The sequence below is a fragment of the Colletes latitarsis genome, unplaced genomic scaffold, assembly GCF_051014445.1.
Source record: "Colletes latitarsis isolate SP2378_abdomen unplaced genomic scaffold, iyColLati1 scaffold0013, whole genome shotgun sequence".
In the NCBI taxonomy this organism is placed as follows: Eukaryota; Metazoa; Arthropoda; class Insecta; order Hymenoptera; family Colletidae; genus Colletes; species Colletes latitarsis.
In genome coordinates this window covers 1,459,987-1,532,075 of record NW_027488368.1, presented here as the reverse complement: position 1 = coordinate 1,532,075, position 72,089 = coordinate 1,459,987, and positions in this window count along the sequence as shown.

Sequence of the window (72,089 nt, the reverse complement as noted above, 5' to 3'; positions counted from 1 at the left end):
GCAAATACCAGAACTAACCCAGACATAACCAGAGTCTTCCTCTAAAATGCTAATCGGAACAAGCTTTTATTGACTGTTTCAGTGTGGTACCACATTACTACGTGGACCAAACCAGAAAAAAGCCAGGACCTGGCCAACAAGTATAAGAAAACTGCGAAAGTACCGAGCCAGATGAGGGCAAATCCCAGTGCTAACCGAGACATAACCGGCGTTATCCTCGAAAATATTAATCGCAACCAGGTTTAATTGACTGTTTCGATGTGATACCGCATTACTACGTGATGCAAGCCAGAAAATGCCCAGGATCTGGCGAACAAGTATGCGAAAAATGCGAAAGTACGAGCCAGATGAGGGCAAATCCCAGACCTATCCGAGACATAACCGGCGTTATCCTCTTAAATATTACTCGCAACCAGGTTTCATTGACTATTTCGGTGTGGTACCGCATTACTACGTGATCCAAACCAGAAAAAGGCCAGGACCTGGCCAACAAGTATAAGAAAAATGCGAAAGTACGAGCCAGATGAGGGCAAATCCCAGTGCTAACCAAGACATAACCGGCGTTATCCACCAAAATATTAATCTGAACCAGGTTTAATTGACTGTTTCGGTGTGGTACGGCATTGCTACGTGATCCAAACCAGAAAAAGGCCAGGATCTGGCCAACAAGTAAGCGAAAAATGCGAAAGTACGAGCCAGATGACGGCAAATCCCAGACCTAACCGAGACATAACCGGCGTTATCCTCGAAAATATTAATCGCAACCAGGTTTAATTGACTGTTTCGTTGTGGTACCGCATTACTACGTGATCCAAACCAGAAAAAGGCCAGGATCTGGCCAACAAGTATGGGAAAAATGCGAAAGTATGAGCCAGATGATTGCAAATACCAGAACTAACCCAGACATAAGAAGTGTTATCCTCTAAGATACTAATCGGAACCAGCTTTTATTAACTGTTTCGTTGAGGAACCATATTACTACGGGATCCAGACCAGAAAAAACCCAGGATCTCGCCAACAAGTATACGCAAAATGCGAAAGTACGAGCCAGATGAGGGCAAATCCCAGACCTAACCGAGACATAACCGGCGTTATCCTTTAAAATATTAACCGCAACCAGGCTTAATTGACTGTCTCGGTGTGGTTCCGCACTACTGCGTGATCAAAACCAGAAAAAGGCCAGGATCTTGCCAACAAGTATGCGAAAAATTCGAAAGTACGTGCCAGATGAAGGCAAATACAACACCTAACCGAGACATAACCGGCGTTATCCTCGAAAATATTAATCGCAACTAGGTTTAATTGACTGTTTCGGTGCGGAACCACATTAGTGCGGGATCCAAACCAGAATGAGGCCAGGATCTGGCCATCAAGTATGCGAAAAATGCGAAAGTACGAGCCAGATGCGGGCATATCCCAGACCTAACCGAGACATAACCGGCGTTATCCTCTTAAATATTAATCGCAACCAGGTTTAATTGACTGCTCCGGTGTGGAACCACATTAGTGCGGGATCCAAACCAGAAAGAGGCCAGGATCTGGCCAACAAGTATGCGAAAAACGCGAAAGTATGAGCCAGATGATTGCAAATTCCAGAACTAACCCAGACATAACCAGAGTCTTCCTCTAAAATACTAATCGGAACAAGCTTTTATTGACTGTTTCAGTGTGGTACCACATTACTACGTGGTCCAAACCAGAAAAAAGCCAGGACCTGGCCAACAAGTATAAGAAAAATGCGAAGGTACGACCCAGATGAGGGCATATCCCAGTGCTAACCAGGACATAACCGGCGTTATCCACCAAAATATTAATCGCAACCGGGCTTAATTGACTGTTTCGGTGTGGTACCGCATTACTACGTGATCCAAACCAGAAAAGGGCCAGGATCTTGCCAACAAGTATGCGCAAAATTCGAAAGTACGAGCCAGATTCCCTCAGGGGCTGCCAGCCTTTCAGCTGCAGTACGGGCTTAACGAACCCGGGGTACCCGAGTCATACACACACCGTAAGCCTCCTGTTGGTCGTTACAACGACCCAGTCACAATTCCCTATTGGTTTTGTGAATGGTACGTGACGGCAGGAGGAACGGGGGTCTTGGCTTAACCGCCTGGGCCACGAGTATGGCGACTCTATAAAATCGCCCTCCAATCCTAAGCTATGGTGCGCGGCGATGGGATGCATGGTTGGGGGAGAAGGCCCAATCCCAAGCGACCACCTCCGGGGAACCTGCCGAACCCCCGGAGTATTAGGCTTACCCGGGTAAGGCGGCTCTGCCCGGGTGGACCTTTATTTCCGACCATCTCGTGGGATTTTTATGGACACAGAAAATAAAATGGGGATGGGGCGGGTTTTGTCGGTTGGGGAGGACGGAGACGGGGTTGGGGTTAGGGTGGCGGCGCTCGCGCCCCACTCAGCGCCAGGTCCAGCTTCGTGGAGGGTGGAGGAGGACGACGAGACGGCGTCGGTCTCGTCCTTCTCCTCCAGCACGAGCCACATTGGCTCTAAGAGGAAGAGGACGGGGCAGGCCGTCGTCGAGGTGGGCGGGGCGATGAGCCCGTCGGTGAGGCTGAGTTGCCTCAGGGACGAGGTGACCGAGGAGATATCGGAGAGGATCTCCTCGTCCCTGAGGCGGGTGGAGAAAGTCGCCGCTGCCTGCGCCTTTAAGGGGCAGAAAAGCGGTGGCGCGGAGGCCCTGAGGGCCGCGGCGGAGGAAATGAGGGAGGCGGCGCGGGAGCTCAGAGGGCGGAACGCCCGTCTGCAGCTCCTGTTGGAGGAGGAGCGACAGGGGAGGAGGAGGGCAGAGGCGCTGTGGAACAGCGCGGCCCTCCCTCCCATCCCCCCTCCTCCTCCACCGCCGCGTCCCTCGGCGGAGGTAAATAAGCGGAGTGCGGCGGCAGTGGTGCGGGGCACCGCGGGCCCCTCCACCCGCACTCCGCCCGTGAAGAAGTCCCCGTCCTCCTCAGAAGACGATCTTCTGAGGAGGATTGGGGACATGATTGATGGCAAGCTGGCCGCCTTCCGGGAGGAGCTCCTCGCCGGAAGAGCGGTCAGCAGGAAGGCGGTGCCTCCCCGACCTGTTCCGGTACAGTCGGGGAAGGCAAAGAAGGGCGGAGTGAAGGCTCCGCCCAGCGTTGCGGCACCAGGGCCCCGGGTCGCGACCCCCAAGGGGGGTGGTGTACCCGTGGTCGCGGTGGTCGCGTCCTCCACAGCACCCTCCCAAGGGGGGGCGGCGTGGAGTGAGGTGGTGGAGCGGAAGGCGGAGCGGGCGGCGAGGAAGGCCTCGCAACCGCAGCCTCCGCCTCCGCCGCCGTCGGCCAAGGTAAAGGCCGCGAAGGTCGGGAAGGCACGACCAGGTCGTCCCCCAAAAACGGCAGCGGTGACGCTGACCGTTGCGCAGGGGGGCGACCTGACCCTCGCGGAGGCGATGCGGCTCGCCAGGGAGAATATCTCCCTGGAAGAGCTGGGCATCGCCTCCGTGAGGGCGAAGAGGGCCGTGACCGGGGGTCTCTTGCTGGAGATCCCCGGTGCAGAAGGCGGCGCGAAGGCGGATCGTCACGCCCAGAGGCTCCGGGAGCAGCTGGGCGAGCGAGGTGTCCGGGTCGCCCGGCCCACGAAGCGCACGGAGATGCGCGTTTGTGGGCTGGACGACTCGGTCAGCGCACAGGATGTGTCCCGTGCCCTTGCGAGGGCGGGGGACTGTCCTGTGGAGGACCTGCGGATCGGAGAGATCCGCAGGTCGCCCTCCGGCCTCGGGTCGGTGTGGGCCCGGTGCCCCCTCTCCGCCGCCCGTAAGGTGGCGGAATCCGGGAGGGTGTTGGTGGGGTGGGTTTCGGCGCGAGTGGAAATCCTCGCGCCGCGCCCGCTCCAGTGTCACCGCTGCCTCGAATTGGGGCACGTGAGGCAGTGGTGCACCTCGCCGGTGGACCGCAGCGGTCAGTGTTACCGCTGCGGTGCCAAAGAGCACCGTGCGAGCCAGTGCTCGGCGGCGCCCCACTGCCCGCTGTGTGCGGACATGGGGAGGCCAGCCGATCACAGGGTGGGGAGCAAGAAGTGCTCCCCCCCCTCCCGGAAGGAGAGGAAGAGGCGGGCTGCACCGGCTCCGGTGCCGAGGGCGGTGGCATCGTCCTCCATGGAGGTGGACGGTGCTACGGGGACGGACGGCCGGGAGGAGGCTGGCGCGGCCATTAATTAATGCCGCCCCGCCTCCTCCTCCAGGCCAACCTCAACCACTGCTGCGCGGCACAGGACTTGATGTCCCAAGTCCTCGCGGAGTGGGGGGTTGGCCTGGCGGTCGCCGCCGAGCCGTACCGCGTCCCTGATCACCCTCATTGGGTGGGCGACGCGGACGGCTTGGTGGCGACGGTATGGGGAGGGGGCGACGGGTCCCCACCGTTCTCCTTGTTGGAGCGCGGTCGGGGATTCGTCGCCGTGGACTGGGGGGGAGTCGCTGTGGTGGGGTGCTACATTTCGCCCCGTAGCGGTCACGCTGCGTTCGAGCTGTACCTGGCCGAGGTCGCGGCATGCGTGCAGCGCTACGCGGCCCGGCCGGTGCTGGTCCTGGGGGATTTTAATGCCAAGTCGGTGGCTTGGGGATCCCCCAGGACCTCCGTTCGCGGCGGGATCCTGGGCGATTGGGCGGCGGGGCTCGACCTCCGGGTATTGAACCGGGGGTCGGAGCACACATGCGTGCGGCGATATGGGGGGTCCATCGTGGATGTTGGATTCGCGACCCCCAACGCCGTGCGCATGGTGTCGGGTTGGCACGTGGTCGCGGGGGCAGAGACACTCTCCGATCACCGGTACATCCGGATGGAGGTCTCTGCCGCCGCGAGTGCATCCCGACACGGCCGCCTGCGTGGCACCCCACCACGCCGCTGGGCGCTTCGGCGCCTGGACAAGGACGCCCTGATGGCAGCTGCCCTCGCTGCAACTTGGCCGCAGGGAGCGGCCGAGTTGCCGAGCATAGAGGAGGAGGTCGCCCGGCTCGGAGCATTGGTCGCGGGTATTTGCGACGCGGCGATGCCTCGGGTCGGGCGGGCTTCTCCTCGCCGGGCGGTGTACTGGTGGTCGGACGCGATCGCGGAGTTGCGAGTCGCGACTGTCCGCGCCCGACGCCAGTACACCCGCGCGCGCCGTCGTCAACGTACAGGCGACGGCGTGGCGCGAGCGAGGGCAGCTGATGATCTGTATGGAGCATACCGCGTGGCGCGGGTTGCTCTGCAGGTCGCCATCAAACGGGCCAAGACCCAGGCATGGAAGGAGCTCCTCCAGACCCTTGATGACGATCCATGGGGGCGCCCATATAAGGTGGTGCTGAATAAGCTCCGCCCGTGGGCGCCACCCGTCACCGAGGGTCTTGACCCCCGGCTGCTGGAGGACGTGGTCAATACACTCTTCCCAATTGGGGAGAGGGGACCGCGTCCTCCGGCGGCGGCGGCTGTCCCAGTGGAGTGGACGGCCGAGCTGGGGGTCACGCAGGAGGAGCTGGCAGCGGCCATCAGACGGCTCGGGGTTCGTAACACGGCCCCGGGTCCGGATGGTGTGCCCGGCCGGGTTTGGGTCTTGACCCAGGGCGTCCTTGGGGCCGACCTCAGGCGGTTGTTCGACCGCTGCCTGAGGGACGGGCGATTCCCCCCCAGTTGGAAGGTGGCGAGGATGGTCCTCCTCCGGAAGGAGGGTCGGCCCGCGGAGTCTCCCTCCGCATACCGGCCCATTTGTCTCCTCGACGAGGTGGGCAAGCTCTTCGAGCGTGTGATTGCTGCCCGCCTCGTCGAGCACCTGTCGCGGGGTGATCCCGGTCTGGCCGACTGCCAGTTCGGTTTCCGGGCGGGCCGATCGACTATCGACGCGATAGGTCGTGTGAGGGCCCTCTCGGAGGCGGCCGTCTCCCGGGGAGGGGTGGCATTGGCAATATCCTTGGATATTGCCAATGCCTTTAACACCCTCCCCTGGGAAGGGATAAGGAGGGGGCTCGAATATCATCGAGTCCCCCCTTGTCTCAGGGCGGTCGTCGGGGATTATCTCCGCGGCAGGTGGATCGAGTATCCGGGCCGGGATGGTGATATGCGGAGGGAGGTGTACTGCGGTGTTCCGCAGGGTTTGGTCCTCGGGCCACTCCTGTGGAACATCGCGTACGACTCGGTGTTGCGGGCTGGCCTCCCCGACGGCGTCAGCACGGTGTGTTATGCGGATGACACACTGGTGCTGGCCGTCGGGGCGCACTGGGGGAGGGCCATGCGTCGCGCGGAGGAGGGGTCGCAACGCGTCGTCGACCGGATCAGGGGGATGGGGATGACGGTGGCGGTCCATAAGACCGAGGTGATTGCATTTCATTCACCTCGGCAGGATCCGCCACCCCCTCTGATTCGGGTGGGTGGGGCTGACATCGAGGTGAAGCCCCAGATCAGGTATCTGGGGCTGATCCTCGATAGCCACTGGCGTTTCGAGAAGCATTTCCGCTGCCTGGTCCCCCGGTTGGAAAGGATGGATGCGGCTCTGGGCCGGATCCTGCCCAACCTGGGGGGCCCGGCGGGCCGAGTTCGTCGCCTCTATGTGGCAATGGTCCAGTCGGTGGCCCTATACGGGGCCCCCGTCTGGGCGGACGACCTGGCTGCCTCCCGGCGCAGCATGACTATGCTGCGTCGGGTGCAGAGGCGCATGGCGCTCAGGGTCGTCCGCGGGTATCGGACCATGTCACATGAGGCGGCGACGGTTCTAGCGGGGATGCCGCCCATGGACCTGCTCGCGCGGTCGCACGCGGCGATGTACCGGCACCGCATCGACCGTCGCGCGGGGGTGGGGGCGGTCCCGGGCGGGCAGGGACCTGCTTGGGGCGATTTGAAGCGCCAGGCCCGGCAGTCCGTGTTGCTCGCGTGGCAGGAGCGGCTGGCTCTGCCAACCGCGGGGCACCGGACTGTCGGGGCTGTTCGGCCACTCCTGAAGGAGTGGCTGGACAGAGGCCATGGCACCCTCACCTACCGGCTGGCACAGGTATTTTCCGGGCATGGCAGCTTCGGAAGATACCTGTGCCGGATAGGGAAGGAGCCGACGGCGCGTTGCTGCCACTGCGACGCTGAGCAGGACACGGCGGATCATACCCTGGAGGTATGCCCCGCGTGGGAGGGGGAGCGCCGTGTCCTGGTCGGCGTCGTCGGGCGGGATGTCTCGCTGCCGGGCGTGGTGCGCGCCATGCTCGGCAGCGAGGAGAAGTGGAGGGCCGTGGCCTCCTTCTGCGAGAACGTAATGTTGCAGAAGGAGGCCGCGGGGAGGGAGCGCGAGCTTCAGCGGCGCGCTGAAGCTCGCGCTCGTGCGGTGGCCCGAGGTCGTCGCCCGGTCGCGAGGCGTCGCGGGCGGCCGCCTCGGCGTGGTGGATGACCTAGGCTGGGAGGGGGGTCCTGAGGGGACCCTCCTCCCGCCAGGCGGCGCCGGGTCGGACCGGTTGGGGGTAGGCGTGCCTCCCCCTACCGGTCCGACGCAAGGGGAGGCACCCTCGGCGGTCTGGTGCGGCCATGAACGCCCGGCCGCCGAGGGGTGGAAACGGGGTCGCGGGCGGTTGCGAGTTGGGGCTCGCAGCCGCCACTAAACGCGGCCCCGGGACGGATAGCGGCGGGATGGAGTGGCCCCGTCCCGCCGCTATGAGGCAGTGTGTCTACTGGGGGGACCGATTGTCCCCCCGGGGGATGGGTGCGAAAGCGCGAGCACGGGGAGGATACCGGAAGAATGCTTCGAGCGATTCCCGGTATCCTCCCAAAGCGTGCCGAAGGGTCACCGTGGGGTTTTTAGTGGGTAGGTCCCGCGCCTGTCGTTGTACGGGCGCGGGGAATCCCACACACCCCTCCCACCTCTCCCCAAGGAGGTGGGAGGGAGTCTTTCGAAGATTTTCCCCACGACAAAAAAAAAAAAAAAAAAAAAAAAAAAGTACGAGCCAGATGAGGGCAAATACAACACCTAACCGAGACATAACCAGCGTTATCCTCTAAAATATTAATCGCAACCAGGATTAGTTGACTGTTTCGGTGGGGAACCACGTTACTACGAGATCCCAATCAGAAAAAGCGCTGGATCTGGCCAACAGGTATGTGAAAAACGCGAAAGTATGAGCCAGATGATTGCTAATACCAGAACTAACCCAGGCATAACCAGAGTTTTCCTTTAAAATACTAATTGGAACAATCTTTTATTTACTGTTTCTGTGTGGTACCACATTACTACGTCATCCAAACCAGAGAAAGCCCAGGATCTGGCCAAAAAGTATGCGAAATATGTGAAAGTACGAGCCAGATGAGGGCAAATCCCATACCTGACCGAGACATAACCAGCGTTATCCTCTAAAATACTAATGGGAACCTGCTTTTATTGACTGTTTCAGTGTGGTACCACATTACTACGTGATCCAAACCAGAAAAAGCCCAGGATCTGGCCAACAAGTATGCGAAATATGTGAAAGTACGAGCCAGATGAGGGCAAATCCCATACCTGACCGAGGCATAACCAGCGTTATCCTCTAAAATACTAATCGGAAACAGCTTTTATTGACTGCTTCAGTGTGGTACCACATTACTACGTGATCCAAACCAGAAAAAGCCCAGGATCTGGCCAACAAGTATGCGAAAAATGCGAAAGTACGAGCCAGATGAGGGCAAATCCCAGACCTAACCGAGACATAACCGGCGTTATCCTGTAAAATATTAATCGCAGCCAGGATTAATTGACTGTTTCGGTGTGGAACCACATTACTACGGGATCCAATCCAGAAAAAACGCTGGAACTGGCCAACAACTATGCGAAAAACGCGAAAGTATGGCCAGATGATTGCAAATACCAGAACTAACCCAGACACAACCAGCGTTATATTCTGAATTACTAATCGGAACCAGCTTTTATTGAGTGTTTCAGTGTGGTACCACATTACTACCTGATCCAAACCAGAAAAAGCCCAGGATCTGACCAAGAAGTATACGAAAAATGCGAAAGTACGAGCCAGATGAGGGCAAATACAACACCTAACCGAGACATAACCAGCGTTATCCTCTAAAATATTAATCGCAACCAGGCTTAATTGACTGTCTCGGTGTGGTGCCGCAGTACTGCGTGATCCAAACCAGAAAAAGCCCAGGATCTTGCCAACAAGTATGCTAAAAATTCGAAAGTACGTGCCAGATGAGGGCAAATACAACACCTAACCGAGACATAATCGGCAATATCCTCCAAAATATTAATCGCATCGAGGTTTAATTGAATGTTTCGGTGTGGTACCGCATTACTACGTGATGCAAGCCAGAAAAAGCCCTGAATCTGGCCAACAAGTATGCGAAAAATGCGAAAGTACGAGCCAGATGAGGGCAATTACCAGACCTAACCCTGACATAACCGGCGTTATCGTCTAAAATATTAATCGCAACCAGGTTTAATTGACTGTTTCGGTGTGGTACCGCAATACTACGTGATCAAAACCAGAAAAAGGCCAGGATCTTGCCAACTAGTATGCGAAAAATGCGAAAGTATGAGCCAGATGATTGCAAATACCAGAACTAACCCAGACATAACCAGTGTTATCCTCTAAAATACTAACCGGAACCAGCTTTTATTGACTGCTTCAGTGTGGTACCACATTACTACATGATCGAAACCAGATAAAGCCCAGGATCTGGCCAACAAGTATGCGAAAAATGCGGAAGTACGAGCCAGATGAGGGCAAATCCCACACCTAACCGTGACATAACCGGCGTTATCCTCTAAAATATTAATCGCAACCAGGATTAATTGACTGTTTCGGTGTGGAACCATATTACTGCGGGATCCAATCCAGAAAAAACGCTGGAACTGGCCAACAACTATGCGAAAAACGCGAAAGTATGGCCAGATGATTGCAAATACCAGAACTAACCCAGACACAACCAGCGTTATATTCTGAATTACTAATCGGAACCAGCTTTTATTGAGTGTTTCAGTGTGGTACCACATTACTACGTGATCCAAACCAGAAAAAGCCCAGGATCTGGCCAACAAGTATGCGAAAAATCCGAAAGTACGAGCCAGATGAGGGCAAATACAACACCTAACCGAGACATAACCAGCGTTATCCTCTAAAATATTAATCGCATCGAGGTTTAATTGAATGTTTCGGTGTGGTACCGCATTACTACGTGATGCAAGCCAGAAAAAGCCCTGAATCTGGCCACCAAGTATGCGAAAAATGCGAAAGTACGAGCCAGATGAGGGCAAATACAACACCTAACCGAGACATAACCGGCGTTATCCGCCAAAATACTAAGCGCATCGAGGCTTAATTGACTGTTTCGGTGTGGTACCGCATTACTACGTGATCAAAACCAGAAAAAGGCCAGGATCTTGCCAACTAGTATTCGAAAAATGCGAAAGTATGAGCTAGATGATTGCAAATACCAGAACTAACCCAGACAGAACCAGTGTTATCCTCTAAAATACTAATCGGAACCAGCTTTTATTGACTGCTTCAGTGTGGTACCACATTACTACGTGATCGAAACCAGATAAAGCCCAGGATCTGGCCAACAAGTATGCGAAAAATGCGAAAGTACGAGCCAGATGAGGGCAAATCTCAGACCTAACCGAGACATAACCAGCGTTATCCTCTAAACTATTAATCGCATCGAGGTTTAATTGAATGTTTCGGTGTGGTACCGCATTACTACGTGATGCAAGCCAGAAAAAGCCCTGAATCTGGCCACCAAGTATGCGAAAAATGCGAAAGTACGAGCCAGATGAGGGCAAATACAACACCTAACCGAGACATAACCGGCGTTATCCTCCAAAATACTAAGCGCATCGAGGCTTAATTGACTGTTTCGGTGTGGTACCGCATTACTACGTGATCAAAACCAGAAAAAGGCCAGGATCTTGCCAACTAGTATTCGAAAAATGCGAAAGTATGAGCAAGATGATTGCAAATACCAGAACTGACCCAGACACAACCAGTGTTATCCTCTAAAATACTAATCGGAACCAGCTTTTATTGACTGCTTCAGTGTGGTACCACATTACTACGTGATCGAAACCAGAAAAAGCCCAGGATCTGGCCAACAAGTATGCGAAAAATGCGAAAGTACGAGCCAGATGAGGGCAAGTCTCAGACCTAACCGAGACATAACCAGCGTTATCCTCTAAACTATTAATCGCAACCAGGATTAGTTGACTGTTTCGGTGTGGAACCACATTAGTACGAGATCGAAATCAGAAAAAGCGCTGGATTTGGCCAACAGGTATGCGAAAAACGCGAAAGTATGAGCCAGATGATCGCTAATACCAGAACTAACACAGACATAACCAGAGTTTTCCTCTAAAATAATAATCGGAACAAGCTTGTATTGACTGTTTCAGTGTGGTACCACATTACTGCGTGATCCAAACCAGAAAAAGCCCCGGATCTTGCCAACAAGTATGCGAAAAATGCGAAAGTGTGAGCCAGATGATTGCAAATACCAGAACTAACCGAGACATAACCAGTGTTATCCTCTAACATACTAATCGGAACCAGCTTTTATTGACTGTTTCAGTGTGGTACCACGTTACTACGTGATCCAAACCAGAAGAAGCCCAGGATCTGGCCAACAAGTATGCGAAAAATGCGAAAGTACGAGCCAGATGAGGGCAAATCCCAGACCTAACCGAGTCATAGCCGGCGTTATCGTCTAAAATATTAATCGCAACCAGGTTTAATTGACTGTTTCGGTGTGGAACCACGTTACTACGGGATCCAATCCTGAAAAAACGCTGGATCTGGCCAACAACTATGCGAAAAACGCGAAAGTATGAGCCAGCTGATTGCAAATACCAGAACAAACCCAGACAGAACCAGCGTTATACTCTAAAATACTAATCGGAACAAGCTTTTATTGACTGTTTCAGTGTGGTACCACATTACTACGTGACCCAAACCAGAAAAAGCCCAGGATCTGCCCAACAAGTATGCGAGAAATGCGAAAGTACGAGCCTGATGAGGGCAAATACAACACCTAACCGAGACATAACCAGCGTTATCCTCTAAAATATTAATCGCAACCAGGCTTAATTGACTGTCTCGGTGTGGTGCCGCACTACTGCGTGATCCAAACCAGAAAAAGCCCAGGATCTTGCCAACAAGTATGCGAAAAATTCTAAAGTACGAGTCAGATGAGGGCAAATACAACACCTAACCGAGACATAACCGGCGTTATCCTCGAAAATATTAATCGTATCCAGGTTTAATTGAATGTTTCGGTGTGGTACCGCATTACTACGTGATGCAAGCCAGAAAAAGCCCTGGATGTGGCCAACAAGTATGCGAAAAATGCGAAAGTACGAGCCAGATGAGGGCAAATACCAGACCTAACCCTGACATAACGGGCGTTATTCTCTAAAATATTAATCGCAACCAGGTTTAATTGACTGTTTCGGTGTGGTACCGCATTACTACGTGATACAAACCAGAAAAAGGCCAGGATCTGGCCAACAAGTATGGGAAAAATGCGAAAGTATGAGCCAGGTGATTGCAAATACCAGAACTAACCGAGACATAACCAGCGTTATCCTCTAAAATATTAATCGCAACCAGGATTAGTTGACTGTTTCGGTGGGGAACCACGTTACTACGAGATCCCAATCAGAAAAAGCGCTGGATCTAGCCAACAGGTACGTGAAAAACGCGGAAGTATGAGCCAGATGATTGCTAATACCAGAACTAACTCAGGCATAACCAGAGTTTTCCTCTAAAATACTAATCGGAACAAGCTTTTATTTACTGTTTCTGTGTGGTACCACATTACTACGTCATCCAAACCAGAGAAAGCCCAGGATCTGGCCAACAAGTATGCGAAATATGTGAAAGTACGAGCCAGATGACGGCAAATACAACACCTAACCAAGGCATAACCGGCGTTATCCTCCAAAATATTAATCGCATCGAGGTTTAATTGAATGTTTCGGTGTGGTACCGCATTACTACGTGATGCAAGCCAGAAAAAGCCCTGAATCTGGCCACCAAGTATGCGAAAAATGCGAAAGTACGAGCCAGATGATGGCAAATACAACACCTAACCAAGACATAACCGGCGTTATCCTCCAAAATACTAAGCGCATCGAGGCTTAATTGACTGTTTCGGTGTGGTACCGCATTACTACGTGATCAAAACCAGAAAAAGGCCAGGATCTTGCCATCTAGTATTCGAAAAATGCGAAAGTATGAGCCAGATGATTGCAAATACCAGAACTAACCCAGACATAACCAGTGTTATCCTCTAAAATACTAATCGGAACCAGCTTTTATTGACTGCTTCAGTGTGGTACCACATTACTACGTGATCGAAACCAGAAAAAGCCCAGGATCTGGCCAACAAGTATGCGAAAAATGCGAAAGTACGAGCCAGATGAGGCCAAATCTCAGACCCAACCGAGACATAACCAGCGTTATCCTCTAAACTATTAATCGCAACCAGGATTAGTTGACTGTTTCGGTGTGGAACCACATTAGTACGAGATCGAAATCAGAAATAGCGCTGGATTTGGCCAACAGGTATGCGAAAAACGCGAAAGTATGAGCCAGATGATCGCTAATACCAGAACTAACACAGACATAACCAGCGTTATCCTCTAAAATACTAATCGGAACCTGCTTTTATTGACTGTTTCAGTGTGGTACCACATTACTACGTGATCCAAACCAGAAAAAGCCCAGGATCTGGCCAACAAGTATGCGAAAAATGCGAAAGTACGAGCCAGATGAGGACGAATCCCAGACCTAACCGAGACATAACCGGCGTTATCCTCTAAACAATTAATCGCAACCAGGATTAATTGACTGTTTCACGAGTGGAACCACATTACTACGGGATCCAATCCAGAAAAAACTCTGGAACTGGCCAACAACTATGCGAAAAACGCGAAAGTATGGCCAGATGATTGCAAATACCAGAACAAACCCAGACACAACCAGCGTTATATTCTGAATTACTAATCGGAACCAGCTTTTATTGAGTGTTTCAGTGTGGTACCACATTACTACGTGATCCAAACCAGAAAAAGCCCAGGATCTGCCCAACAAGTATGCGAAAAATGCGAAAGTACGAGCCAGATGAGGGCAAATACAACACCGAACCGAGACATAACCAGCGTTATCCTCTAAAATATTAATCGCAACCAGGCTTAATTGACTGTTTCAGTGTGGTACCACGTTACTACGTGATCCAAACCAGAAGAAGCCCAGGATCTGGCCAACAAGTATGCGAAAAATGCGAAAGTACGAGCCAGATGAGGGCAAATCCCAGACCTAACCGAGCCATAGCAGGCGTTATCGCCTAAACTATTAATCGCAACCAGGTTTAATTGACTTTTTCGGTGTGGAACCACGTTACTACGGGATCCAATCCAGAAAAAACGCTGGATCTGGCCAACAACTATGCGAAAAACGCGAAAGTATGAGCCAGCTGATTGCAAATACCAGAACAAACCCAGACAGAACCAGCGTTATACTCTAAAATACTAATCGGAACCAGCTTTTATTGACTGTTTCAGTGTGGTACCACGTTACTACGTGATCCAAACGAGAAGAAGCCCAGGATCTGGCCAACAAGTATGCGAAAAATGCGAAAGTACGAGCCAGATGAGGGCAAATCCCAGACCTAACCGAGTCATAGCCGGCGTTATCGTCTAAAATATTAATCGCAACCAGGTTTAATTGACTGTTTCGGTGTGGAACCACGTTACTACGGGATCCAATCCTGAAAAAACGCTGGATCTGGCCAACAACTATGCGAAAAACGCGAAAGTATGAGCCAGCTGATTGCAAATACCAGAACAAACCCAGACAGAACCAGCGTTATACTCTAAAATACTAATCGGAACAAGCTTTTATTGACTGTTTCAGTGTGGTACCACATTACTACGTGACCCAAACCAGAAAAAGCCCAGGATCTGCCCAACAAGTATGCGAGAAATGCGAAAGTACGAGCCTGATGAGGGCAAATACAACACCTAACCGAGACATAACCAGCGTTATCCTCTAAAATATTAATCGCAACCAGGCTTAATTGACTGTCTCGGTGTGGTGCCGCACTACTGCGTGATCCAAACCAGAAAAAGCCCAGGATCTTGCCAACAAGTATGCGAAAAATTCTAAAGTACGAGTCAGATGAGGGCAAATACAACACCTAACCGAGACATAACCGGCGTTATCCTCGAAAATATTAATCGCATCCAGGTTTAATTGAATGTTTCGGTGTGGTACCGCATTACTACGTGATGCAAGCCAGAAAAAGCCCTGGATGTGGCCAACAAGTATGCGAAAAATGCGAAAGTACGAGCCAGATGAGGGCAAATACCAGACCTAACCCTGACATAACGGGCGTTATTCTCTAAAATATTAATCGCAACCAGGTTTAATTGACTGTTTCGGTGTGGTACCGCATTACTACGTGATACAAACCAGAAAAAGGCCAGGATCTGGCCAACAAGTATGGGAAAAATGCGAAAGTATGAGCCAGGTGATTGCAAATACCAGAACTAACCGAGACATAACCAGCGTTATCCTCTAAAATATTAATCGCAACCAGGATTAGTTGACTGTTTCGGTGGGGAACCACGTTACTACGAGATCCCAATCAGAAAAAGCGCTGGATCTAGCCAACAGGTACGTGAAAAACGCGGAAGTATGAGCCAGATGATTGCTAATACCAGAACTAACTCAGGCATAACCAGAGTTTTCCTCTAAAATACTAATCGGAACAAGCTTTTATTTACTGTTTCTGTGTGGTACCACATTACTACGTCATCCAAACCAGAGAAAGCCCAGGATCTGGCCAACAAGTATGCGAAATATGTGAAAGTACGAGCCAGATGACGGCAAATACAACACCTAACCAAGGCATAACCGGCGTTATCCTCCAAAATATTAATCGCATCGAGGTTTAATTGAATGTTTCGGTGTGGTACCGCATTACTACGTGATGCAAGCCAGAAAAAGCCCTGAATCTGGCCACCAAGTATGCGAAAAATGCGAAAGTACGAGCCAGATGATGGCAAATACAACACCTAACCAAGACATAACCGGCGTTATCCTCCAAAATACTAAGCGCATCGAGGCTTAATTGACTGTTTCGGTGTGGTACCGCATTACTACGTGATCAAAACCAGAAAAAGGCCAGGATCTTGCCATCTAGTATTCGAAAAATGCGAAAGTATGAGCCAGATGATTGCAAATACCAGAACTAACCCAGACATAACCAGTGTTATCCTCTAAAATACTAATCGGAACCAGCTTTTATTGACTGCTTCAGTGTGGTACCACATTACTACGTGATCGAAACCAGAAAAAGCCCAGGATCTGGCCAACAAGTATGCGAAAAATGCGAAAGTACGAGCCAGATGAGGCCAAATCTCAGACCCAACCGAGACATAACCAGCGTTATCCTCTAAACTATTAATCGCAACCAGGATTAGTTGACTGTTTCGGTGTGGAACCACATTAGTACGAGATCGAAATCAGAAATAGCGCTGGATTTGGCCAACAGGTATGCGAAAAACGCGAAAGTATGAGCCAGATGATCGCTAATACCAGAACTAACACAGACATAACCAGCGTTATCCTCTAAAATACTAATCGGAACCTGCTTTTATTGACTGTTTCAGTGTGGTACCACATTACTACGTGATCCAAACCAGAAAAAGCCCAGGATCTGGCCAACAAGTATGCGAAAAATGCGAAAGTACGAGCCAGATGAGGACGAATCCCAGACCTAACCGAGACATAACCGGCGTTATCCTCTAAACAATTAATCGCAACCAGGATTAATTGACTGTTTCACGAGTGGAACCACATTACTACGGGATCCAATCCAGAAAAAACTCTGGAACTGGCCAACAACTATGCGAAAAACGCGAAAGTATGGCCAGATGATTGCAAATACCAGAACTAACCCAGACACAACCAGCGTTATATTCTGAATTACTAATCGGAACCAGCTTTTATTGAGTGTTTCAGTGTGGTACCACATTACTACGTGATCCAAACCAGAAAAAGCCCAGGATCTGCCCAACAAGTATGCGAAAAATGCGAAAGTACGAGCCAGATGAGGGCAAATACAACACCGAACCGAGACATAACCAGCGTTATCCTCTAAAATATTAATCGCAACCAGGCTTAATTGACTGTTTCAGTGTGGTACCACGTTACTACGTGATCCAAACCAGAAGAAGCCCAGGATCTGGCCAACAAGTATGCGAAAAATGCGAAAGTACGAGCCAGATGAGGGCAAATCCCAGACCTAACCGAGCCATAGCAGGCGTTATCGCCTAAACTATTAATCGCAACCAGGTTTAATTGACTTTTTCGGTGTGGAACCACGTTACTACGGGATCCAATCCAGAAAAAACGCTGGATCTGGCCAACAACTATGCGAAAAACGCGAAAGTATGAGCCAGCTGATTGCAAATACCAGAACAAACCCAGACAGAACCAGCGTTATACTCTAAAATACTAATCGGAACCAGCTTTTATTGACTGTTTCAGTGTGGTACCACGTTACTACGTGATCCAAACGAGAAGAAGCTCAGGATCTGGCCAACAAGTATGCGAAAAATGCGAAAGTACGAGCCAGATGAGGGTAAATCCCAGACCTAACCGAGTCATAGCCGGCGTAATCGTCTAAAATATTAATCGCAACCAGGTTTAATTGACTGTTTCGGTGTGGAACCACGTTACTACGGGATCCAATGCAGAAAAAACGCTGGATCTGGCCAACAACTATGCGAAAAACGCGAAAGTATGAGCCAGCTGATTGCAAATACCAGAACAAACCCAGACAGAACCAGCGTTATACTCTAAAATACTAATCGGAACCAGCTTTTATTAACTGTTTCGTTGAGGAACCACATTACTACGGGATCCAGACCAGAAAAAACCCAGGATCTGGCCAACAAGTATACGCAAAATGCGAAAGTACGAGCCAGATGAGGGCAAATACAACACCTAACCGAGACATAACCGGCGTTATCCTCGAAAATATTAATCGCATCCAGGTTTAATTGAATGTTTCGGTGTGGTACCGCATTACTACGTGATGCAAGCCAGAAAAAGCCCTGGATGTGGCCAACAAGTATGCGAAAAATGCGAAAGTACGACCCAGATGAGGGCAAATACCAGACCTAACCCTGACACAACGGGCGTTATCCTCTAAAATATTAATCGCAACCAGGTTTAATTGACTGTTTCGGTGTGGTACCGCATTACTACGTGATCCAAACCAGAAAAAGGCCAGGATCTGGCCAACAAGTATGGGAAAAATGCGAAAGTACGAGCCAGATGAGGGCAAATACAACACCTAACCGAGACATAACCAGCGTTATCCTCTAAAATATTAATCGCAACCAGGCTTAATTGACTGTCTCGGAGTGGTGCCGCTCTACTGCGTGATCCAAACCAGAAAAAGCCCAGGATCTTGCCAACAAGTATGCGAAAAATTCGAAAGTACGAGCCAGATGAGGGCAAATACAACACCTAACCGAGACATAATCGGCGTTATCCTCGAAAATATTAATCGCATCCAGGTTTAATTGAATGTTTCGGTGTGGTACCGCATTACTACGTGATGCAAGCCAGAAAAAGCCCTGGATGTGGCCAACAACTATGCGAAAAACGCGAAAGTATGGCCAGATGATTGCAAATACCAGAACTAACCCAGACACAACCAGCGTTATATTCTGAATTACTAATCGGAACCAGCTTTTATTGAGCGTTTCAGTGTGGTACCACATTACTACGTGATCCGAACCAGAAAAAGCCCAGGATCTGCCCAACAAGTATGCGAAAAATGCGAAAGTACGAGCCAGATGAGGGCAAATACAACACCTAACCGAGACATAACCAGCGTTATCCTCTAAAATATTAATCGCAACCAGGCTTAATTGACTGTCTCGGAGTGGTGCCGCTCTACTGCGTGATCCAAACCAGAAAAAGCCCAGGATCTTGCCAACAAGTATGCGAAAAATTCGAAAGTACGAGCCAGATGAGGGCAAATACAACACCTAACCGAGACATAACCGGCGTTATCCTCCAAAATATTAATCGCATCGAGGTCTAATTGAATGTTTCGGTGTGGTACCGCATTACTACGTGATGCAAGCCAGAAAAAGCCCCGAATCTGGCCACCAAGTATGCGAAGAACGCGAAAGTATGAGCCAGATGATCGCTAATACCAGAACTAACCCAGACATAACCAGTGTTATCCTCTAACATACTAATCGGAACCAGCTTTTATTGACTGTTTCAGTGTGGTACCACGTTACTACGTGATCCAAACCAGAAGAAGCCCAGGATCTGGCCAACAAGTATGCGAAAAATGCGAAAGTACGAGCCAGATGAGGGCAAATCCCAGACCTAACCGAGTCATAGCCGGCGTTATCGCCTAAAATATTAATCGCAACCAGGTTTAATTGACTTTTTCGGTGTGGAACCCCGTTACTACGGGATCCAATCCAAAAAAAACGCTGGATCTGGCCAACAACTATGCGAAAAACGCGAAAGTATGAGCCAGCTGACTGCAAACACCAGAACAAACCCAGACATAACCAGCGTTATACTCTAAAATACTAATCGGAGCCAGCTTTTATTGACTGCTTCAGTGTGGTACCACGTTACTACGTGATCCAAACGAGAAGAAGCCCAGGATCTGGCCAACAAGTATGCGAAAAATGCAATAGTACGAGCTAGATGAGGGCAAATCCCAGACCTAGCCGAGTCATAGCCGGCGTTATCGTCTAAAATATTAATCGCAACCAGGTTTAATTGACTGTTTCGGTGTGGAACCACGTTACTACGGGATCCAATCCAGAAAAAACGCTGGATCTGGCCAACAACTATGCGAAAAACGCGGAAGTATGAGCCAGCTGATTGCAAATACCAGAACAAACCCAGACAGAACCAGCGTTATACTCTAAAATACTAATCGGAGCCAGCTTTTATTGACTGCTTCAGTGTGGTACCACGTTACTACGTGATCCAAACGAGAAGAAGCCCAGGATCTGGCCAACAAGTATGCGAAAAATGCAAAAGTACGAGCTAGATGAGGGCAAATCCCAGACCTAGCCGAGTCATAGCCGGCGTTATCGTCTAAAATATTAATCGCAACCAGGTTTAATTGACTGTTTCGGTGTGGAACCACGTTACTACGGGATCCAATCCAGAAAGAACGCTGGATCTGGCCAACAACTATGCGAAAAACGCGGAAGTATGAGCCAGCTGATTGCAAATACCAGAACTAACCGAGACATAACCAGCGTTATCCTCTAAAATACTAATCGGAACCAGCTTTTATTGACTGTTTCGGTGTGGTACCGCATTACTACGTGATGCAAGCCAGAAAAAGCCCCGAATCTGGCCACCAAGTATGCGAAGAACGCGAAAGTATGAGCCAGATGATCGCTAATACCAGAACTAACCCAGACATAACCAGTGTTATCCTCTAACATACTAATCGGAACCAGCTTTTATTGACTGTTTCGGTGTGGTACCGCATTACTACGTGATGCAAGCCAGAAAAAGCCCTGGATGTGGCCAACAAGTATGCGAAAAATGCGAAAGTACGACCCAGATGAGGGCAAATACCAGACCTAACCCTGACACAACGGGCGTTATCCTCTAAAATATTTATCGCAACCAGGTTTAATTGACTGTTTCGGTGTGGTACCGCATTACTACGTGATCCAAACCAGAAAAAGGCCAGGATCTGGCCAACAAGTATGGGAAAAATGCGAAAGTATGAGCCAGATGATTGCAAATACCAGAACTAACCGAGACATAACCAGCGTTATCCTCTAAAATATTAATCGCAACCAGGATTAGTTGACTGTTTCGGTGGGGAACCACGTTACTACGAGATCCCAATCAGAAAAAGCGCTGGATCTGGCCAACAGGTATGTGAAAAACGCGTAAGTATGAGCCAGATGATTGCTAATACCAGAACTAACCCAGGCATAACCAGAGTTTTCCTCTAAAATACTAATCGGAACAAGCTTTTATTGACTGTTTCTGTGTGGTACCACATTACTACGTCATCCAAACCAGAGAAAGCCCAGGATCTGGCCAACAAGTATGCGAAATATGTGAAAGTACGAGCCAGATGAGGGCAAATCCCATACCTGACCGAGACATAACCAGCGTTATCCTCTAAAATACTAATCGGAACCTGCTTTTATTGACAGTTTCAGTGTGGTACCACATTACTACGTGATCCAAACCAGAAAAAGCCCAGGATCTGGCCAACAAGTATGCGAAATATGTGAAAGTACGAGCCAGATGAGGGCAAATCCCATACCTGACCGAGACATAACCAGCGTTATCCTCTAAAATACTAATCGGAAACAGCTTTTGTTGACTGTTTCAGTGTGGTACCACATTACTACGTGATCAAAACCAGAAAAAGCCCAGTATCTGGCCAACAAGTATGCGAAAAATGCGAAAGTACGAGCCAGATGAGGGCGAATCCCAGACCTAACCGAGACATAACCGGCGTTATCCCCTAAAATATTAATCGCAACCAGGATTAATTGAGTGTTTCACGTGTGGAACCACATTACTACGGGATCCAATCCAGAAAAAACGCTGGAACTGGCCAACAACTATGCGAAAAACGCGAAAGTATGGCCAGATGATTGCAAATACCAGAACTAACCCAGACACAACCAGCGTTATATTCTGAATTACTAATCGGAACCAGCTTTTATTGAGTGTTTCAGTGTGGTACCACATTACTACGTGATCCGAACTAGAAAAAGCCCGGGATCTGCCTAACAAGTATGCGAAAAATGCGAAAGTACGAGCTAGATGAGGGCAAATACAACACCTAACCGAGACATAACCAGCGTTATCCTCTAAAATATTAATCGTATCGAGGTCTAATTGAATGTTTCGGTGTGGTACCGCATTACTATGTGATGCAAGCCAGAAAAAGCCCTGAATCTGGTCACCAAGTATGCGAAGAACGCGAAAGTATGAGCCAACAAGTATGCGAAAAATGCGAAAGTATGAGCCAGATGATTGCAAATACCAGAACTAACCCTGACATAACGGGCGTTATCCTCTAAAATATTAATCGCAACCAGGATTAGTTGACTGTTTCGGTGGGGAACCACGTTACTACGAGATCCCAATCAGAAAAAGCCCAGGATCTGGCCAACAAGTATGCGAAAAATGCAAAAGTACGAGCCAGATGAAGGCAAATCCCAGACCTAACCGAGTCATAGCCGGCGTTATCGTCTAAAATATTAATCGCAACCAGGTTTAATTGACTTTTTCGGTGTGGAACCACGTTACTACGGGATCCAATCCAGAAAAAACGCTGGATGTGGCCAACAACTATGCGAAAAACGCGAAAGTATGATCCAGCTGATACCAAATACCAGAACAAACCCAGACAGAACCAGCGTTATACTCTAAAATACTAATCAGAACCAGCTTTTATTAACTGTTTCGTTGAGGAACCACATTACTACGGGATCCAGACCAGAAAAAGCCCTGGATCTGGCCAACAAGTATGCGAAAAATGCGAAAGTATGAGCCAGATGATTGTAAATACCAGAACTAACCCAGACATAACCAGTGCTATCCTCTAAAATACTAATCGGAACCAGCTTTTATTGACTGTTTCAGTGTGGTACCACGTTACTACGTGATCCAAACCAGAAAATGCCCAGGATCTGGCCGACAAGTATGCGAAAAATGCAAAAGTACGAGCCAGATGAGGGCAAATCTCAGACCTAACCGAGACATAACCAGCGTTATCCTCCAAAATATTAATCGCAACCAGGTTTAATTGAATGTTTCGGTGTGGTACCGCATTACTACGTGATGCAAGCCAGAAAAAGCCCTGGATCTGGCCAACCAGTATGCGAAAAATGCGAAAGTACGAGCCAGATGAGGGCAAATACCAGACCTAACCCTGACATAACCGGCGTAATCCTCTAAAATATTAATGGCAACCAGGTTTATTTGTCTGTTTCAGTGTGGTACCACATTACTATGTGATCAAAACCAGAAAAAGCCCAGGATCTGGCCAACAAGTATGCGAAAAATGCGAAAGTACGTGCCAGATGAGGGCAAACCTCAGATTTAACCGAGACGTAACCAGCGTTATCGTCCAAAATATTAATCGCAACCAGGTTTAATTGAATGTTTCGGTCTGGTACCGCATTACTACGTGATGCAAGCCAGAAAAAGCCCTGGATCTGGCCAACAAGTATGCGAAAAATGCGAAAGTACGAGCCAGATGAGGGCAAATACCAGACCTAACCCTGACATTACCGGCGTAATCCTCTAAAATATTAATGGCAACCAGGTTTATTTGACTGTTTCAGTGTGGTACCACATTACTACGTGATCAAAACAAGGAAAAGCCCAGGATCTGGCCAACAAGTATGCGAAAAATGCGAAAATACGAGCCAGATGAGGGCAAATCTCAGACCTAACCGAGACATAACCAGCGTTAGCTTCTAAAATATTAATCGCAACCAGGATTAATTGACTGTTTCGGTGTGGAACCACATTAGTACGAGATCCAAATCAGAAAAAGCGCTGGATCTGGCCAACAGGTATGCGAAAAACGCAAAAGAATGAGCCAGATGATTGCTAATACCAGAACTAACCCAGACATAACCAGAGTTTTCCTCTAAAATAATAATCGGAACAAGCCTTTATTGACTGTTTCAGTGTGGTACTACATTACTGCGTGAGCCAAACCAGAAAAGGCCCAGGATCTTGCCAACAGGTATGCGAAAAACGCAAAAGTATGAGCCAGATGAAGGCAAATACCAGACCTAACCCTGACATATCCGGCGTTATCCTCTAAAATATTAATCGCAACCAGGATTAATTGACTGTTTCGGTGTGGTACCGCATTACTACGTGATCCCAACCAGAAATAGGCCAGGACCTGGCCAACAAGTATGCGAAAAATGCGAAAGTATGAGCCAGATGATTGCAAATACCAGAACTAACCCAGACATAACCAGTGTTATCCTCTAAAATACTAATCGTAACCGGCTTTTATTGACTGTTTCAGTGTGGTACCACATTACTGCGTGGTCCAAACCAGAAAAAGCCCAGGATCTTGCCAACAAGTATGCGAAAAATGCGAAAGTATGAGCCAGATGATTGCTAATACCAGAACTAACCCAGGCATAACCAGAGTTTTCCTCTAAAATACTAATCAGAACAAGCTTTTATTGACTGTTTCTGTGTGGTACCACATTACTACGTGATCCAAACCAGAGAAAGCCCAGGATCTGGCCAACAAGTATGCGAAATATGTGAAAGTACGAGCCAGATGTGGGCAAATCCCATACCTGACCGAGACATAACCAGCGTTATCCTCTAAAATACTAATCGGAACCGGCTTTTATTGACTGTTTCAGTGTGGTACCACATTACAACGTGATCCAAACCAGAAAAAGCCCAGGATCTGGCCAACAAGTATGCGAAAAATGCGAAAGTATGGGCCTGTTGATTGCAAATACCAGAACTAACCCAGACATAACCGGCGTTACCATCTAAAATATTTATCACAACCAGGTTTAATTGACTGTTTCGGTGTGGTACCACATTACTACGTGATCCAAACCAGAAAAACCCAGGATCTGACCTACAAGTTTGCGAACAATGCGAAAGTATGAGCCTGATGGTTGCAAATACCAGAACTAACCCAGACATGACCGGCGTGATCATCTAAAATATTTATCACAACCAGGTTTAATAGACTGTTTCGGTGTGGCACCACGTTACTACGACATCCAAACCAGAAAATACCCAGGATATGACCAACAAGTATGCGAAAAATACGAAAGTATGAGCCAGATGAGGGCAAATACCAGACCTAACCCTGACATAACCGGCGTTATCCTCTAAAATATTAATCGGAACCAGGTTTAATTGACTGTTTCGGTGTGGTACCGCATTACTACGTGATCGAAACCAGAAAAAGGCCAGGATCTTGCCAACTAGTATGCGAAAAATGCGAAAGTCAGAGCCAGATGAGGGCAAATCTCAGACCTAACCGAGACATAACCGGCGTTATCCTTTAAAATATTAATCGCAACCAGGTTTAATTGACTGTTTCAGTGTGGTACCACATTACTACGTGATCCATACCAGAAGAAGCCTAGGATCCGGCCAACAAGTATGCGAAAAATGCGAAAGTACGAGCCAGATGAGGGCAAATCTCAGACCTAACCGAGAGATAACCAGCGTTATCCTCTAAACTATTAATCGCAACCAGGATTAGTTGACTGTTTCGGTGTGGATCCACATTATTACGAGATCCAAATCAGAAAAAGCGCTGGATCTGGCCAACAGGTATGCGAAAAACGCGAAAGTATGAGCCAGATGATCGCTAATACCAGAACTAACCCAGACATAACCAGAGTTTTCCTCTAAAATAATAATCGGAAAAAGCTTTTATTGACTGTTTCAGTGTGGTACCACATTACTGCGTGATCCAAACCAGAAAAAGCCCAGGATCTTGACAACAAGTATGCGAAAAATGCGAAAGTACGAGCCAGATGAGTGCAAATCCCAGACCTAACCGAGTCATAGCCGGCGTCATCCTTTAAAATATTAATCGCAACCAGATTCAATTGACTGTTTCAGTGTGGTACCACATTACTACGTGATCCAAACCAGAAAAAGCCCAGGATCTGGCCAACAAGTATGCGAAAAATGCGAAAGTACGAGCCAGATGAGGGCAAATACCAGACCTAACCGAGACATAACCGGCGTTATCCTGTAATATATTAATCGCAACCAGGTTTAATACACTGTTTCGTTGAGAAACCACATTACTACGGGATCCAGACCAGAAAAAACCCAGGATCTGGCCAACAAGTATACGCAAAATGCGAAAGTACGAGCCAGATGAGGGCAAATCTCAGACCTAACCGAGACATAACCGGCGTTATCCTTTAAAATATTAATCGCAACCGGGTTTAATTGACTGTTTCAGTGTGGTACCACATTACTACGTGATCCAAACCAGAAAAAGCCCAGGATCTGGCCAACAAGTGTGCGAAAAATGCGAAAGTACGAGCCAGATGAGGGCAAATAAAAGAACTAACCCAGACATAACCAGCGTCATATTCTGAATTACTAATCGGAACCAGCTTTTATTGAGTGTTTCAGTGTGGTACCACATTACTACGTGATCAGAACCAGAAAAAGCCCAGGATCTGGACAACAAGTATGCGAAAAATGCGAAAGTACGAGCCAAATGAGGGCAAATCTCAGACCTAACCGAGACATAACCAGCGTTATCCTCCAAAATATTAATCGCAACCAGGTTTCATTGAATGTATCGGTGTGGTACCGCATTACTACGTAATGCAAGCCAGAAAAAGCCCTGGATCTGGCCAACAAGTATGCGAAAAATGCGAAAGTATGAGCCAGATGATTGTAAATACCAGAACTAACCCAGACATAACCAGTGCTATCCTCTAAAATACTAATCGGAACCAGCTTTTATTGACTGTTTCAGTGTGGTACCACGTTACTACGTGACCCAAACCAGAAAAAGCCCAGGATCTGGCCGACAAGTATGCGAAAAATGCAAAAGTACGAGCCAGATGAGGGCAAATCTCAGACCTAACCGAGACATAACCAGCGTTATCCTCCAAAATATTAATCGCAACCAGGTTTCATTGAATGTATCGGTGTGGTACCGCATTACTACGTGATGCAAGCCCGAAAAAGCCCTGGATCTGGCCAACAAGTATGCGAAAAATGCGAAAGTACGAGCCAGATGAGGGCAAATACAACACCTAACCGAGACATAACCGGCGTTATCCGCCAAAATACTAAGCGCATCGAGGCTTAATTGACTGTTTCGGTGTGGTACCGCATTACTACGTGATCAAAACCAGAAAAAGGCCAGGATCTTGCCAACTAGTATTCGAAAAATGCGAAAGTATGAGCTAGATGATTGCAAATACCAGAACTAACCCAGACAGAACCAGTGTTATCCTCTAAAATACTAATCGGAACCAGCTTTTATTGACTGCTTCAGTGTGGTACCACATTACTACGTGATCGAAACCAGATAAAGCCCAGGATCTGGCCAACAAGTATGCGAAAAATGCGAAAGTACGATCCAGATGAGGGCAAATCTCAGACCTAACCGAGACATAACCAGCGTTATCCTCTAAACTATTAATCGCATCGAGGTTTAATTGAATGTTTCGGTGTGGTACCGCATTACTACGTGATGCAAGCCAGAAAAAGCCCTGAATCTGGCCACCAAGTATGCGAAAAATGCGAAAGTACGAGCCAGATGAGGGCAAATACAACACCTAACCGAGACATAACCGGCGTTATCCTCCAAAATACTAAGCGCATCGAGGCTTAATTGACTGTTTCGGTGTGGTACCGCATTACTACGTGATCAAAACCAGAAAAAGGCCAGGATCTTGCCAACTAGTATTCGAAAAATGCGAAAGTATAAGCCAGATGATTGTAAATACCAGAACTAACCCAGACATAACCAGTGCTGTCCTCTAAAATACTAATCGGAACCAGCTTTTATTGACTGTTTCAGTGTGGTACCGCGTTACTACGTGACCCAAACCAGAAAAAGCCCAGGATCTGGCCGACAAGTATGCGAAAAATGCAAACGTACGAGCCAGATGAGGGCAAATCTCAGACCTAACCGAGACATAACCAGCGTTATCCTCCAAAATATTAATCGCAACCAGGTTTAATTGAATGTTTCGGTGTGGTACCGCATTACTACGTGATGCAAGCCAGAAAAAGCCTTGGATCTGGCCAACAAGTATGCGAAAAATGCGAAAGTACGAGCCAGATGAGGGCAAATACCAGACCTAACCTTGACATAACCGGCGTAATCCTCTAAAATATTAATGGCAACCAGGTTTATTTGTCTGTTTCAGTGTGGTACCACATTACTACGTGATCAAAACAAGAAAAAGCCCAGGATCTGGCCAACAAGTATGCGTAAAATGTGAAAGTACGAGCCAGATGAGGGCAAATCTCAGACCTAACCGAGACATAACCAGCGTTAGCTTCTAAAATATTAATCGCAACCAGGATTAATTGACTGTTTCGGTGTGGTACCGCATTACTACGTGATCAAAACCAGAGAAAGGCCAGGATCTGGCCAACACGTATGCGAAAAATGCGAAAGTATGGGCCTGTTGATTGCAAATACCAGAACTAACCCAGACATAACCGGCGTTATCATCTAAAATATTTATCACAACCAGGTTTAATTGACAGTTTCGGTGTGGTACCGCATTACTACGTGGCCCAAACCGGAAAAACCACTGGATCTGGCAAACAAGTATGCGAAAAACGCGAAAGCAAGAGCCAGAGGATTGTAAATACCAGAACTAACCCAGACATAACCGGCGTTATCCTCCAAAATATTAATCGCAACCAGGTTTAATGGACTGTTTCGGTGTGGTACCGCATTACTACGTGATCAAAACCAGAGAAAGGCCAGGATCCTGCCAACTAGTATGCGAAAAATGCGAAAGTATGAGCCAGATGATTGGAAATACCAGAAATAACCCAGACATAACCAGTGTTATCCTCTAAAATACTAATCGGAACCTGCTTTTATTGACTGCTTCAGTGTGGTACCACATTATTACGTGATCGGAACCAGGAAAAGCCCAGGATCTGGCCAACTAGTATGCGAAAAATGCGAAAGTACGAGCCAGATGAGGGCAAATCTCAGACCTAACCGAGACATAACCAGCGTTATCCTTTAAACTATTAATCGTAACCAGGATTAGTTGACTGTTTCGGTGTGGAACCACATTACCACGTGATCCAAACCAGTAGAAGGCCAGGATCTGGCCAACAAGTATGCTAAAAATGCGAAAGTACGAGCCAGATGAGGGCAAATACCAGACCTAACCCTGACATAACGGGCGTTATCCTCTAAAATATTAACCGCAACCAGGTTTAATTGACTGTTTCGGTGTGGTACCGCATTACTACGTGATGCAAACCAGTAAAAGGCCAGGATCTGGCCAACAAGTATGCGAAAAATGCGAAAGTATGCGCCAGATGATTGCAAATACCAAAACTGACACAGACATAACCAGTGTTATCCTCTATAATACTAATCGGAACCAGCTTTTATTGACTGCTTCAGTGTGGTACCACATTACTACGTGATCGAAACCAGAAAAAGCCCAGGATCTGGCCAACAAGTATGCGAAAAATGCGAAAGTACGAGCCAGATGAGGGCAAATACAACACCTAACCGAGACATAACCAGCGTTATCCTCTAAAATATTATTCGCAACCAGGTTTAATTGACTGTTTCGGTGTGGTACCGCATTACTACGTGATCCAAACCAGTAAAAGGCCAGGATCTGGCCAACAAGTATGCGAAAAATGCGAAAGTATGAGCCAGATGATTGCTAATACCAGAACTAACCCAGGCATAACCAGAGTTTTCCTCTAAAATACTAATCGGAACAAGCTTTTATTGACTGTTTCTGTGTGGTACCACATTACTACGTGATCCAAACCAGAGAAAGCCCAGGATCTGGCCAACAAGTATGCGAAATATGTGAAAGTACGAGCCAGATGTGGGCAAATCCCATACCTGACCGAGACATAACCAGCGTTATCCTCTAAAATACTAATCGGAACCGGCTTTTATTGACTGTTTCAGTGTGGTACCACATTACAACGTGATCCAAACCAGAAAAAGCCCAGGATCTGGCCAACACGTATGCGAAAAATGCGAAAGTATGGGCCTGTTGATTGCAAATACCAGAACTAACCCAGACATAACCGGCGTTATCCTCTAAATTATTAATCGGAACCAGGTTTAATTGACTGTTTCGGTGTGGTACCACATTACTGCGTGATCCAAACCAGAAAAGGCCCAGGATCTGGCCAACAAGTATGCGAAAAATGCGAAAGTACGAGCCAGATGAGGGCAAATACCAGACCTAACCCTGACATAACCGGCGTTATCCTCTAAATTATTAATCGGAACCAGGTTTAATTGACTGTTTCGGTGTGGTACCGCATTACTACGTGATCGAAACCAGAAAAAGGCTAGGATCTTGCCAACTAGTATGCGAAAAATGCGAAAGTACGAGCCAGATGAGGGCAAATCTCAGACCTAACCGAGACATAACCGGCGTTATCCTTTAAAATATTAATCGCAACCAGGTTTAATTGACTGTTTCAGTGTGGTACCACATTACTACGTGATCCAAACCAGAAAAAGCCTAGGATCCGGCCAACAAGTATGCGAAAAATGCGAAAGTACGTGCCAGATGAGGGCAAATCTCAGACCTAACCGAGAGATAACCAGCGTTATCCTCTAAACTATTAATCGCAACCAGGATTAGTTGACTGTTTCGGTGTGGATCCACATTATTACGAGATCCAAATCAGAAAAAGCGCTGGATCTGGCCAACAGGTATGCGAAAAACGCGAAAGTATGAGCCAGATGATCGCTAATACCAGAACTAACCCAGACATAACCAGAGTTTTCCTCTAAAATAATAATCGGAAAAAGCTTTTATTGACTGTTTCAGTGTGGTACCACATTACTGCGTGATCCAAACCAGAAAAAGCCCAGGATCTTGACAACAAGTATGCGAAAAATGCGAAAGTACGAGACAGATGAGTGCAAATCCCAGACCTAACCGAGTCATAGCCGGCGTCATCCTTTAAAATATTAATCGCAACCAGATTCAGTTGACTGTTTCAGTGTGGTACCACATTACTACGTGATCCAAACCAGAAAAAGCCCAGGATCTGGCCAACAAGTATGCGAAAAATGCGAAAGTACGAGCCAGATGAGGGCAAATACCAGACCTAACCGAGACATAACCGGCGTTATCCTGTAATATATTAATCGCAACCAGGTTTAATTGACTGTTTCAGTGTGGTACCACATTACTACGTGATCCAAACGAGAAAAAGCCCAGGATCTGGCCAACAAGTATGCGAAAAATGCGAAAGTATGGGCCTGTTGATTGCAAATACCAGAACTAACCCAGACATAACCGGCGTTATCATCTAAAATATTTATCACAACCAGGTTTAATTGACTGTTTCGGTGTGGTACCACATTACTACGTGATCCAAACCAGAAAAACCCAGGATCTGACCAACAAGTTTGCGAACAATGCGAAAGTATGAGCCTGATGGTTGCAAATACCAGAACTAACCCAGACATAACCGGCGTTATCCTTTAAAATATTAATCGCAACCAGGCTTAATTGAATGTTTCGGTGTGGTACCGCATTACTACGTGATGCAAGCCAGAAAAATCCCTGGATCTGGCCACCAAGAATGCGAAAAATGCGAAAGTACGAGCCAGATGAGGGTAAATCCCAGACCTAACCGAGACATAACCGGCGTTATCCTCTAAAATATTAATCGCAACCAGGTTTAATAGACTGTTTCGTTGAGAAACCACATTAGTACGAGATCCAAATCAGAAAAAGTGCTGGATCTGGCCAACAGGTATGCGAAAAACGCGAATGTATGAGCCAGAGGATCGCTAATACCAGAACTAACCCAGACATAACCAGAGTTTTCCTCTAAAATAATAATCGGAAAAAGCTTCTATTGACTGTTTCAGTGTGGTACCACATTACTGCATGATCCAAACCAGAAAAGGCCCAGGATCTGGCCAACAAGTATGCGAAAAATGCGAAAGTACGAGCCAGATGAGGGCAAATACCAGACCTAACCCTGACATAACCGGCGTTATCCTCTAAAATACTAATCGGAACCAGGTTTATTTGACTGTTTCGGTGTGGTACCGCATTACTACGTGATCGAAACCAGAAAAAGGCCAGGATCTTGCCAACTAGTATGCGAAAAATGCGAAAGTACGAGCCAGATGAGGGCAAATCTCAGACCTAACCGAGACATAACCGGCGTTATCCTTTAAAATATTAATCGCAACCAGGTTTAATTGACTGTTTCAGTGTGGTACCACATTACAACGTGATCCAAACCAGAAAAAGCCTAGGATCCGGCCAACAAGTATGCGAAAAATGCGAAAGTACGAGCCAGATGAGGGCAAATCTCAGACCTAACCGAGAGATAACCAGCGTTATCCTCTAAACTATTAATCGCAACCAGGATTAGTTGACTGTTTCGGTGTGGATCCACATTATTACTAGATCCAAATCAGAAAAAGCGCTGGATCTGGCCAACAGGTATGCGAAAAACGCGAAAGTACGAGCCAGATGAGTGCAAATCCCAGACCTAACCGAGTCATAGCCGGCGTTATCGTCTAAAATATTAATCGCAACCAGGTTTAATTGACTGTTTCGGTGTGGAACCACATTACTACGGGATCCAATCCAGAAAAAACGCTGGATCTGGCCAACAACTATGCGAAAAACGCGAAAGCATGAGCCAGATGATTGCAAATACCAGAACAAACCCAGACAGAACCAGCGTTATACTCTAAAGTACTAATCGGAACCAGCTTTTATTAACTGTTTCGTTGAGGAACCACATTACTACGGGATCCAGACCAGAAAAAACCCAGGATCTGGCCAACAAGTACATGCAAAATGCGAAAGTACGAGCCAGATGAGGGCAAATCCCAGACCTAACCCAGACATAACCAGTGTTATCCTCTAAAATACTAATCGGAACCAGCTTTTATTGACAGCTTCAGTGTGGTACCACATAACTACGTGATTGAAACCGGAAAAAGCCCAGGATCTGGCCAACAGGTATGCGAAAAATGCGAAAGTACGAGCCAGATGAGGGCAAATCTCAGGCCTAACCGAGACATAACCAGTGTTATCCTCTTAAATACTAAGCGGAACCAGCTTTTATTGACAGCTTCAGTGTGGTACTACATTACTACGTGATCCAAACCAGAAAAAGCCCAGGATCAGGCCAACAAGTATGCGAAAAATGCGAAAGTACGAGCCAGATGAGGGCAAATAAAAGAACTAACCCAGACATAACCAGCGTTATATTCTGAATTACTAATCGGAACCAGCTTTTATTGAGTGTTTCATTGTGGTACCACATTACTACGTGATGCAAGCCAGAAAAAGCCCTGGATCTGGCCAACAAGTATGCGAAAAATGCGAAAGTACGGGCCGGATGGGGGCAAATCCTAGTCCTAACCGAGACATAACCGGCGTTATCCTCTAAAATATTAATCTCAACCATTTTAAATTGACTGTTTCGGTATGGTGCCGCATTACTACGTGATCCAATCCAGAAAAACCCCTCGATCTGGCCAACAAGTATGCGAAAAATGCGAAAGTACGGGCCAGATGAGGGCAAATACCAGACCTAACCAAGATATAACCGGCGTTATCCTCTAAAATATTAATCGGAACCAGGTTTAATTGACTGTTTCAGTGTGGTACCACATTACTACGTGGCCCAAACCAGAAAAAGGCCAGGATCTGGCCAACAAGTATGCGAAAAATGAGAAAGTACGAGCTAGATGAGAGCAAATACCAGAACTAACCCAGACATAACCGGCGTTATCCTCTAAAATACTAATCGGAACCAGCTTTTATTGACTGTTTCAGTGTGGTACCGCAATACTACGTGATGCAAGCCTGAAAAGCCCTGGATCTGGCCAACAAGTATGCGAAAAATGCGAAAGTACGAGCCAGATGAGGGCAAATACCAGACCTAACCCTGACATAACCGGTGTTATCCTCTAAAATACTAATCGGAACCAGCTTTTATTAACTGTTTCAGTGTGGTACCACGTTACTACGTGACCCAAACCAGAAAAAGCCCAGGATCTGGCCGACAAGTATGCGAAAAATGCAAAAGTACGAGCCAGATGAGGGCAAATTTCAGACCTAACCGAGACATAACCAGCGTTATCCTCCAAAATATTAATCGCAACCAGGTTTAATTGAATGTTTCGGTGTGGTACCGCATTACTACGTGATGCAAGCCAGAAAAAGCCCTGGATCTGGCCAACAAGTATGCGAAAAACGTGAAAGTATGAGCCAGATGATTGCAAATACCAGACCTAACCCAGACAAAACCGGCGTTATCCTCTAAAATATTAATAGCAACCAGGTTTAATTGACTGTTTCGGTGTGGTACCGCATTACTACGTGATCCAAACCGGGAAAAGGCCAGGATCTGGCCAACAAGTATGCGAAAAATGCGAAAGTACGAGCCAGATGAGGGTAAATACCAGACCTAACTCAGACATAACCGGCGTTATCCTCTAAAATATTAATCGCCACCAGGTTTAATTGACAGTTTCAGTGTAGTACCACATTACTACCTGGTCCAAGCCCGAAAAAGGCCAAGATCTGACCAACAAGTATACGCAAATGCGAAAGTACGAGCCAGTGGGGGGCAAATCCCAGACCTAACCGAGACATAACCGGCGTTATCCTCTAAAATATTAATCGCAACAAGGTTTAATTGACTGTTTCGGTGTGGTACCGCATTACTACGTGATCCAAACCAGAAAAAGGCCAGGATCTGGCCAACGAGTATGCGAAAAATGAGAAAGTACGAGCTAGATGAGGGCAAATCCCAGACCTAACCAAGATATAACCGGCGTTATCCTCTAAAATATTAATCGCAACCAGGTTTAATTGACTGTTTCGGTGTGGTACGGCATTACTGCGTGATTCAAACCAGAAAGGGGCCAGGATCTGGCCAACAAGTATGAGAAAAAGGCGAAAGTATGAGCCAGATGATTGCAAAAACCAGAACTAACCCAGACATAACCGGCGTTATCCTCTAAAATACTAATCGGAACCAGCCTTGATTGACTGTTTCAGTGTGGTACCACATTACTACGGGATCCAAACTAGAGAAAACGCAGGATCTGGCCAACAAGTATGCGAAAAACGTGAAAGTATGAGCCAGATGATTGCAAATACCAGACCTAACGCAGACAAAACCGGCGTTATCCTCTAAAATATTTATCGGAACCAGGTTTAATTGACTGTTTCAGTGTGGTACCACATTACTACGTGATGCAAGCCAGGAAAAGCCCTGGATGTGGCCAACAAGTATGCGAAAAATGCGAAAGTACGAGCCAGATGAGGGCATATCCCAGACCTAACCGAGACAAAACCGGCGTTATCCTCTAAAATATTTATCGGAACCAGGTTTAATTGACTGTTTCAGTGTGGTACCACATTACTACGTGATGCATGCCAGGAAAAGCCCTGGATGTGGCCAACAAGTATGCGAAAAATGCGAAAGTACGAGCCAGATGAGGGCAAATACCAGACCTAACCCTGACATAACCGGCGTTATCCTCTAAAATAATAATCGCAACCAGGATTAATTGACTGTTTCGGTATGGAACCATATTACTACAAGATCCGAATCAGAAAAAGCGCTGGATCTGGCCAACAGGTATGCGAAAAACGCGAAAGTATGAGCCAGATGATTGCTAATACCAGAACTAACCCAGACATAACCAGAGTTTTCCTCTAAAATACTAATCGGAACAAGCTTTTATTGATTGTTTCAGTGTGTTACCACATTACTACGTGATCCAAACCAGACAAAGCCCAGGATATGGCCAACAAGTATGCGAAATAAGCGAAAGTACGAGCCAGATGAGGGCAAATCCCAGACCTGACCGAGACATAACCGGCGTTATCCTCTAAAGTAATAATCGCAACCACGTTCAGTTGACTATTGCGGTGTGGTACCGCATTACTACGTGAACTAAACCAGAAAAAGCCAGGATCAGGCCAACAAGTAAGCGAAAAATGCGAACGTACGAGCCAGATGAGGGCAAATACGAGACCTAACCCAGACATAACCGGCGTTATCCTCTAAAATACTAATCGGAACCAGCTTTTATTGACTGTTTCAGTGTGGCACCACATTACTACGGGATCCAAACCAGAAAAAACGCAGGATCTGGCCAACAAGTATGCGAAAAACGTGAAAGTATGAGCCAGATGATTTCAAATACCAGACCTAACCCAGACAAAACCAGCGTTATCCTCTAAAATATTAATAGCAACCGTGTTTAATTGACTGTTTCGGTGTGGTACCGCATTACTACGTGATCCAAACCTGGAAAAGGCCAGGATCTGGCTAACAAGTATGCGAAAAATGCGAAAGTTCGAGCCAGTGGGGGGCAAATCCCAGACCTAACCGAGACATAACCGGCGTTATCCTCTAAAATATTAATCGCAACCAGGTTTAGTTGACTGTTTCGGTGTGGTACCGCATTACACGTGATCCAAACCAGAAAAAGCCCAGGATCTGGCCAACAAGTATCCGAAAAACGTGAACATACGAGCCAGATGAGGTCAAATACCAGACCTAACACAGACATAACCGGCGTTATCCTTTATACTATTAAATGCAACCAGGTTTAATTGACTGTCTCGGTGTGGTACCACATTACTACGTGGTCCAAGCCCGAAAAAGGCCAAGATCTGGCCAACAAGTATGCTAAAAATGCAAAAGTACGAGCCAGATGAGGGCAAAACCAGACCTAACCCAGACATAACCAGCGTTATCCTCTAAAATATTAATCGCAACCAGGTTTAATTGACTGTTTCGGTGTGGCACCGCATTACTACGTGATCTAAACCAGAAAAAGCCAGGATCAGGCCAACAAGTAAGCGAAAAATGCGAACGTACGTGCCAGATGAGGGCAAATACGAGACCTAACCCAGACATAACCGGCGTTATCCGCTAAAATATTAATCGGGACCAGGTTTAATTGACTGTTTCAGTGTGATACCACATTACTACGTGGCCCAAACCAGAGAAAGGCCAGGATCTGGCCAACAAGTATGCGAAAAATGAGAAAGTACGAGCTAGATGAGGGCAAATCCCAGACCTAACCAAGATATAACCGGCGTTATCCTCTGAAATATTAATCGCAACCAGGTTTAATTGACTGTTTCAGTGTAGTACCACATTACTACGTGGTCCAAGCCCGAAAAAGGCCAAGATCTGGCCAACAAGTATGCTAAAAATGCAAAAGTACGAGCCAGATGAGGGCAAAACCAGACCTAACCCAGACATAACCAGCGTTATCCTCTAAAATATTAATCGCAACCAGGTTTAATTGACTGTTTCGGTGTGGCACCGCATACTACGTGATCTAAACCAGAAAAGGCCAGGATCAGGCCAACAAGTAAGCGAAAAATGCGAACGTACGAGCCAGATGTGGGCAAATCTCTGACCTAACCGAGACATAACCAGCGTTATCCTTTGAAATATTAATCGCAACCAGGATTAATTGACTGTTTCGGTATGGAACCATATTACTACGAGATCTAAATCAGAAAAAGCGCTGGATCTGGCCAACAGGTATGCGAGAAACGCGAAAGTATGAGCCAGATGATTGCTAATACCAGAACTAACCCAGACATAACCCGAGTTTTCCTCTAAAATACTAATCGGAACAAGCTTTTGTTGACTGTTTCAGTGTGGTACCACATTACTACGTGATCCAAACCAGACAAAGCCCAGGATATGGCCAACAAGTATGCGAAATAAGTGAAAGTACGAGCCAGATGAGGGCAAATCCCAGAACTGACCGAGACATAACCGGCGTTATCCTCTAAAATAATAATCGCAACCTGGTTTAATTGACTGTTTCGGTGTGGTACCGCATTACTACGTGATCCAAACCAGAAAAACCACTAGATCTGGCCAACAAGTTTGCGAAAAACGAGGAAGTATGAGCCAGATGATTGCAAATACCAGAACTAACCCAGACATAACCGGCGCTATCCTCCAAAATATTAATCGCAACCAGGTTTAATTGACTGTTTCGGTGTGGTACCGCACTACTACGTGATGCAAGCCTGAAAAAGCCCTGGATCTGGCCAACAAGTATGTGAAATAAGCGAAAGTACGAGCCAGATGAGGGCAAATCCCAGACCTGACCGAGACATAACCGGCGTTATCCTCTAAAGTAATAATCGCAACCACGTTCAGTTGACTATTGCGGTGTGGTACCGCATTACTACGTGAACTAAACCAGAAAAAGCCAGGATCAGGCCAACAAGTAAGCGAAAAATGCGAACGTACGAGCCAGATGAGGGCAAATACGAGACCTAACCCAGACATAACCGGCGTTATCCTCTAAAATACTAATCGGAACCAGCTTTTATTGACTGTTTCAGTGTGGCACCACATTACTACGGGATCCAAACCAGAAAAAACGCAGGATCTGGCCAACAAGTATGCGAAAAACGTGAAAGTATGAGCCAGATGATTTCAAATACCAGACCTAACCCAGACAAAACCAGCGTTATCCTCTAAAATATTAATAGCAACCGTGTTTAATTGACTGTTTCGGTGTGGTACCGCATTACTACGTGATCCAAACCTGGAAAAGGCCAGGATCTGGCTAACAAGTATGCGAAAAATGCGAAAGTTCGAGCCAGTGGGGGGCAAATCCCAGACCTAACCGAGACATAACCGGCGTTATCCTCTAAAATATTAATCGCAACCAGGTTTAGTTGACTGTTTCGGTGTGGTACCGCATTACACGTGATCCAAACCAGAAAAAGCCCAGGATCTGGCCAACAAGTATCCGAAAAACGTGAACATACGAGCCAGATGAGGTCAAATACCAGACCTAACACAGACATAACCGGCGTTATCCTTTATACTATTAAATGCAACCAGGTTTAATTGACTGTCTCGGTGTGGTACCACATTACTACGTGGTCCAAGCCCGAAAAAGGCCAAGATCTGGCCAACAAGTATGCTAAAAATGCAAAAGTACGAGCCAGATGAGGGCAAAACCAGACCTAACCCAGACATAACCAGCGTTATCCTCTAAAATATTAATCGCAACCAGGTTTAATTGACTGTTTCGGTGTGGCACCGCATTACTACGTGATCTAAACCAGAAAAAGCCAGGATCAGGCCAACAAGTAAGCGAAAAATGCGAACGTACGTGCCAGATGAGGGCAAATACGAGACCTAACCCAGACATAACCGGCGTTATCCGCTAAAATATTAATCGGGACCAGGTTTAATTGACTGTTTCAGTGTGATACCACATTACTACGTGGCCCAAACCAGAGAAAGGCCAGGATCTGGCCAACAAGTATGCGAAAAATGAGAAAGTACGAGCTAGATGAGGGCAAATCCCAGACCTAACCAAGATATAACCGGCGTTATCCTCTGAAATATTAATCGCAACCAGGTTTAATTGACTGTTTCAGTGTAGTACCACATTACTACGTGGTCCAAGCCCGAAAAAGGCCAAGATCTGGCCAACAAGTATGCTAAAAATGCAAAAGTACGAGCCAGATGAGGGCAAAACCAGACCTAACCCAGACATAACCAGCGTTATCCTCTAAAATATTAATCGCAACCAGGTTTAATTGACTGTTTCGGTGTGGCACCGCATACTACGTGATCTAAACCAGAAAAGGCCAGGATCAGGCCAACAAGTAAGCGAAAAATGCGAACGTACGAGCCAGATGTGGGCAAATCTCTGACCTAACCGAGACATAACCAGCGTTATCCTTTGAAATATTAATCGCAACCAGGATTAATTGACTGTTTCGGTATGGAACCATATTACTACGAGATCTAAATCAGAAAAAGCGCTGGATCTGGCCAACAGGTATGCGAGAAACGCGAAAGTATGAGCCAGATGATTGCTAATACCAGAACTAACCCAGACATAACCCGAGTTTTCCTCTAAAATACTAATCGGAACAAGCTTTTGTTGACTGTTTCAGTGTGGTACCACATTACTACGTGATCCAAACCAGACAAAGCCCAGGATATGGCCAACAAGTATGCGAAATAAGTGAAAGTACGAGCCAGATGAGGGCAAATCCCAGAACTGACCGAGACATAACCGGCGTTATCCTCTAAAATAATAATCGCAACCTGGTTTAATTGACTGTTTCGGTGTGGTACCGCATTACTACGTGATCCAAACCAGAAAAACCACTAGATCTGGCCAACAAGTTTGCGAAAAACGAGGAAGTATGAGCCAGATGATTGCAAATACCAGAACTAACCCAGACATAACCGGCGCTATCCTCCAAAATATTAATCGCAACCAGGTTTAATTGACTGTTTCGGTGTGGTACCGCACTACTACGTGATGCAAGCCTGAAAAAGCCCTGGATCTGGCCAACAAGTATGTGAAAAATGCGAAAGTACGAGCCAGATGAGGGCAAAACCAGACCTAACCCAGACATAACCAGCGTTATCCTCTAAAATATTAATCGCAACCAGGTTTAATTGACTGTTTCGGTGTGGCACCGCATTACTACGTGATCTAAACCAGAAAAAGCCAGGATCAGGCCAACAAGTAAGCGAAAAATGCGAACGTACGAGCCAGATGAGGGCAAATACGAGACCTAACCCAGACATAACCGGCGTTATCCGCTAAAATATTAATCGGGACCAGGTTTAATTGACTGTTTCAGTGTGGTACCACATTACTACGTGGCCCAAACCAGAGAAAGGCCAGGATCTGGCCAACAAGTATGCGAAAAATGAGAAAGTACGAGCTAGATGAGGGCAAATCCCAGACCTAACCAAGATATAAACGGCGTTATCCTCTAAAATATTAATCGCAACCAGGTTTAATTGACTGTTTCGGTGTGGTACCGCTCTACTACGTGATGCAAGCCTGAAAAAGCCCTGGATCTGGCCAACAAGTATGCGAATAATGCGAAAGTACGAGCCAGATGAGGGCAAATACCAGACCTAACCCTGACATAACCGGCGTTATCCTCCAAAATATTAATCCCAATCAGGTTTAATTGACTGTTTCGGTGCGGTACCGCATTACTACGTGATCCAAAGCAGAAAAACCACTAGATCTGGCCAACAAGTATGCGAAAAACGCGAAAGTATGAGCCAGATGATTGCAAATATCAGAACTAACCCAGACATAACCGGCGCTATCCTCTAAAATAATAATCGCAACCAGGATTAATTGACTGTTTCGGTGTGGTACCGCACTACTACGTGATGCAAGCCTGAAAAAGCCCTGGATCTGGCCAACAAGTATGCGAAAAATGCGAAAGTACGTGCCAGATGAGGGCAAATACCAGACCCAACCCTGACATAACCGGCGCTATCCTCTAAAATATTAATCGCAACCAGGTTTAATTGACTGTTTCGGTGTGGTACCGCATTACTACGTGATCCAAACCAGAAAAAGGCCAGGATCTGGCCAACAAGTATGCGAAAAATGCGGAAGTACGAGCCAGATGTGGGCAAATCTCAGACCTAACCGAGACATAACCAGCGTTATCCTTTGAAATATTAATCGCAACCAGGATTAATTGACTGTTTCGGTATGGAACCATATTACTACGAGATCTAAATCAGAAAAAGCGCTGGATCTGGCCAACAGGTATGCGAGAAACGCGAAAGTATGAGCCAGATGATTGCTAATACCAGAACTAACCCAGACATAACCCGAGTTTTCCTCTAAAATACTAATCGGAACAAGCTTTTATTGACTGTTTCAGTGTGGTACCACATTACTACGTGATCCAAACCAGACAAAGCCCAGGATATGGCCAACAAGTATGCGAAATAAGCGAAAGTACGAGCCAGATGAGGGCAAATCCCAGACCTGACCGAGACATAACCGGCGTTATCCTCTAAAACAATAATCGTAACCACGTTTAATTGACTGTTGCGGTGTGGCACCGCATTACTACGTGATCCAAACCAGAAAAACCACTAGATCTGGCCAACAAGTTTGCGAAAAACGAGGAAGTATGAGCCAGATGTTTGCAAATACCAGAACTAACCCAGACATAACCGGCGCTATCCTCCAAAATATTAATCGCAACCAGGTTTAATTGACTGTTTCGGTGTGGTACCGCACTACTACGTGATGCAAGCCTGAAAAAGCCCTGGATCTGGCCAACAAGTATGCGAAAAATGCGAAAGTACGTGCCAGATGAGGGCAAATACCAGACCTAACCCTGACATAACCGGCGTTATCCGCTAAAATATTAATCGGAACCAGGTTTAATTGACTGTTTCAGTGTGGTACCACATTACTACGTTGCCCAAACCAGAAAAAGGCCAGGATCTGGCCAACAAGTATGCGAAAAATGAGAAAGTACGAAGCTAGATGAGGGCAAATCCCAGATCTAACTAAGATATAACCGGCGTTATCCTCAAAAATATTAATCGCAACCTGGTTTAATTGACTGTTTCGGTGTGGTACCGCATTACTACGTGATCCAAACCAGAAAAACCACTAGATCTGGCCAACAAGTTTGCGAAAAACGACGAAGTATGAGCCAGATGATTGCAAATACCAGAACTAACCCAGACATAACCGGCGCTATCCTCCAAAATATTAATCGCAACCAGGTTTAATTGACTGTTTCGGTGTGGTACCGCACTACTACGTGATGCAAGCCTGAAAAAGCCCTGGATCTGGCCAACAAGTATCCGAAAAATGCGAAAGTACGTGCCAGATGAGGGCAAATACCAGACCTAACCCTGACATAACCGACGTTATCCTCTAAAATAATAATCGCAACCAGGATTAATTGACTGTTTCGGTATGGAACCATATTACTACAAGATCCGAATCAGAAAAAGCGCTGGATCTGGCCAACAGGTATGCGAAAAACGCGAAAGTATGAGCCAGATGATTGCTAATTCCAGAACTAACCCAGACATAACCAGAGTTTTCCTCTAAAATACTAATCGGAACAAGCTTTTATTGGCTGTTTCAGTGTGGTACCATATTACTACGTGATCCAAACTAGAGAAAGCCCAGGATCGGGCAAACAGGTATGCGAAAAACGCGAAAGTATGAGCCAGATGATTGCTAATACCAGAACTAACCCAGGCATAACCAGAGTTTTCCTCTAAAATACTAATCGGAACAAGCTTTTATTGGCTGTTTCAGTGTGGTACCATATTACTACGTGATCCAAACTAGAGAAAGCCCAGGATCTGGCAAACAAGTATGCGAAATATGTGAAAGTACGAGCCAGATGAGGGCAAATACCAGACCTAACCCAGAAATAACCGGCGTTATCCTCTAAAATATTAATCTCAACCATGTTAAATTGACTGTTTCGGTGTGGTACCGCATTACTACGTGATCCAATCCAGAAAAACCCCTCGATCTGGCCAAGAAGTATGCGAAAAACGTGAAAGTATGAGCCAGATGATTGCAAATACCAGACCTAACCCAGACAAAACCGGCGTTATCCTCTAAAATATTAATAGCAACCAGGTTTAATTGACTGTTTCGGTGTGGTACCGCATTACTACGTGATCCAAACCTGGAAAAGGCCAGGATCTGGCCAACAAGTATGCGAAAAATGCGAAAGTACGAGCCAGATGAGGGTAAATACCAGACCTAACCCAGACATAACCGGCGTTATCCTCTAAAATATTAATAGCAACCAGGTTTAATTGACTGTTTCGGTGTGGTACCGCATTACTACGTGATCCAAACCTGGAAAAGGCCAGGATCTGGCCAACAAGTATGCGAAAAATGCGAAAGTACGAGCCAGATGAGGGTAAATACCAGACCTAACCCAGACATAACCGGCGTTATCCTCTAAAATATTAATCGCAATCAGGCTTAATTGACTGTTTCAGTGTAGTACCACATTACTACGTGGTCCAAGTCCGAAAAAGGCCAAGATCTGACCAACAAGTATACGCAAATGCAAAAGTACGAGCCAGTGCGGGGCAAATCCCAGACCTAACCGAGACATAACCGGCGTTATCCTCTAAAATATTAATCGCAATCAGGTTTAATTGACTGTTTCGGTGTGGTACCGCATTACTACGTGATCCAAACCAGAATAAACCCAGGATCTGGCCATCAAGTATGCGAAATACGTGAACATACGAGCCAGATGAGGTCAAATACCAGACCTAACACAGACATAACCGGCGTTATCCTTTAAAGTGTTAACTGCAACCAGGTTTAATTGACTGTCTCGGTGTGGTACCGCATTACTACGTGATCCAAACCAGAAAAAGGCCAAGATCTGGCCAACAAGTATGCGGAAAAGGCGAAAGTACGAGCCAGATGAACGCAAATCCGAGACCTAACTGAGATATAACCGGCGTTATCCTCTAAAATATTAATTGCAACCAGGTTTAATTGACTGTTTCGGTGTGGTACCGCATTACTACGTGATGCAAGCCAGAAAAAGGCAAGGATCTGGCCAACAAGTATGCGAAACATGCGAAAGTATGAGCCAGATGATTGCAAATACCAGAACTAACCCAGACATAACCGGCGTTATCCCCTAAAATATTAATCGCAACCAGGTTTACTCGACTGTTCCGTTGTGGAACCGCATTACTACGGGATCATAACCAGAAAAAACCGAGGATCTGTACAACAAGTATGCGAAAAATGCGAAAGTACGGGCCAGATGAGGGCAAATAACAGACCTAACACAGACATAACCGGCGTTATCCTCTAAAATATTAATCGCAACCAGGTTTAATTGACTGTTTGGGTGTGGTGCCGCATTACTACGTGATCCAAATCAGAAAAAGCATAGGATCTGGCCAGCAAGTATGCGAAAAATGCGAAAGTATGAGCCAGATGAGGGCAAATCCCAGACCTGACCGAGACATAACCGGCGTTATCCTCTAAAATAATAATCGCAACCACGTTTAATTGAATGTTGCGGTGTGGCACCGCATTACTCCGTGATCTAAACCAGAAAACGCCAGGATCAGGCCAACAAGTAAGCGAAAAATGCGAACCTACGAGCCAGATGAGGGCAAATACGAGACCTAACCCAGACATAACCGGCGTTATCCGCTAAAATATTAATCGGAACCAGGTTTAGTTGACTGTTTCAGTGTGGTACCACATTACTACGTGGCCCAAACCAGAAAAAGGCCAGGATCTGGCCAACAAGTATGCGAAAAATGCGAAAGTACGAGCTAGATGAGGGCAAATCCCAGACCTAAACAAGATATAACCGGCGTTATCCTCTAAAATATTAATCGCAACCAGGTTTAATTGACTGTTTCGGTGTGGTATGGCATTACTAGGTGACTCAAACCAGAAAGAGGCCAGGATCTGGCCAACTTGTATGCGAAATATGCGAAAGTATGAGCCAGATGATTGCAAATACCAGAACTAACCCAGACATAACCGGCGTTATCCTCTAAAATACTAATCGGAACCAGCTTTTATTGACTGTTTCAGTGTGGTACCACATTACTACGGGATCCAAACCAGAAAATGCGCAGGATCTGGCCAACAAGTATGTGAAAAATGCGAAAGTACGAGCCAGATGAGGGTAAATACCAGACCTAACTCAGACATAACCGGCGTTATCCTCTAAAATATTAATCGCAACCAGGTTTAATTGACTGTTTCGGTGTGGTACCGCAATACTACGTGATCCAAATGAGAAAAAGGCCAAGATCTGGCCAACAAGTATGCGAAAAATGCGAATGTACGGGCCGGATGAGGGCAAATCCTAGTCCTAACCGAGACATAACCGGCGGTATCCTCTAAAATATTAATCGCAACCAGGTTTAATTGACTGTTTCGGTGTGGTATGGCATTACTAGGTGATCCAAATCAGAAAAAGCATAGGATCTGGCCAGCAAGTATGCGAAAAATGCGAAAGTATGAGCCAGATGAGGGCAAATCCCAGACCTGACCGAGACATAACCGGCGTTATCCTCTAAAACAATAATCGTAACCACGTTTAATTGACTGTTGCGGTGTGGCACCGCATTACTACGTGATCCAAACCAGAAAAACCACTAGATCTGGCCAACAAGTTTGCGAAAAACGAGGAAGTATGAGCCAGATGTTTGCAAATACCAGAACTAACCCAGACATAACCGGCGCTATCCTCCAAAATATTAATCGCAACCAGGTTTAATTGACTGTTTCGGTGTGGTACCGCACTACTACGTGATGCAAGCCTGAAAAAGCCCTGGATCTGGCCAACAAGTATGCGAAAAATGCGAAAGTACGTGCCAGATGAGGGCAAATACCAGACCTAACCCTGACATAACCGGCGTTATCCGCTAAAATATTAATCGGAACCAGGTTTAATTGACTGTTTCAGTGTGGTACCACATTACTACGTTGCCCAAACCAGAAAAAGGCCAGGATCTGGCCAACAAGTATGCGAAAAATGAGAAAGTACGAAGCTAGATGAGGGCAAATCCCAGATCTAACTAAGATATAACCGGCGTTATCCTCAAAAATATTAATCGCAACCTGGTTTAATTGACTGTTTCGGTGTGGTACCGCATTACTACGTGATCCAAACCAGAAAAACCACTAGATCTGGCCAACAAGTTTGCGAAAAACGACGAAGTATGAGCCAGATGATTGCAAATACCAGAACTAACCCAGACATAACCGGCGCTATCCTCCAAAATATTAATCGCAACCAGGTTTAATTGACTGTTTCGGTGTGGTACCGCACTACTACGTGATGCAAGCCTGAAAAAGCCCTGGATCTGGCCAACAAGTATCCGAAAAATGCGAAAGTACGTGCCAGATGAGGGCAAATACCAGACCTAACCCTGACATAACCGGCGTTATCCTCTAAAATAATAATCGCAACCAGGATTAATTGACTGTTTCGGTATGGAACCATATTACTACAAGATCCGAATCAGAAAAAGCGCTGGATCTGGCCAACAGGTATGCGAAAAACGCGAAAGTATGAGCCAGATGATTGCTAATACCAGAACTAACCCAGACATAACCAGAGTTTTCCTCTAAAATACTAATCGGAACAAGCTTTTATTGGCTGTTTCAGTGTGGTACCGCATTACTACGTGATCCAAACCTGGAAAAGGCCAGGATCTGGCCAACAAGTATGCGAAAAATGCGAAAGTACGAGCCAGATGAGGGTAAATACCAGACCTAACCCAGACATAACCGGCGTTATCCTCTAAAATATTAATAGCAACCAGGTTTAATTGACTGTTTCGGTGTGGTACCGCATTACTACGTGATCCAAACCTGGAAAAGGCCAGGATCTGGCCAACAAGTATGCGAAAAATGCGAAAGTACGAGCCAGATGAGGGTAAATACCAGACCTAACCCAGACATAACCGGCGTTATCCTCTAAAATATTAATCGCAACCAGGCTTAATTGACTGTTTCAGTGTAGTACCACATTACTACGTGGTCCAAGTCCGAAAAAGGCCAAGATCTGACCAACAAGTATACGCAAATGCAAAAGTATGAGCCAGTGCGGGGCAAATCCCAGACCTAACCGAGACATAACCGGCGTTATCCTCTAAAATATTAATCGCAATCAGGTTTAATTGACTGTTTCGGTGTGGTACCGCATTACTACGTGATCCAAACCAGAATAAACCCAGGATCTGGCCATCAAGTATGCGAAATACGTGAACATACGAGCCAGATGAGGTCAAATACCAGACCTAACACAGACATAACCGGCGTTATCCTTTAAAGTGTTAACTGCAACCAGGTTTAATTGACTGTCTCGGTGTGGTACCGCATTACTACGTGATCCAAACCAGAAAAAGGCCAAGATCTGGCCAACAAGTATGCGGAAAAGGCTAAAGTACGAGCCAGATGAACGCAAATCCGAGACCTAACTGAGATATAACCGGCGTTATCCTCTAAAATATTAATTGCAACCAGGTTTAATTGACTGTTTCGGTGTGGTACCGCATTACTACGTGATGCAAGCCAGAAAAAGGCAAGGATCTGGCCAACAAGTATGCGAAACATGCGAAAGTATGAGCCAGATGATTGCAAATACCAGAACTAACCCAGACATAACCGGCGTTATCCCCTAAAATATTAATCGCAACCAGGTTTACTCGACTGTTCCGTTGTGGAACCGCATTACTACGGGATCATAACCAGAAAAAACCGAGGATCTGTACAACAAGTATGCGAAAAATGCGAAAGTACGGGCCAGATGAGGGCAAATAACAGACCTAACACAGACATAACCGGCGTTATCCTCTAAAATATTAATCGCAACCAGGTTTAATTGACTGTTTGGGTGTGGTGCCGCATTACTACGTGATCCAAATCAGAAAAAGCATAGGATCTGGCCAGCAAGTATGCGAAAAATGCGAAAGTATGAGCCAGATGAGGGCAAATCCCAGACCTGACCGAGACATAACCGGCGTTATCCTCTAAAATAATAATCGCAACCACGTTTAATTGAATGTTGCGGTGTGGCACCGCATTACTCCGTGATCTAAACCAGAAAACGCCAGGATCAGGCCAACAAGTAAGCGAAAAATGCGAACCTACGAGCCAGATGAGGGCAAATACGAGACCTAACCCAGACATAACCGGCGTTATCCGCTAAAATATTAATCGGAACCAGGTTTAGTTGACTGTTTCAGTGTGGTACCACATTACTACGTGGCCCAAACCAGAAAAAGGCCAGGATCTGGCCAACAAGTATGCGAAAAATGCGAAAGTACGAGCTAGATGAGGGCAAATCCCAGACCTAAACAAGATATAACCGGCGTTATCCTCTAAAATATTAATCGCAACCAGGTTTAATTGACTGTTTCGGTGTGGTATGGCATTACTAGGTGATTCAAACCAGAAAGAGGCCAGGATCTGGCCAACTTGTATGCGAAATATGCGAAAGTATGAGCCAGATGATTGCAAATACCGGAACTAACCCAGACATAACCGGCGTTATCCTCTAAAATACTAATCGGAACCAGCTTTTATTGACTGTTTCAGTGTGGTACCACATTACTACGGGATCCAAACCAGAAAATGCGCAGGATCTGGCCAACAAGTATGTGAAAAATGCGAAAGTACGAGCCAGATGAGGGTAAATACCAGACCTAACTCAGACATAACCGGCGTTATCCTCTAAAATATTAATCGCAACCAGGTTTAATTGACTGTTTCGGTGTGGTACCGCAATACTACGTGATCCAAATGAGAAAAAGGCCAAGATCTGGCCAACAAGTATGCGAAAAATGCGAATGTACGGGCCGGATGAGGGCAAATCCTAGTCCTAACCGAGACATAACCGGCGTTATCCTCTAAAATATTAATCGCAACCAGGTTTAATTGACTGTTTCGGTGTGGTATGGCATTACTAGGTGATTCAAACCAGAAAGAGGCCAGGATCTGACCAACAAGTATACGCAAATGCGAAAGTACGAGCCAGTGGGGGGCAAATCCTAGACCTAACCGAGACATAGCCGGTGTTATCCTTTAAAATATTAATCGCAACCAGGTTTAATTGACTGTTTCGGTATGGTACCGCATTACTACGAGATCCAAACCAGAAAAAACCCAGGATCTGGCCAACAAGTATGCGAAAAACGTGAACATACGAGCCAGATGAGGTCAAATACCAGACCTAACCCAGACAAAACCGGCGTTATCCTCCAAAATATTAATAGCAACCAGGTTTAATTAACTGTCTCCGTGTGGTACTGCATTACTGCGTGATCCAAACCAGAAAAAGCCCAGGATCTTGCCAACAAGTATGCGGAAAAAGCGAAAGTACGAGCCAGATGAGCGCAAATGTCAGACCTAACCGAGACATAACCGGCGTTATCCTCAAAAATATTAATCGCAACCAGGTTTAATTGACTGTTTCGGTGTGGTACCGCAATACTACGTGATCCAAATGAGAAAAAGGCCAAGATCTGGCCAACAAGTATGCGAAAAATGCGAATGTACGGGCCGGATGAGGGCAAATCCTAGTCCTAACCGAGACATAACCGGCGTTATCCTCTAAAATATTAATCTCAACCATGTTAAATTGACTGTTTCGGTGTGGTACCGCATTACTACGTAATCCAATCCAGAAAAACCTCTCGATCTGGCCAACAAGTATGCGAAAAATGCGAAAGTACGGGCCAGAGGAGGGCAAATACCAGACCTAACACAGACATAACCGGCGTTATCCTCTAAAATATTAATCGCAACCAGGTTTAATTGACTGTTTCGGTGTGGTGCCGCATTACTACGTGATCCAAATAAGAAAAAGCATAGGATCTGGCCAGCAAGTATGCGAAAAATGCGTAAGTATGAGCCAGGTGATTGCAAATGCCAGAACTAACCCAGACATAACCAGCGTTATCCTCTAAAATACTAATCGGAACCAGCTTTTATTGACTGTTTCAGTGTGGTACAACATTAATACGGGATCCAAACCAGAAAAAACGCAGGATCTGGCCAACAAGTATGCGAAAAACGTGAGAGTATGAGCCAGATGATTGCAAATACCAGACCTAACCCAGACAAAACCGGCGTTATCCTCTAAAATATTAATAGCAACCAGGTTTAATTGACCGTTTCGGTGTCGTACCGCATTACTACGCGATCCAAACCTGAAAAAAGCCAGGATCTGGCCAACAAATATGCGAAAGATGCGAAAGTACGAGACAGATGAGGGTAAATACCAGACCCAACCCAGACATAACCGGCGTTATCCTCTAAAATATTAATCGCAACCAGGTTTTATTGACTGCTTCAGTGTAGTACCACATTACTACGAGGTCCAAGCCCGAAAAAGGCCAAGATCTTGCCAACACGTATGCTAAAAATGCGAAAGTACGAGCCAGATGGGGGCACATCTCAGACCTAACCGAGACATAATCATCGTTATCCTCTAAAATATTAATCGCAACCAGGTTTAATTGACTGTTTCGGTGTGGAACCACATTACTACGAGATCCTTATCAGAAAAAGCGCTGGATCTGGCCAACAGGTATGCGAAAAACGCGAAAGTATGTGCCAGATGAGGGCAAATACCAGACCTAACCCAGAAATAACCGGCGTTATCCTCTAAAATATTAATTGGAACCAGGTTTAATTGACTGTTTCAGTGTGGTACCACATTACTACGTGGTCCATGCCAGAAAAAGGCCAGGATCTGGCCAACAAGTATGCGATAAATGCGAAAGAACGAGCCAGATGCGGGCAAATCCCAGACCTAACCGAGACATAACCGGCGTTATCCTCTAAAATATTAATCGCAACCAGGTTTAATTGACAGTTTCGGTGTGGTGCCGCATTACTACGTGATCCAAACCAGAAAAAGGCCAGGATCTGGCCAACAAGTATGCGAAAAATGCGAAAGTACGAGCCTGATGAGGGCAAATCCTAGACCTAACCGAGACATAGCCGGCGTTATCCTCTAAGATATTAATGGCAACCAGGTTTAATTGACTGTTTCGGTGTGGAACCATATTACTACGGGATCCAATCCAGAAAAAAGGCGGGATCTGGCCAACAACTATGCGAAAAACGTGAAAGTATGAGTCAGATGATTGCAAATACCAGAACTAACCCAGTCATAACCAGCGTTATCCTCTAAGATATTAATGGCAACCAGGTTTAATTGACTGTTTCGGTGTGGAACCATATTACTACGGGATCCAATCCAGAAAAAAGGCAGGATCTTGCCAACAAGTATGCGAAAAATGCGAAAGTACGAGCCAGATGGCGGCAAATACCAGACCTAGCCCTGACATAACCGGCGTTATCCTCTGAAATATTAATCGCAATCGGGTTTAATTGACTGTTTCGGTGCGGTACCGCATTACTACGTGATCCAAACCAGAAAAACCACTAGAACTGGCCAACAAGTATGCGAAAAACGCGAAAGTATGAGCCAGATGATTGCAAATACCAGAACTAACCCAGACATAACCGGCGCTATCCTCCAAAATATTAATCGCAACCAGGTTTAATTGACTGTTTCGGTGTGGTACCGCACTACTACGTGATGCAAGCCTGAAAAAGCCCTGGATCTGGCCAACAATTATGCGAAAAATGAAACAGTACGAGCCAGATGAGGGCAAATCCCAGACCTAACCAAGGTATAACCAGCGTTATCCTCTGAAATATTAATCGCAACCAGGAATAATTGACTGTTTCGGTATGGAACCATATTACTACGAGATCCAAATCAGAAAAAGCGCTGGATCTGGCCAACAAGTAAGCGAAAAATGCGAACGTACGAGCCAGATGAGGGCAAATACGAGACCTAACCCAGACATAACCGGCGTTATCCGCTAAAATATTAATCGGAACCAGGTTTAATTGACTGTTTCAGTGTGGTTCCACATTACTACGTGGCACAAACCAGAAAAAGGCCAGGATCTGGCCAACAAGAATGCGAAAATTGCTAAAGTACGAGCCAGATGAGGGCAAATCCTAGACCTAACCAAGATATAACCGGCGTTATCCTCTAAAATATTAATCGCAACCAGGTTTAATTGACCGTTTCGGTGTGGTACGGCATTACTACGTGATTCAAACCTGAAAGAGGCCAGGATCTGGCCAACAAGTATGCGAAAAATGCGAAAGTATGAGCCAGATGATTGCAAATACCAGAACTAACCCAGACATAACCGGCGTTATCCTCTAAAATACTAATCGGAACCAGCTTTTATTGACTGTTTCAGTGTGGAACCGCATTACTACGGGATCCAATCCTGAAAAAACGCAGGATCTGGCCAACAAGTATGCGAAAAACGAGGAAGTATGAGCCAGATTATTGCAAATACCAGAACTAACCCAGACATAACCAGCGATATCCTCCAAAATATTAATCGCAACCAGGTTTAATTGACTGTTTCGGTGTGGTACCGCATTACTACGTGATCCAAACCTGGAAAAGGCCAGGATCTGGCCAACAAGTATGCGAAAAATGCGAAAGTACGAGCCAGATTAGGGCAAATACCAGACCTAACACAAACATAACCGGCGTTATCCTCTAAAATATTAATCGCAACCAGGTTTAATTGACTGTTTCGGTATGGAACCATATTACTACGAGATCCAAATCAGAAAAAGCGCTGGATCTGGCCAACAGGTATGCGAAAAACACGAAAGTATGAGCCAGATGATTGCAAATACCAGTACTAATCCAGACATAACCAGCGATATCCTCCAAAATATTAATCGCAACCAGGTTTAATTGACTGTTCCGGTGTGGTACCGCATTACTACGTGATCCAAACCTGGAAAAGGCCAGGATCTGGCCAAGAAGTATGCGAAAAATGCGAAAGTATGAGCCAGATGATAGCAAATACCAGAACTAACCCAGACATAACCGGCATTATCCTCTAAAATACTAATCGGAACCAGCTTTTATTGACTGTTTCAGTGCGGAACCACATTACTACGGGATCCAATCCTGAAAAAACGCAGGATCTGGCCAACAAGTATACGAAAAACGAGGAAGTATGAGCCAGATTATTGCAAATACCAGAACTAATCCAGACATAACCAGCGATATCCTCCAAAATATTAATCGCAACCAGGTTTAATTGACTGTTTCGGTGTGGTACCGCATTACTACGTGATCCAAACCTGGAAAAGGCCAGGATCTGGCCAAGAAGTATGCGAAAAATGCGAAAGTATGAGCCAGATGATAGCAAATACCAGAACTAACCCAGACATAACCGGCGTTATCCTCTAAAATACTAATCGGAACCAGCTTTTATTGACTGTTTCAGTGCGGAACCACATTACTACGGGATCCAATCCTGAAAAAACGCAGGATCTGGCCAACAAGTATACGAAAAACGAGGAAGTATGAGCCAGATTATTGCAAATACCAGAACTAACCCAGACATAACCAGCGTTATCCTCCAAAATATTAATCGCAACCAGGTTTAATTGACTGTCTCGGTGTGGTACCGCATTACTGCGTGATCCAAACCAGAAAAAGCCCAGGATCTTGCCAACAAGTATGCCAAAAATGCGAAAGTACGAGCCAGATGGTGGCAAATACCAGACCTAACCCTGACATAACCGGCGTTATCCTCTACAATATTAATCGCAGCCAGGTTTAATTGACTGTTTCGGTGTGGTACCGCATTACTACGTGATCTAAACCAGAAAAAGCCAGGATCAGGCCAACAAGTAAGCGAAAAATGCGAACGTACGAGCCAGATGACTGCAAATACCAGAACTAACCCAGACATAACCGGCGCGATCCTCCAAAATATTAATCGCAACCAGGTTTAATTGACTGTTTCGGTGTGGTACCACATTACTACGTGATCCAAACCAGACAAAGCCCAGGATATGGCCAACAAGTATGCGAAATAAGCAAGAGTACGAGCCAGATGAGGGCAAATCCCAGACCTGAAAGAGACATAGCCGGCGTTATCCTCTAAGATAATAATCGCAACCACGTTTAATTGACTGTTTCGGTGCGGTACCGCATTACTACGTGATCTAAACCAGAAAAAGCCAGGATCAGGCCAACAAGTAAGCGAAAAATGCGAACGTACGAGCCAGATGAGGGCAAATACCAGACCTAACCCTGACATAACCGGCGTTATCCTTTAAAATATTAATCGCAACCAGGTTTAATTGACTGTTTCGCTGTGGTCCCACATTACTACGTGATCCAAACCAGACAAAGCCCAGGATCTTGCCAACAAGTATGCGAAAAATGCGAAAGTACGAGCCAGATGATGGCAAATACCAGACCTAACCCTGACATAACCGGCGTTATCCTCTAAAATATTAATCGCAACCAGGATTAATTGACTGTTTCGGTGTGGTACCGCACTACTACGTGATGCAAGCCTGAAAAAGCCCTGGATCTGGCCAACAAGTATGCGAAAAATGCGAAAGTACGTGCCAGATGAGGGCAAATACCAGACCTAACCCTGACATAACCGGCGTTATCCTTTAAACTATTAATCGCAACCAGGTTTAATTGACTGTTTCGGTGTGGTACCGCACTACTACGTGATGCAAGCCTGAAAAAGCCCTGGATCTGGCCAACAAGTAAGCGAAAAATGCGAAAGTACGTGCCAGATGAGGGCAAATACCAGACCTTACCCTGACATAACCGGCGTTATCCTCTAAAATAATAATCGCAACCAGGATTAATTGACTGTTTCGGTATGGAACCACATTACTACGAGATCTAAATCAGAAAAAGCGCTGGATCTGGCCAACAGGTATGCGAAAAGCGCGAAAGTATGAGCCAGATGATTGCAAATACCAGAACTAACCCAGACATAACCGGCGCGATGCTCCAAAATATTAATCGCAACCAGGTTTAATTGACTGTTTCGGTGTGGTACCACATTACTATGTGATCCAAACCAGACAAAGCTCAGGATATGGCCAAGAAGTATGCGAAATAAGCGAAAGTACGAGCCAGATGAGGGCAAATCCCAGACCTGACCGAGACATAACCGGCGTTATCCTCTAAGATAATAATCGCAACCACGTTTAATTGACTGTTGCGGTGTGGTACCGCATTACTACGTGATCTAAACCAGAAAAAGCCAGGAACAGGCCAACAAGTAAGCGAAAAATGCGAACGTACGAGCCAGATGAGGGCAAATACCAGACCTTACCCTGACATAACCGGCGTTATCCTCTAAAATAATAATCGCAACCAGGATTAATTGACTGTTTCGGTATGGAACCATATTACTACGAGATCCAAATCAGAAAAGGCGCCGGATCTGGCCAACAGGTATGCGAAAAACGCGAAAGTATGAGCCAGATGATTGCAAATACCAGAACTAACCCAGACATAACCGGCGCGATCCTCCAAAATATTAATCGCAACCAGGTTTAATTGACTGTTTCGGTGTGGTACCACATTACTACGTGATCAAAACCAGAAAGAGGCCAGGATCTGGCCAACAAGTATGCGAAAAATGCGAACGTACGAGCCAGATGAGGGCAAATCCTAGACCGAACCAAGATATAACCGGCGTTTTCCTCTAAAATGTTAGTCGCAACCAGGTTTAATTGACTGTTTCGGTGTGGTACGGCATTACTACGTGATACAAACCAGAAAGAGGCCAGGATCTGGCCAACAAGTATGCGAAAAATGCGAAAGTGTGAGCCAGATGATTGCAAATACCAGAACTAACCCAGACATAACCGGCGTTATCCTCTAAAATACTAATCGGAACCAGCTTTTATTCACTGTTTCAGTGTGGAACCACATTACTACGGGATCCAATCCTGAAAAAACGCAGGATCTGGCCAACAAGTATGCGAAAAACGAGGAAGTATGAGCCAGATTATCGCAAATACCAGAACTAACCCAGACATAACCAGCGTTATCCTCCAAAAAATTAATCGCAACCTGGTTTAATTGACTGTTTCGGTGTAGTACCGCACTACTACGTGATGCAAGCCTGAAAAAGCCCTGGATCTTGCCAACAAGTATGCGAAAAATGCGAAAGTATGAGCCAGATGATTGCAAATACCAGAACTAACCCAGACATAACCGGCGTTATCCTCTAAAATACTAATCGGAACCAGCTTTTATTGACTGTTTCAGTGTGGAACCGCATTACTACGGGCTCCAATCCTGAAAAAACGCAGGATCTGGCCAACAAGTATGCGAAAAACGAGGAAGTATGAGCCAGATTATTGCAAATACCAGAACTAACCCAGACATAACCAGCGTTATCCTCCAAAATATTAATCGCAACCAGGTTTAATTGACTGTTTCGTTGTGGTACCGCACTACTACGTGATGCAAGCCTGAAAAAGCCCTTGATCTGGCCAACAAGTATGCGAAAAATGCGAAAGTACGTGCCAGATGAGGGCAAATACCAGACCTAACCCAGACATAACCGTCGTTATCCTCTAAAGTATTAATCGCAACCAGGTTTAATTGACTGTTTCGGTGTGGTACCACATTACTACGTGGTCCAAGCCCGAAAAAGGCCAATATCTGACCAACGAGTATACGCAAATGCGAAATTACGAGCCAGTGGGGGGCATATCCCAGACCTAACCGAGACATAACCGGCGTTATCCTCTAAAATATTAATCGCAACCAGGTTTAATTGACTGTTCCGGTGTGGTACCGCATTACTACGTGATGCAAGCCTGAAAAAGCCCAGGATCTGGCCAACAAGTATGCGAAAAACGTGAACATACGAGCTAGATGAGAGCAAATCCCAGACCTAACCGAGACATAACCGGCGTTATCCTCTAAAATATTAATCTCAACCATGTTTCATTGACTGTTTCGGTGTGGTACAGCATTACTGCGTGATCGAAACCAGAAAAAGCCCAGGATCACGCCAACAAGTATGTGACAAATGCGAAAGTACGAGCCAGATGAGCGCAAATCCCAGAACTAACCTAGACATATCCAGCGTTATCCTCTAAGATACTAACCCGAACCAGCTTTTATTGACTGTTTCGGTGTGGTACCGCACTACTACGTGATGCAAGCCTGAAAAAGCCCACGATCTGGCCAACAAGTATGCGAAAAAAGTGAACATACGAGCTAGATGAGAGCAAATCCCAGACCTAACCGAGACATAACCGGCGTTATCCTCTAAAATATTAATCTCAATCATGTTTCATTGACTGTTTCGGTGTGGTACCGCATTACTACGTGATCCAATCCAGAAAAACCCCTCGATCTGGCCAACAAGTATGCGAAAAATGCGAAAGAACGGGCCAGATGAGGGCAAATACCAGACCTAACACAGACATAACCGGCGTTATCCTCTAAAATATTAATCGCAACCAGGTTTAATTGACTGTCTCGGTGTGGTACCGCACTACTACGTGATGCAAGCCTGAAAAAGCCCTGGATCTGGCCAACAAGTATGCGAAAAATGCGAAAGTACGTGCCAGATGAGGGCAAATACCAGACCTAACCCTGACATAACCGGCGTTATCCTTTAAAATATTAATCGCAACCAGGTTTAAGTGACTGTCTCGGTGTGGTACCGCATTACTGCGTGATCCAAACCAGAAAAAGCCCAGGATCATGCCAACAAGTATGCGAAAAATGCAAAAGTACGAGCCAGATGAGGGCAAATACAAGACCTAACCCTGACATAACCGGCGTTATCCTCTAAAATATTAATCGCAACCAGGTTTAATTGACTGTTTCGGTGTGGTACCGCACTACTACGTGATGCACGCCTGAAAAAGCCCTGGATCTGGCCAACAAGTATGCGAAAAATGCGAAAGTACGTGCCAGATGAGGGCAAATACCAGAACTAACCCAGACATAACCGGCGTTATCCTCTAAAATACTAATCGGAACCAGATTTTATTGACTGTTTCAGTGTGGAACCACATTACTACGGGATCCAATCCTGAAAAAACGCAGGATCTGGCCAACAAGTATGCGAAAAACGAGGAAGTATGAGCCAGATTATTGCAAATACCAGAACTAACCCAGCCATAACCAGCGTTATCCTTTAAAATATTAATCGCAACCAGGTTTAATTGAATGTTTCGGTGTAGTACCGCACTACTACGTGATGCAAGCCTGATAAAGCCCTGGATCTTGCCAACAAGTATGCGAAAAATGCGAAAGTACGAGCCAGATGATGGCAAATACCAGACCTAACCCTGACATAACCGGCGTTATCCTCTAAGATACTAATCGGAACCAGCTTTTATTGACTGTTTCGGTGTGGTACCGCACTACTACGTGATGCAAGCCTGAAAAAGCCCAGGATCTGGCCAACAAGTATGCGAAAAACGTGAACACACGAGCTAGATGAGAGCAAATCCCAGACCTAACCGAGACAAAACCGGCGTTATCCTCTAAAATATTAATCTCAACCATGTTTCATTGACTGTTTCGGTGTGGTACCGCATTACTACGTGATCCAATCCAGAAAAACCCCTCGATCTGGCCAACAAGTATGCGAAAAATGCGAAAGAACGGGCCAGATGAGGGCAAATACCAGACCTAACACAGACATAACCGGCGTTATCCACTAAAATATTAATCGCAACCAGGTTTAATTGACTGTCTCGGTGTGGTACCGCATTACTGCGTGATCCAAACCAGAAAAAGCCCAGGATCTTGCCAACAAGTATGCGAAAAATGCGAAAGTACGTGCCAGATGAGGGCAAATACCAGACCTAACCCTGACATAACCGGCGTTATCCTTTAAAATATTAATCGCAACCAGGTTTAATTGACTGTTTCGTTGCGGTACCGTATTACTACGTGATCCAAACCAGAAAAACCACTTGATCTGGCCATCAAGTATGCGAAAAACCAGGAAGTATGAGCGAGATGATTGCAAATACCAGAACTAACCCCGACATAACCGGCGCTATCCTTTAAAATATTAATCGCAACCAGGTTTAATTGACTGTCTCGGTGTGGTACCGCACTACTACGTGATGCAAGCCTGAAAAAGCCCTGGATCTGGCCAACAAGTATGCGAAAAATGCGAAAGTACGTGCCAGATGAGGGCAAATACCAGACCTAACCCTGACATAACCGGCGTTATCCTTTAAAATATTAATCGCAACCAGGTTTAATTGACTGTCTCGGTGTGGTACCGCATTACTGCGTGATCCAAACCAGAAAAAGCCCAGGATCTTGCCAACAAGTATGCGAAAAATGCGAAAGTACGAGCCAGATGAGGGCAAATACCAGACCTTACCCAGACATAACCGGGGTTATCCTCTAAAATATTAATCGCAACCAGGTTTAATTGACTGTTTCGGTGTGGTACCGCACTACTACGTGATGCAAGCCTGAAAAAGCCCTGGATCTGGCCAACAAGTATGCGAAAAATGCGAAAGTACGTGCCAGATGAGGGCAAATACCAGACCTAACCCTGACATAACCGGCGTTATCCTTTAAAATATTAATCGCAACCAGGTTTAATTGACTGTTTCGTTGCGGTACCGTATTACTACGTGATCCAAACCAGAAAAACCACTTGATCTGGCCATCAAGTATGCGAAAAACGAGGAAGTATGAGCGAGATGATTGCAAATACCAGAACTAACCCCGACATAACCGGCGCTATCATCCAAAATATTAATCGCAACCAGGTTTAATTGACTGTTTCGGTGTGGTACCGCACTACTACGTGATGCAAGCCTGAAAAAGCCCTGGATCTGGCCAACAAGTATGCGAAAAATGCGAAAGTACGTGCCAGATGAGGGCAAATACCAGACGAAACCCTGACATAACCGGCGTTATCCTTTAAAATATTAATCGCAACCAGGTTTAATTCACTGTTTCGGTATGGAACCATATTACTACGAGATCCAAATCAGAAAAAGCGCTGGATCTGGCCAACAGGTATGCGAAAAACGAGGAAGTATGAGCGAGATGATTGCAAATACCAGAACTAACCCCGACATAACCGGCGCTATCCTCCAAAATATTAATCGCAACCAGGTTTAATTGACTGTTTCGGTGTGGTACCGCACTACTACGTGATGCAAGCCTGAAAAAGCCCTGGATCTGGCCAACAAGTATGCGAAAAATGCGAAAGTACGTGCCAGATGAGGGCAAATACCAGACCTAACCCTGACATAACCGGCGTTATCCTTTAAAATATTAATCGCAACCAGGTTTAATTGACTGTCTCGGTGTGGTACTGCATTACTGCGTGATCCAAACCAGAAAAAGCCCAGGATCCTGCCAACAAGTATGCGAAAAATGCGAAAGTACGAGCCAGATGAGGGCAAATACCAGACCTAACCCAGACATAACCAGCGTTATCCTCTAAAATATTAATCGCAACCAGGTTTAATTGACTGTTTCGGTATGGAACCATATTACTACGAGATCCAAATCAGAAAAAGCGCTGGATCTGGCCAACAGGTATGCGAAAAACGCGAAAGTATGAGCCAGATGATTGCAAATACCAGAACTAACCCAGACATAACCGGCGTTATCCTTTAAAATATGAATCGCAACCAGGTTCAATTGACTGTCTCGGTGTGGTACCGCATTACTGCGTGATCCAAACCAGAAAAAGCCCAGGATCTTGCCAACAAGTATGCGAAAAATGCGAAAGTACGAGCCAGATGATGGCAAATACCAGACCTAACCCTGTCATAACCGGCGTTATCCTCTAAGATATTAATCGCAACCAGGTTTAATTGACTGTTTCGGTGTGGTACCGCATTACTGCGTGATCCAAACCAGAAAAAGCCCAGGATCTTGCCAACAAGTATGCGAAAAATGCGAAAGTACGAGCCAGATGATGGCAAATACCAGACCTAACCCTGACATAACCGGCGTTATCCTCTAAAATATTAATCGCAACCAGGTTTAATTGACTGTTTCGGTGTGGTACCGCACTACTACGTGATGCAAGCCTGAAAAAGCCCTGGATCTGGCCAACAAGTATGCGAAAAATGCGAAAGTACGTGCCAGATGAGGGCAAATACCAGACCAAACCCTGACATAACCGGCGTTATCCTTTAAAATATTAATCGCAACCAGGTTTAATTGACTGTTTCGGTATGGAACCATATTACTACGAGATCCAAATCAGAAAAAGCGCTGGATCTGGCCAACAGGTATGCGAAAAACGCGAAAGTATGAGCCAGATGATTGCAAATACCAGAACTAACCCAGACATAACCGGCGCGATCCTCCAAAGTATTAATCGCAACCAGGTTTAATTGTCTGTTTCGGTGTGGTACCGCACTACTATGTGATGCAAGCCTGAAAAAGCCCTGGATCTGACCAACAAGTATGCGAAAAATGCGAAAGTACGTGCCAGATGAGGGCAAATACCAGACCTTACCCTGACATAACCGGCGTTATCCTCTAAAATAATAATCGCAAGCAGGATTAATTGACTGTTTCGGTATGGAACCATTTTACTACGTGATCCAAACCAGAAAAACCACTTCATCTGGCCAACAAGTATGCGAAAAACGAGGAAGTATGAGCGAGATGATTGCAAATACCAGAACTAACCCCGACATAACCGGCGCTATCCTCCAAAATATTAATCGCAACCAGGATTAATTGACTGTTCCGGTGAGGTACCGCACTACTACGTGATGCAAGCCCGAAAAAGCCCTGGATCTTGCCAACAAGTATGCGAAAAATGCGAAAGTACGTGCCAGATGAGGGCAAATACCAGACCTAACCCTGACATAACCGGCGTTATCCTTTAAAATATTAATCGCAACCAGGTTTAATTGACTGTCTCGGTGTGGTACCGCATTACTGCGTGATCCAAACCAGAAAAAGCCCAGGATCTTGCCAACAAGTATGCGAAAAATGCGAAAGTACGAGCCAGATGATGACAAATACCAGACCTAACCCTGACATAACCGGCGTTATCCTTTAAAATAATAATCGCAACCAGGTTTAATTGACTGTCTCGGTGTGGTACCGCATTACTGCGTGATCCAAACCAGAAAAAGCCCGGGATCTTGCCAACAAGTATGCGAAAAATGCGAAAGTACGAGCCAGATGATGGCAAATACCAGACCTAACCCTGACATAACCGGCGTTATCCTCTAAAATATTAATCGCAACCAGGTTTAATTGTCTGTTTCGGTGTGGTACCGCACTACTACGTGATGCAAGCACGAAAAAGCCCTGGATCTGGCCAACAAGTATGCGAAAAATGCGAAAGTACGTGCCAGATGAAGGCAAATACCAGACCTTACCCTGACATAACCGGCGTTATCCTCTAAAATAATAATCGCAACCAGGATTAATTGACTGTTTCGGTATGGAACCATATTACTACGAAATCCAAATCAGAAAAAGCGCTGCATCTGGCCAACAGGTATGCGAAAAACGCGAAAGTATGGGCCAGATGATTGCAAATACCAGAACTAACCCAGACATAACCGGCGCGATCCTCCAAAATATTAATCGCAACCAGGTTTAATTGACTGTTTCGGTGTGGTACCACATTACTACGTGATCCAAACCAGACAAAGCCCAGGATATGGCCAACAAGTATGCGAAATAAGCGAAAGTACTAGCCAGATGAGGCAAATCCCAGACCTGACCGAGACATAACCGGCGTTATCCTCTAAGATAATAATCGCAACCGCGTTTAATTGACTGTTGCGGTGTGGTACCGCATTACTACGTGATCTAAACCAGAAAAAGCCAGGATCAGGCCAACAAGTAAGCGAAAAATGCGAACGTACGAGCCAGATGAGGGCAAATCCTAGACCGAACCAAGATATAACCGGCGTTATCCTCTAAAATGTTAGTCGCAACCAGGTTTAATTGACTGTTTCGGTGTGTTACGGCATTACTACGTGATACAAACCAGAAAGAGGCCAGGATCTGGCCAACAAGTATGCGAAAAATGCGAAAGTATGAGCCAGATGATTGCAAATACCAGAACTAACCCAGACATAACCGGCGTTATCCTCTAAAATACTAACCGGAACCAGCTTTTATTGACTGTTTCAGTGTGGTACCACATTACTACGGGATCCAAACCAGAAAAAACGCAGGATCTGGCCAACAAGTATGCGAAAAACGTGAAAGTATGAGCCAGATGATTGCAAATACCAGACCTAACCCAGACAAAACCGGCGTTATCCTCTAAAATATTAATAGCAACCAGGTTTAATTGACTGTTTCGGTGTGGTACCACATTACTACGTCGTCCAAGCCCGAAAAAGGCCAAGGTCTGACCAACGAGTATACGCAAATGCGAAAGTACGAGCCAGTGGGGGGCATATCCCAGACCTAACCGAGACATAACCAGCGTTATCCTCTAAAATATTAATCGCAACCGGGCTTAATTGACTGTCTCGGTATGGTACCGCATTACTGCGTGATCCAAACCAGAAAAAGCCCAGGATCATGCCAACAAGTATGCGAAGTATGCGAAAGTACGAGCCAGATGAGCGCAAATCCCAGAACTAACCTAGACATAACCAGCGTTATCCTCTAAGATACTAATCGCAACCAGGTTTAATTGACCGTTTCGGTGTGGAACCACATTACTACGGGATCCAATCCTGAAAAAACGCAGGATCTGGCCAACAAGTATGCGAAAAACGCGGAAGTATGAGCCAGATTATTGCAAATTGCAGAACTAACCCAGACATAACCAGCGTTATCCTCCAAAATATTAATCGCAACCATGTTTAATTGACTGTTTCGGTGTAGTACCGCACTACTACGTGATGCAAGCCTGAAAAAGCTCTGGATCTGGCCAACAAGTATGCGAAAAATGCGAAAGTACGTGCCAGATGAGGGCAAATACCAGAACTAACCCTGACATAACCGGCGTTATCCTTTAAAATATTAATCACAACCAGGTTTAATTGACTGTCTCGGTGTGGTACCGCATTACTGCGTGATCCAAACCAGAAAAAGCCCAGGATCTTGCCAACAAGTATGCGAAAAATGCGAAAGTACGATCCAGATGATGGCAAATACCAGACCTAACCCTGACATAACCGGCGTTATCCTCTAAAATATTAATCGCAACCAGGTTTAATTGACTGTTTCGGTGTGGTACCGCACTACTACGTGATGCAAGCCTGAAAAAGCCCTGGATCTGGCCAACAAGTATGCGAAAAATGCGAAAGTACGTGCCAGATGAGGGCAAATACCAGACCAAACCCTGACATAACCGGCGTTATCCTTTAAAATATTAATCGCAACCAGGTTTAATTGACTGTTTCGGTATGGAACCATATTACTACGAGATCCAAATCAGAAAAAGCGCTGGCTCTGGCCAACAGGTATGCGAAAAACGCGAAAGTATGAGCCAGATGATTGCAAATACCAGAACTAACCCAGACATAACCGGCGCGATCCTCCAAAATATTAATCGCAACCAGGTTTAATTGTCTGTTTCGGTGTGGTTCCGCACTACTACGTGATGCAAGCCTGAAAAAGCCCTGGATCTGGCCAACAAGTATGCGAAAAATGCGAAAGTACGTGCCAGATGAGGGCAAATACCAGACCTTACCCTGACATAACCGGCGTTATCCTCTAAAATAATAATCGCAACCAGGATTAATTGACTGTTTCGGTATGGAACCATATTACTACGAGATCCAAATCAGAAAAAGCGCTGGATCTGGCCAACAGGTATGCGAAAAACGCGAAAGTATGAGCCAGATGATTGCAAATACCAGAACTAACCCAGACATAACCGCCGCGATCCTCCAAAATATTAATCGCAACCAGGTTTAATTGACTGTTTCGGTGTGGTACCACATTACTACGTGATCCAAACCAGACAAAGCCCAGGATATGGCCAACGAGTATGCGAAATAAGCGAAAGTACGAGCCAGATGAGGCAAATCCCAGACCTGACCGAGACATAACCGGCGTTATCCTCTATGATAATAATCGCAACCACGTTTAATTGACTGTTGCGGTGTGGTACCGCATTACTACGTGATCTAAACCAGAAAAAGCCAGGATCAGGCCAACAAGTAAGCGAAAAATGCGAACGTACGAGCCAGATGAGGGCAAATCCTAGACCGAACCAAGATATAACCGGCGTTATCCTCTAAAATGTTAGTCGCAACCAGGTTTAATTGACTGTTTCGGTGTGGTACGGCATTACTACGTGATACAAACCAGAAAGAGGCCAGGATCTGGCCAACAAGTATGCGAAAAATGCGAAAGTACGAGCCAGATGAGGGCAAATACCAGACCTAACCCTGACATAACCGGCGTTGTTTTTTTGAAATATTAATCGCAACCAGGTTTAATTGACTGTTTCGTAGCGGTACCGTATTACTACGTGATCCAAACCAGAAAAACCACTTGATCTGGCCAACAAGTATGCGAAAAACGAGGAAGTATGAGCGAGATGATTGCAAATACCAGAACTAACCCCGACATAACCGGCGCTATCCTCCAAAATATTAATCGCAACCAGGCTTAATTGACTGTTTCGGTGTGGTACCGCACTACTACGTGATGCAAGCCTGAAAAAGCCCTCGATCTGGCCAACAAGTATGCGAAAAATGCGAAAGTACGTGCCAGATGAGGGCAAATACCAGACCTAACCCTGACATAACCGGCGTTATCCTTTAAAATATTAATCGCAACCAGGTTTAATTGACTGTCTCGGTGTGATACCGCATTACTGCGTGATCCAAACCAGAAAAAGCCCAGGATCTTGCCAACAAGTATGCGAAAAATGCGAAAGTACGAGCCAGATGATGACAAATACCAGACCTAACCCTGACATAACCGGCATTATCCTTTAAAATATTAATCGCAACCAGGTTTAATTGACTGTCTCGGTGTGGTACCGCATTACTGCGTGATCCAAACCAGAAAAAGCCCAGGATCTTGCCAACAAGTATGCGAAAAATGCGAAAGTACGAGCCAGATGATGGCAAATACCAGACCTAACCCTGACATAACCGGCGTTATCCTCTAAAATATTAATCGCAACCAGGTTTAATTGACTGTTTCGGTGTGGTACCGCATTACTGCGTGATCCAAACCAGAAAAAGCCCAGGATCTTGCCAACAAGTATGCGAAAAATGCGAAAGTACGAGCCAGATGATGGCAAATACCAGACCTAACCCTGACATAACCGGCGTTATCCTCTAAAATATTAATCGCAACCAGGTTTAATTGACTGTTTCGGTGTGGTACCGCATTACTGCGTGATCCAAACCAGAAAAAGCCCAGGATCTTGCCAACAAGTATGCGAAAAACGAGGAAGTATGAGCGAGATGATTGCAAATACCAAAACTAACCCCGACATAACCGGCGCTGTCCTCCAAAATATTAATCGCAACCAGGTTTAATTGACTGTTTCGGAGTGGTACCACACTACTACGTGATGCTAGCCTGAAAAAGCTCTGGATCTGGCCAACAAGTATGCGAAGAATGCGAAAGTACGAGCCAGATGAGGGCAAATACCAGACCTAACCCTGACATAACCGGCGTTATCCTCTAAAATATTAATCGCAACCAGGTTTAATTGACTGTTTCGGTGTCGTACCGCACTACTACGTGATGCAAGCCTGAAAAAGCCCTGGATCTGGCCAACAAGTATGCGAAAAATGCGAAAGTACGTGCCAGATGAGGGCAAATACCAGACCTAACCCTGACATAACCGGCGTTGTCCTTTAAAATATTAATCGCAACCAGGTTTAATTGACTGTTTCGTAGCGGTACCGTATTACTACGTGATCCAAACCAGAAAAACCACTTGATCTGGCCAACAAGTATGCAAAAACGAGGAAGTATGAGCGAGATGATTGCAAATACCAGAACTAACCCCGACATAACCGGCGCTATCCTCCAAAATATTAATCGCAACCAGGCTTAATTGACTGTTTCGGTGTGGTACCGCACTACTACGTGATGCAAGCCTGAAAAAGCCCTGGATCTGGCCAACAAGTATGCGAAAAATGCGAAAGTACGTGCCAGATGAGGGCAAATACCAGACCTAACCCTGACATAACCGGCGTTATCCTTTAAAATATTAATCGCAACCAGGTTTAATTGACTGTCTCGGTGTGATACCGCATTACTGCGTGATCCAAACCAGAAAAAGCCCAGGATCTTGCCAACAAGTATGCGAAAAATGCGAAAGTACGAGCCAGATGATGACAAATACCAGACCTAACCCTGACATAACCGGCATTATCCTTTAAAATATTAATCGCAACCAGGTTTAATTGACTGTCTCGGTGTGGTACCGCATTACTGCGTGATCCAAACCAGAAAAAGCCCAGGATCTTGCCAACAATTATGCGAAAAATGCGAAAGTACGAGCCAGATGATGGCAAATACCAGACCTAACCCTGACATAACCGGCGTTATCCTCTAAAATATTAATCGCAACCAGGTTTAATTGACTGTTTCGGTGTGGTACCGCATTACTGCGTGATCCAAACCAGAAAAAGCCCAGGATCTTGCCAACAAGTATGCGAAAAACGAGGAAGTATGAGCGAGATGATTGCAAATACCAGAACTAACCCCGACATAACCGGCGCTGTCCTCCAAAATATTAATCGCAACCAGGTTTAATTGACTGTTTCGGTGTGGTACCACACTACTACGTGATGCTAGCCTGAAAAAGCCCTGGATCTGGCCAACAAGTATGCGAAAAATGCGAAAGTACGAGCCAGATGAGGGCAAATACCAGACCTAACCCTGACATAACCGGCGTTATCCTCTAAAATATTAATCGCAACCAGGTTTAATTGACTGTTTCGGTGTCGTACCGCACTACTACGTGATGCAAGCCTGAAAAAGCCCTGGATCTGGCCAACAAGTATGCGAAAAATGCGAAAGTACGTGCCAGATGAGGGCAAATACCAGACCTAACCCTGACATAACCGGTGTTGTCCTTTAAAATATTAATCGCAACCAGGTTTAATTGACTGTTTCGTAGCGGTACCGTATTACTACGTGATCCAAACCAGAAAAACCACTTGATCTGGCCAACAAGTATGCGAAAAACGGGGAAGTATGAGCGAGATGATTGCAAATACCAGAACTAACCCCGACATAACCGGCGCTATCCTCCAAAATATTAATCGCAACCAGGCTTAATTGACTGTTTCGGTGTGGTACCGCACTACTACGTGATGCAAGCCTGAAAAAGCCCTCGATCTGGCCAACAAGTATGCGAAAAATGCGAAAGTACGTGCCAGATGAGGGCAAATACCAGACCTAACCCTGACATAACCGGCGTTATCCTTTAAAATATTAATCACAACCAGGTTTAATTGACTGTCTCGGTGTGATACCGCATTACTGCGTGATCCAAACCAGAAAAAGCCCAGGATCTTGCCAACAAGTATGCGAAAAATGCGAAAGTACGAGCCAGATGATGACAAATACCAGACCTAACCCTGACATAACCGGCATTATCCTTTAAAATATTAATCGCAACCAGGTTTAATTGACTGTCTCGGTGTGGTACCGCATTACTGCGTGATCCAAACCAGAAAAAGCCCAGGATCTTGCCAACAAGTATGCGAAAAATGCGAAAGTACGAGCCAGATGATGGCAAATACCAGACCTAACCCTGACATAACCGGCGTTATCCTCTAAAATATTAATCGCAACCAGGTTTAATTGACTGTTTCGGTATGGAACCATATTACTACGAGATCCAAATCAGAAAAAGCGCTGGATCTGGCCAAAAGGTATGCGAAAAACGCGAAAGTATGAGCCAGATGATTGCAAATACCAGAACTAACCCAGACATAACCGGCGCGATCCTCCAAAATATTAATCGCAACCAGGTTTAATTGACTGTTTCGGTGTGGTACCACATTACTACGTGATCCAAACCAGACAAAGCCCAGGATATGGCCAACAAGTATGCGAAATAAGCGAAAGTACGAGCCAGATGAGGCAAATCCCAGACCTGACCGAGACGTAACCGGCGTTATCCTCTAAGATAATAATCGCAACCACGTTTAATTGACTGTTGCGGTGTGGTACCGCATTACTACGTGATCTAAACCAGAAAAAGCCAGGATCAGGCCAACAAGTAAGCGAAAAATGCGAACGTACGAGCCAGATGAGGGCAAATCCTAGACCGAACCAAGATATAACCGGCGTTATCCTCTAAAATGTTAGTCGCAACCAGGTTTAATTGACTGTTTCGGTGTGGTACGGCATTACTACGTGATCCAAACCAGAAAAAGCCCAGGATCATGCCAACAAGTATGCGAAGAACGCGAAAGTACGTGCCAGATGAGGGTAAATACCAGAACTAACCCTGACATAACCGGCGTTATCCTTTAAAATATTAATCGCAACCAGGTTTAATTGACTGTTTCGGTATGGAACCATATTACTACGAGATCCAAATCAGAAAAAGCGCTGGATCTGGCCAACAGGTATGCGAAAAACGCGAAAGTATGAGCCAGATGATTGCAAATACCAGAACTAACCCAGACATAACCGGCGTTATCCTTTAAAATATGAATCGCAACCAGGTTTAATTGACTGTCTCGGTGTGGTACCGCATTACTGCGTGATCCAAACCAGAAGAAGCCCAGGATCTTGCCAACAAGTATGCGAAAAATGCGAAAGTACGAGCCAGATGATGGCAAATACCAGACCTAACCCTGACATAACCGGCGTTATCCTCTAAAATATTAATCGCAACCAGGTTTAATTGACTGTTTCGGTGTGGTAACGCACTACTACGTGATGCAAGCCTGAAAAAGCCCTGGATCTGGCCAACAAGTATGCGAAAAATGCGAAAGTACGTGCCAGATGAGGGCAAATACCAGACCAAACCCTGACATAACCGGCGTTATCCTTTAAAATATTAATCGCAACCAGGTTTAATTGACTGTTTCGGTATGGAACCATATTACTACGAGATCCAAATCAGAAAAAGCGCTGGATCTGGCCAACAGGTATGCGAAAAACGCGAAAGTATGAGCCAGATGATTGCAAATACCAGAACTAACCCAGACATAACCGGCGCGATCCTCCAAAATATTAATCGCAACCAGGTTTAATTGACTGTTTCGGTGTGGTACCACATTACTACGTGATCCAAACCAGACAAAGCCCAGGATATGGCCAACGAGTATGCGAAATAAGCGAAAGTACGAGCCAGATGAGGCAAATCCCAGACCTGACCGAGACATAACCGGCGTTATCCTCTAAGATAATAATCGCAACCACGTTTAATTGACTGTTGCGGTGTGGTACCGCATTACTGCGTGATCCAAACCAGAAGAAGCCCAGGATCTTGCCAACAAGTATGCGAAAAATGCGAAAGTACGAGCCAGATGATGGCAAATACCAGACCTAACCCTGACATAACCGGCGTTATCCTCTAAAATATTAATCGCAACCAGGTTTAATTGACTGTTTCGGTGTGGTAACGCACTACTACGTGATGCAAGCCTGAAAAAGCCCTGGATCTGGCCAAAAAGTATGCGAAAAATGCGAAAGAACGTGCCAGATGAGGGCAAATACAAGACCTAACCCTGACATAACCGGCGTTATCCTTTAAAATATTAATCGCAACCAGGTTTAATTGACTGTTTCGTTGCGGTACCGTATTACTACGTGATCCAAACCAGAAAAACCACTTGATCTGGCCAACAAGTATGCGAAAAACGAGGAAGTATGAGCGAGACGATTGCAAATACCAGAACTAACCCCGACATAACCGGCGCTATCCTCCAAAATATTAATCGCAACCAGGCTTAATTGACTGTTTCGGTGTGGTACCGCACTACTACGTGATGCAAGCCTGAAAAAGCCCTCGATCTGGCCAACAAGTATGCGAAAAATGCGAAAGTACGTGCCAGATGAGGGCAAATACCAGACCTAACCCTGACATAACCTGCGTTATCCTTTAAAATATTAATCGCAACCAGGTTTAATTGACTGTCTCGGTGTGATACCGCATTACTGCGTGATCCAAACCAGAAAAAGCCCAGGATCTTGCCAACAAGTATGCGAAAAATGCGAAAGTATGAGCCAGATGATGACAAATACCAGACCTAACCCTGACATAACCGGCATTATCCTTTAAAATATTAATCGCAACCAGGTTTAATTGACTGTCTCGGTGTGGTACCGCATTACTGCGTGATCCAAACCAGAAAAAGCCCAGGATCTTGCCAACAAGTATGCGAAAAATGCGAAAGTACGAGCCAGATGATGGCAAATACCAGACCTAACCCTGACATAACCGGCGTTATCCTCTAAAATATTAATCGAAACCAGGTTTAATTGACTGTTTCGGTGTGGTACCGCATTACTGCGTGATCCAAACCAGAAAAAGCCCAGGATCTTGCCAACAAGTATGCGAAAAATGCGAAAGTACGAGCCAGATGATGGCAAATACCAGACCTAACGCTGACATAACCGGCGTTATCCTCTAAAATATTAATCGCAACCAGGTTTAATTGACTGTTTCGGTGTGGTACCGCATTACTGCGTGATCCAAACCAGAAAAAGCCCAGGATCTTGCCAACAAGTATGCGAAAAACGAGGAAGTATGAGCGAGATGATTGCAAATACCAGAACTAACCCCGACATAACCGGCGCTGTCCTCCAAAATATTAATCGCAACCAGGTTTAATTGACTGTTTCGGTGTGGTACCACACTACTACGTGATGCTAGCCTGAAAAAGCCCTGGATCTGGCCAACAAGTATGTGAAAAATGCGAAAGTACGAGCCAGATGAGGGCAAATACCAGACCTAACCCTGACATAACCGGCGTTATCCTCTAAAATATTAATCGCAACCAGGTTTAATTGACTGTTTCGGTGTCGTACCGCACTACTACGTGATGCAAGCCTGAAAAAGCCCTGGATCTGGCCAACAAGTATGCGAAAAATGCGAAAGTACGTGCCAGATGAGGGCAAATACCAGACCTAACCCTGACATAACCGGCGTTGTCCTTTAAAATATTAATCGCAACCAGGTTTAATTGACTGTTTCGTAGCGGTACCGT